This window comes from Cryptomeria japonica, chromosome 4, assembly GCF_030272615.1.
Source record: "Cryptomeria japonica chromosome 4, Sugi_1.0, whole genome shotgun sequence".
In the NCBI taxonomy this organism is placed as follows: domain Eukaryota; kingdom Viridiplantae; phylum Streptophyta; class Pinopsida; order Cupressales; family Cupressaceae; genus Cryptomeria; species Cryptomeria japonica.
The window spans coordinates 637,590,964-637,663,052 of record NC_081408.1 but is presented as its reverse complement, the minus strand read 5'-3'; positions in this window follow the sequence as shown (position 1 = coordinate 637,663,052).

Genomic DNA, 72,089 nt, shown 5'->3' with positions numbered 1-72,089 from the left:
TTTGCCATAGGCCTTCTTGTTGTGATTCCATCTCGTTGACAATAGGATTAGTATTCTTTAACTAAGGCTGAATGGGTTCAATCCTAAAGTTATCAAGATCTACATCAATCATGCAATTAAGCATGTTTGGGTCAATTTTTTCAATACCCACTAGGTCACGTGGTTATCTATATAATTTTATAGAATTCCCATTCATTGGGATAGTTGCATATGACAAATCTAGCTGAAGATATCCTCCAATAGTAGCAGCCCACTACCTAGACAACAACATACCATAATGTGGCTTGGTGTCTGTAACAATAACATCCATTTTGTAAGTAACTTTAGGGAAAGCTGCTATTTTTACTTCCACATCTCTCATGGTACCCACAATAGGCACTTCTTTATTATCCATAGCATAAAACCTCCCATATGAAGTGTGTACAGACAAACCTAATTCTTTTATAACCCCATAAGGCATCACATTGGTAGCTACACCAGAATCTATCATGCGATTCTTTATCAATATGTTATTAAGTAATAGTGTGACATAAAAGGGATCTATTTGAGATGGTTCCTGATTGATAGTAGTGCCCACATAAAATTTTGGGACTCCTTATTCTCGATCCTTCTCATCTTTTGCATTTCCCTTTTTAGAAGACACATCTCCATCTGATATACTTGAAATCAAAGAGAAGGCAGCCTCCCTACGTTCTTTTATTTTCAGCAGCTCTATTAAAGGTACTGAAACCTTCATTTGCATTAAAGCTTGAGTCATGTCAACAATAGTGCTAACATTAGACTCAATATGAGCTTTAACCTTTTCTTCCTTTTGGTGACATGTTCTCTTGTCACCAATGGTCTCTGCCTTATTTCCTGTTGTATCAGCAATATCAGATTTTGTTGAACTACTTGACTGGTCACCTTTAGCCTAACTATCTTTGGTAGAAGTTTTGTTCTCAGTGGACCTCTTAGAAGAAGTTTCTTTAAAAAATGGAGAACTAGGCATACCTTGACTTCCATCATCTTTGTTGATCCTCAAATTGTAATTATTCCCGGCTTTAGCTATTGCTGCCTTAGTGAGATTCTTGACTTCCTCCTCACTAGGCCTCCTAAGATGAACCTCCTGGTCTTCTATTGTGACTACATTCAGAGTGGGATGCCAATCAATTTTCCATTGCTCATGGAAATTTGCATTGCTTTTTGAGACATCATATTCACTTGCTTCATCCTCTAAAGACCCACAGTCAGTTTCAATAGTATACTCAAACATATTAGCTACAGGTTCATCCTCACCTCTCATGGATTCATTCAGAGTTTGAGCCATGACACACTGGTAGGGGGAATGTGGCCCATCACAAGCCATACACCAAGGGGTACTTTCCACATTGTGTATGTTTACTCCCTTCAACAGATCAAGGGTATTATGATTTTTTGTGCCCTTTGATTTATCTTGCACTGATTTGTCATCTTTCCATGTAGTGTTATATGGCATATCATGCAATCTAGTCGGTCTGTCCTGCCAGTTGTAGTGAGGCCTCTCAGGCTTACTTACTTTAGCAGTAAGATCCTTGACAACAGTCATTAATTTTTCTATCTTATCCTCTTCTTTAGAGGATTTGTCTTGTTGTGGCTTTTGTTCTTGCCAAAATCTTCCATCAGTCCTTCTTCCCACTTTACCTGATGCTTTCCTATTACTCTCTATATTGATTGCAATTCTCAAAGCATCCCTTAATCTATGTGGGTTTTTATCTCAGAGAATGCAAGCCATTTTGGGGTCAAATGCATTATAATAGGTAGTTAAGCACACATTTTCATCTAACCTCATTACTTGAAAAAGTCTATGCATTGCCTTTTGAAATCTTGCATTAAAAACTTTGATAGATTCATTATCAAGTTTATTGATGTTATTAAACTCATTGAGCATGAAGCTCACATTGGTCTTGTCTCCATATTGCTCTTGAAAGCAATTTTTGAACTCTTCCCAAGAACCTATACTATCCATAGGTAATCCTCTGTACCAATCTCTAGCATCCTCAATGAAGGATGGCACAAACAACTTCATGATGACATCTTCATATGCAACTTCATAATCATTAATCATGTCACCAAATGATTGCAGATGCTCTTTAGCACTGACAATATTATTCCCAGCTAACTTCTGGAGTTTATCCCTCATTTCAATAGGGACATGGTTTGGGTATCCTGGAATTCCATCAAAATACAATGACCTATACAACTCAACATTTATTGGTCTCCTTTCAAACTAATTTCCAATAAAGTTGTTTCTAGTATTTACCCTTGGGCTTGAACTACCAGCTATAAGAGTTTGATGACTTTGATTATGGGCTGGTCATTGACTAGTTTGGTTTGCTCGAATTGCACCTGAGGGAATAGCAAAATTACTTAGGGTGGCAATTTGAGATTGGTTAACGGGTGGGGTAGCATTGGTTAACAGGTGGGGTAGCAATTTGAGATTGGTTGAGTGTTCAATAAAGAGGAAAAAGTATGTTGGGATGTATGATTACTATGATCTATAGGTGGAAAACTTATAGCAAGAGCTTTTAAGTAGCGTATTTTTTTTCTAAACTCTACATTTAGTGCTTCTATTTCAGCCTTTTCTAGCTCTCATTTCAGATCTTCATTTTCCTTCCTTACCCTTTCTACTTCGATCTCATGCAACATCATTCCCTGGGGTCCTTCTACACTTCCTGATACCAGATCCACATATCTATTCTCCACCACCTTCTGCTTCCCTTTGTCAATAATAGGTCTAGTAGGTTGGGGATCACTGTGGACCTCCCTACTAGGTTGTGATACAACCTTAGGTGCAAAAATAATTTTTGGATCAAGGATTTCCCTAATAACAAGACCTTTCTCTTTTCTCAAAGGTTCTTCTTGAGCAAACAACTCAAGCTCTGTAATCTATCTTAATAACCTATCTCTTTCAATGACTTTGGCTTTGGTTTCATTCTCCTTTTCCTTTACTTTCTTTTTTCTTAATGCAATCAATTGATGTACTCTCCGATTTAGAACCTCAATCTCCTGAGACACTTCATCTTGGTCTAGAAAAGTTTCCTCTGAATCACACACATTTAACTGGTCCATATCAATCAAGCTGATATTGCCTTCAATAGTTTTGGGAATGGAATTGGCTCTATTACTTGTACTATGCCTCTCTCCCAGAAACACTGGTATTAGAAAATCTTGGTTGAAAGGTTTGGATATCATCATTAGTGCCAAATAGGCCAGCATGAAAACCCATAATATCATGGTCAGAGTCATGAGAAGAGGCATTGGATCTTGCGTATACAAGACACTTAAAAGACTTGCTTGTTTGGTTACTCTTCTATTTCCATGACTAATTTGACTACTTAGGAATAACAATCCCTCTCGAGACCTTCTTGACTATTTCAGGTAACCCTTCATGCAACTTCTCTTGAGATTTTTTCTTCATATAAGACCTAGTATTCCTTATCCTATTCATTTTTCAAATCTTGTGAAGTGACTGTGATTTTTTTTTTAAAGAACACTGGTTTATATTTACTTCAGAGTCGCCACCCAATATCTTGGGAATAAAATATACAGTTTAACATAGTGAATCACTTACAAGACACCTATAAATGAAACTATTGATCTTTAGAAAAGAACAACATAGTATTATAACATTCTATGAGATAAACCAAGGATTTTCTTTAGAAAGGTAAGCACAATAATTTTTAGATGGAAACCAAGGGAACCTGATCTCAACACTTTTATGAAATAAAGACACTGATCTGTAGTATAAGACTTATCTTATTTGAATCTCCCTAGTAGACTCACCATTTTTGTTGTTCTCCATTTTGAAACTTTTTTTCCTTCTCTTGAAAAGTGAAAACTACTTCCTTTGTGTTGCAATGGAAGAGAACAAAATAAGTTTGAAATAAAGATAACAATATGAGGTTCCAGACTTAGGAAACCTCCTACAATTTAAGCTTATGAAAGCTTGGGCAGGTGAACCCTTTAAGACTATTTTCTCCCAAAAATATTTTATGTTTTGCAGGAAACCAGTGTAAACTCCTGCAAATTTTCCTTACTGACCAGTACAACTAAAACATAAATGGAAAGTAGATTTTGTCTTTTGAATAGGATCACATAATGCACCCAAAGACTCAACAAATAAACCAGTGCCTTATCTTGGTGACAGATTCATCTATAACAGACTGCAACCTGACAAGAGAAACTAATACACACATCACAAATCCTTGATCTATCAACTTTGAATATGCCTGACATATACAAAGTCCAAATCTGCATTAGACTTCATCATCCAATCCACACCAAAAGTACCGATATCAATGAACTTTTTTAAAGTATATTTATATTTTCCTCCTTGAGAAAAAGACTAAAAACAACATCATTAGATGCCTAGCAAATCACTCAAATAAGCAATCCTTGATTACTTAAATGTAAAAAACACCAGTACAATGACACAAAGATAATATAAGTCTGAGTTTAAATTCTCTAGACTATATATTGAATTCCTCTATCAGAAGGTTACAAGTAGTTCATATTTGACTTGGAAATTACTAAGACAAAGGCTTGTATTAATTTTGCCAGAGTTTAGCTACAAAAATTATGTCCCCTTTTCTAGGTAGCCCTGATATCCTTTAATAGAAATATCAGGATGCAACAAGCTTTGGGCTACCTTCAAGAAAAATCTTACCCTAATTGACATTTTTACCAGAAGTTACATTTCTGTACCATTGTAGTTGAGGGAGAAACCTAACATTCTTCCTGGGATGCGTGCTTTATTAATTCACTAGTCATTCAGTTGGAATGTATCCGAAAGGGTAAGCTCCTATCTCCCAAAATTGGTTGCAACAACTGACAACTTCATAATATCAGCTGATCATCTTGTACTAGAGAATTGATGAATTCTTATCACAGAGCGGTGCACCATTATGTTCTTCACATATCTCCCTGTAGATCTCCTTGGTACCTCTCACCAACCCACTTTCATCTTCAAACAATATCTGATGGGATTTGCACATCTCTGCCATCGTTTCTATTGAATATTTAAATTTCTTTGGCACCAACGGATCAGGAGGCCTTCTCTCTAGGCACTTTTTCCTTTAGTCACCAAGTCGTGACCTTTAAAGTTTGGATGTGTTCCCATAGCGGTATAGAAATAGACATCCGATCATGGGAAACTAACACGCCCGTTAAATTTCGTGAGTAATCCGCTTAGAAATGGGCCCCACCACTTGGTCCTCAATTTGCAGCCTTTATAATCAAGTATCTTTCCATCATGACTTTGGTGACAGCTGTTGATCTTCCTTCAATCACCATCAATCTGCCCTAACTTGTCCAGCTTTTACCTCGTCTAGGCCACTTTCTCTTCTAGCGAGCTTGACATGTGGCACATCCTGATTTGTCTTTGGATCCACCTACCTGCCACGTTGGACTTTCCACCTGGTCAGTCGCTATGTTGCATGTGATAATGATTGGGCACTTTCACATGGCAGTATAGCGACAGCCATAGATCTTCCTTGGATATGCTCGATCCTTAACACCTAGGCCGCTTTCTCTTCTAGTGCACGTGCTTTGTCACGAAGTCACATGGGATATTGGTGACCACTTTCGCATCATGACATGGCGATAACCATTAGGTCATCTCGCTCGACTGTTTATTTTTCAAAACCTGCTCGGACTTTACCTTCTAAGAATAGCTCTCTCTTATGCAATAGTGTCAACACGTGGCACCTCAAAATTCTCTCTTTGATCTACCTGAACTCCACCTGTCTAGTTAGACCTACCACTTGTCAGACTCTGGTTCACCACCTGACCCCCCTGGACTCCCAAGTCATCTCCACCGGACCCACCACCTCTTTTGGTTTGTTTGGTCAAACTTCCTTTTCTGGTATCCATTTTTGTGTCTCATCGAAACCCTATTTTCATTGATGCCTTCACTTTTTGATGAAACCAGTTGAAATATCCTCTATGTACCCTTTGTTGATGGATTCAAGCACTTGGTGAACTATTTTCTTGTCTTATCGAAACCCAAGTTTCATCGACACCTTCACTTGTTGATGAAACTGATGTCTTTGGTGAGTCCACTTTGAGAACTATTGAATCCATCATCTGAGTGGTATACACCTTGATGATATGCCACATGTCTGCTACATGTTACCATTTGACTGGCTCTAGAGTTCACAATGGGGTGCCACTTGTCACATGGGTATTCATTCTGAGCTCTCCACTCTAACATCTTTGCACGACCTCCACTAACCATCAGAATGAACCGCCTGCCTTAACCGCTTGCATCAATTGTGTGCCATGGTTCACTACTAGTAGTTTGTCGCCAAGTCACAGGTGATATCGGGCCAACATTTTTATGTCGCGACATTGTGACAACCCTTTGATCCATCTTGATCACCATTGATCTTTGTTGATCCACTCAACCCCTAGCCCCTTTGAGTGGCTACATCTTATGTCACGATGTCACCACGTGTCTGCCACTTGTCTGATACCTCATCAATTGCGTGTCACCACGCAGTACCTCAGGACTTGCTCAGTGCTTACCTTGGCACCACTTGGCCAGCCAGCTCATCAGTCACCAAGTCACAGTTGTTAATAGTCAAAGACTTTCATCTTACGATATAGAGACCGTCGTCCGATCAATAGGAACCTGCTTGATCTTTAGGAAGCCTGACAAATACATAGGAAAAACATAAGACAGGAAAAAATTAAAATTTAAGAAAACTCGCCCAGGCCTAGACATAAAAAAGGGGCCCCCTCTTAACAAAACATAGACCCTCCTACTTAAGTAGAAAAATAACAAGCAAAGACCTTTAGCAAAAGAAAGGGACACATTGAACCATGAACCTTGAATCGATTAGCAAATTGTTCAAAACAGACAATACGCATTCGCACATGCATATCAAAAGAAATATTACAAAGCCACGACTTAAGTAAGAGAAGTGGTTGAACCTTGATCCTTGAACCAAAATGGTTCAAGGGTTCAAGTTCAAAGTGAATTACAAAAATGTGCTATAGAGGTTTAATTTTCTAAATGCCTTCATGAAAAAACAAAAACCCAAAACCCTCAAAATTTTATAGGTCCCAACAGGTAGCATGAATAGGAGAAGACTTCCTACCAGTAGAAGACAAAGAAATGTTGCTGCCACAAATTCAACACAAGCATGGCAAAAAAAGAGATCATATGGAAGATCTACAGAGGATGGACAACCCTCAATCCATTCCCGACAGAACGAAAATGTTGATGCCAAACCGGTAAGAACACCTCATGTTTGGCTAAATAATTTTGTAAGTAATAAGCCTCCTCTATCCGGTTATTATTTTGAATGTAAAGATTATGGACATAGGGCAAAGGAGTGTAAAATGAGGTCTAGGAATAATAAATCAAATGGCTATAGACTTCATGCATATGAGCATAATGCATCTTGGAGTAGAAGCATGCATACCCCCTCTCTGGGTGTTGCTAGTGTTGTATGTTATAATTGCAATAGACCTAGCCATAGAAGTTATGATTGCAGGAGAAAGGACTTGATATCCAAAGGCAACTAGAAAGTCAATCATGCTGAGTATAAGAGTAGTTACAGGGGATATGAGAAGCATAGACCTACATGGGACAAGATGAGTGGTGTTCCTGCTCAAGCAAGGTATCCAAGGAGACCAACAATTGGCTACAAAGACATGGCAAGAACAAGAAGAGTGAACTGGTACAATAGAAGGTTCCCTAATCATGAGATCAGAATGGATGTTGTGTGCTACTACAAAAATACTTCCTATCTTGGTGCTGAATATAGAAGTATGAGGATAAATCAGTAGGAGAAGAAGAAACCTGCTCTGCCGAAGAAAAGCGAGATCAAGAAGACATGGAGGAAGAAGTCTAGGAAAATAGGACTATGGACTAGAATTGTGCATATAATATACAAGTGTTATCTCCTATGGCTTAGAGGAGATGCAAGACTCAAGGGGAGTAGTACATTGAACTTATCATTCACCCACTCAGTGATGAAGGCAACATGGAAGAACATGTTGTTACCGGTATGAAAAAAGAAAATAAAAAGATAAGTGTGAGTAGAGGCTTCCTTGACTACATGCCTACAGATAAATGGGGGTTCACTACTGATGTGTCTGTGCATGACAAGTTAACAATTGGAATCTGATACATGGTGACACAGGATGTTAGGAGTCACATGAAGGTGCTCCAATAGTGATAATGGACCAGTAAAAGAAAAATGGTATGTGCAGATTGTTACTGTTATGATTGCTAATTGATACTTGTAGGTTATGTAAGACAATGAGGTTGGAGATCATTGCAATAGCCCGGATATCATGGAGTGAAGTTATGTCTCAGGTGGTGTTGATGAAGACCTAAACGACATGAGTGGGCCTGATTTCTAATTTTGCAGGCTTGCATATCTTTGGGCTAACTAGTTTATCTTATGGCATGATGATAACATTGTCTAGTATTGTGTAGATCTAGGATCATGTCATAGGTTGTGGAGGATACAATGGAGCTGAAGGATCATCAAATGATCAAATATTCACAACTCAACTGGTATATGGTGAAGATTGGAGTCTTGGTATTGGAATTGACCGGTGATGAGAACCTCAGATGTGTGACTCAAGGATGATGCAGAGCCAACATGCTTGAACTGATAAGGATACTGACTGCCCAAACTGTAGATGATGGAAATTACAGTAGGATTGCCCAAGAGAATTTCATTGTAAGGGGTATCTACCTATCCTCTGGTGGCTAGTATTGGTAGTACAATCACATTTGATTCCTAAAGAAATTTCAATCAAACATGAGGTGATGCAGGTTGACCAACAAGTGAGTAGTGTTCACTGACACATCCCTCTGCATTTGAGTATTTTAACAAATGGTTCTAAATTTTCTTGCTCAATTAGTGTAAGTTGATGGTTAGGAACCCCATCTCATGAGTTATGACTTGAGAAAATATAACAATTTGTAACAATTGGTATCAAAGAAGGAGAGACACCTAGTAAAGACAAAGGGGGAGAAAGAATTATGTTAGTACTTGGTGAATACAAGGAGGAATGATATCCTAACAGTGCCCTTTGCCATTGTTGTCAAAGGGGGAGAAGGTTTCTATACTATAAAACATACTACATGTGTTGAGAACCCATAGGTCGGTGAAAGGGGGAGAAGGATTATGTAGTATGCAGGATACTACATGAGTTGACATCAATGCCAAAGGGGGAGATTGTTTGCATTGGCTTGTCATTGATGTAGACTAGTATGGGATGACTACCGGCATGAGAAATGTATGTGCAACACTGTCAAGGAATAGTATAGGTTGAGATATCTTGGATATCACCTTGTGTTGCAAAACACCAGAAAGGTAAGGAAGATGACCTCAGGAGTCACTAGTACATGAGTTAGTGTCTGACATATGTGGATGAGATGGTAAGGTGATCAGTACCGGTACACTATATCACCGGTAAGGAAAGAATGTCAACTGGTAAGTGATTGTTGATATGGGGAAGTCAGATCAACCAAGTGAGTGGTTGTCATCCTGCAAAGATCAAGACCAATGTATAAGAAGGATGGGCAAGGTTTTTGAGAGATTGTTTGTGATGAAGAGGCAGAATGTTACCTGAATCACATCAACACTAGAGGAGAATAATGAACAGGTCACCGGTATTCTGTGAGGCCGTAGAACAATAGGACTCCAACTAGATGAAGGTGTAGTAATCATGAGAAGCAATTACTGACAGTAAAAGTGCCATCACTAGATCACATGTGCATGTTTGAAGAAATGTTGCACAAATAGGGAAGTCAGATGAGTACACTGTAAGATGCAAAAGACACAATGCCACTCCACCGGTAAATGGAACTTATCTCTAGGTATGCATAGTGTGCATCATGATTCCTTGAGATAAGAGAGAAGAGGTAAAGGAATTTTGAAATGCCAATACAGAAGGAGTGTGGTGTGTTTGTCATCTTGACAAACTGGTTGTGATATAGTCTGAGCTGATCAGGGAGAATACAAGGATGATTAGATGTAGTCAAAGGAGAATGCTGGCCTGAAGATGAAGTTTGTTGATAGTTGCTGACGAAGTGTCATCAAGAAGGTTTACTAGTATGTAAGTCCATCGGTAACATGAGTAAGCTGCAGATGGAGATGTCTTCCCACCTTGTGGAAATGAGCATGCTCAAGATAGACATGTCTAATGACCGGTCAAGGTGTTCCACCGATAGTTTAGCAGAGACCAGACATGATGAGTTAACTAGTAGAGTGTGAGATGTCGACGGGGTTTGTATATCAGTAGAGAAGAGGAACCGGTAAAAGTGTTTGGTCAGTGATCCTATCTGGACCGACATGAAGAGACAAGCTAGCAGATGGTCGATATGGATGCCACTTGGAGTCAAGGTGGTGAACCTGCATTTGCATAAGGATGGAATGTATGCCGACGAGGTAGCTGCAGGGTTGGTCAATATTGATGGAAGATCCCACAAATCACAATAAATGTTATAGAGATGTTGCAAAGGTTTGCAACTCAATGTTTAGAGGACAACTATGAGCTAGCTAAGAGTGTTTGAGAAGATCGAGGCAGATGAAAGAAACAACAAGACAAATCTTGATGGTTGATCAAGAGATCAGTCGATAGGGAAAAAGCAGGTCACCAAAAGTAGAAGGCGTGATTCTGAAGGTGCCTTGATGGCGGAGATGTATAGATTGATCTTAGAGAGATCAGATTGAGCAAGATCTGATTGGATTTGGTTTTCCTTGAAGATGATGAGGAAACCCTAACCACCTAGATTTTGAATTGGCTTTTGGTGGGAAAACCAGTCTATAAATATGAAGGCCAAAGACATTGTTGGTTGCTGAAGAGAAGAAATATATTGTGCTATTGCAAAGTGATTAAACGTTACTTCCGTATGTGAGAGAAAATGAGCCAAGTGCTCATAGAGTATTTGATAAAAGAGGAAGAGTGAAGAGTAGAATTGATAGTGGTTATAGTGGAAGAGAAAAAGTGAAGAGAGTTGCAGAGAAGGAAAATAATGGACCAGTAGAGTTTAGCACTGGTAAAGTGCAGAGCAGTGAGGAGGAGATCCTTCGGTTGGTACTCCTTGGGTTGGTGCCCTAAATATTGTAATAGTTTTTACTGTGAGGTTGGATTGGAGTAGTAGTATCTAACAGCGTTGATCACCGAGGTTTTTCCCATCTTGGGTTTTCCTCACACATGCTAGTGTTATGTGATGCCTCTTGTGTTTAATTGCATCTATGTTGGTCTCCCCACTAACTGATAAGTCTGTATTGAGTTAGAACTATTAACTGGTATGTTCACATAGGATAACTAAAGGGAAAAGTTTGAGAGCCACTGATTCTATGCCTCCCTCTCTTTGTGGTGCATTGTGTCTAACACTTGGTGTCCAAGATCCTCCCTATTTTGGGAGGCCTTTGATTTGGAAAGTATTTAAGTATGTCTACAACATTTTCCACCAAGAATGTACCATCTTCCTACTCTATACCTTTGAATGTTGTCAGATTTGCAATATTAAAGATTCGGGATATACCTATATCTAAAGGTAATTGGATTTCTTATGCATTGTTGTGAAACTTCTTGAGTATTTGACAAGGTCCAACCTTCCTCATCATGAGCTTTGTGTTTCCCTTTTGGCAATCTATCCTTTTTCAGATTTTCCCATGCCATGTCTCCAACTTAGAACTGCCCATCTCTCTTTCTGCTATCAGTGTTCTCCTTGTATTTATTTGTACTTTTTTGCAATTGCATCCTAACTTAGTCATGAATATCCTCTATTCATTCAAAAAATTCTTCTCCACAAGTACTGATAAGTTTAGTTGAGGGTAGGTTTCTCAATTCCAGCACACCTTTTGGATTCAACCCATAGACAATTTGGTAAGGGCTTCTTCCTGTACTCCTATTAATGGAGTCATTATAGGCATATTCTACTTGGGAGATGATGGAATCCCACTTTTCACCATGCTGCTTGGTGAGGCACCTTAACAAGTTTTTAAGTGACCTATTAACCACTTATGTTTGGTCATCCGTTTGGGGATGATAAGATGAACTAAAAGACAAGTTTGTGCCTAATTTCCTCCATAAAGTCCTCCAAAAATTCCCTACAAATTTCACATCTCTGTTTGACACAATGTTCAAGGGTAAACCATGTATTCTCACAACCTCATTAAAGAAAAGGTTTGCAACATATGTAGCATAACTTGTGCTCTTGCATGGCAAGAAATGTCCCATCTTTCTAAACCTATCAACAACCACAAAAACACTGTCAAAACCTTTTTGATTTCTTGGCAAACCCATCAAAAAGTCCATGCTCACACTTACCGAAGGTCTTGAAGGAATGGGCAATGGCTGGTATAGTCATGTGTTTGTTGTTGTTAGCTTGGCCTTTTGACACACGACACATGAATCCACAAATTTTCTGAAATCTATTTGCAACTTAGGCCAATGATAAAATCTTCTCACCAACTCAAAAGTTTTGTCCAAAGTGTCCTCCCATGCAACCACTATGCTTCTCCTAATTATGTTATCCCTCATTAAAAATTTAGGGATACATAAGTGGTATCCTTTGAAAAGAAGACCATCTTGAATCAAATAACCAGAATACTCTAAATAATACCTGCTACCAAACTCAGTGCATACCTTGTAGATGTCTTTGAAATATTCATCTACAACATACATACCCTTGAGGGAATCAACTCCCACACTCTCCAACAGGATTTCTGAAACTATAAGTGCCCTCCTACTAGGAGCATCTGCAACTTTGTTGGAGACACCTTTCTTGTGTTTGATTGTAAAGGTGTAGGCCTGAATGGACTCAACCCACTTCATTTGTTTATGGCTCAATTTCTCCTGACTATTTAGGAAGATTAGTGCCTAATTATCTATATACACAAAAAACTCTATGGGAAGCAAATAGTGCCTCCACTTTTTTAGTGCTTGAACTAAAGTATACATCTCCAAATCATAGGAAGAATATTTCTTTTCAACATCATTCAATTTTTCACTAAAAAATGCAATTGGTCTACCTTCCTAGCTGAATACTACACCTATTGCTAAATGACTTGCATCACATTCAATCTAAAAGATTTTGTCAAAATTAGGTAAGGTAAGAACTGGTTGCTGGGATACCTTTTTCTTCAACATTTCAAATGCTTCATCCACCTCCTTGGTCCATGAAAATTTGCACTTTTGTCCACCCTTGATGGTCTCTAACATGGGAGCACAAATCTAGCTAAAATTCCTAAAAAAAATCCTATAAAAGGTATCAAGGCCATGAAAACTCCATACATCACCAATTTTTCTAGGAGTTGGCCATCTTAGAATGGCATTCACTTTATGAGCATCCATTTTCAAATTTCCTCTAGAAATCGTAAACCAAAGGTAAGTCAGCTCTTCCTACAAAAAGACACACTTTTCCATGTTTATCATTAGTTTCTCTTCATTCAACCTTCTCAAGACCATATCCAAATGTTTTAGGTGCTCCTCCTTTGTCTTGATAAACACTAGGATGCCATCTAGATATACTATGATAAAATTACCAATGAACTCCTTCAATACCTCATTCATAAGTCTCATGAAAGTGCTAGGGGAATTTGACAACCCAAATGGCATCACCCTCCATTCATACAACCCTTCATTTGTTTTAAAAGCAGTTTTCCACTCATCACATTCTCTAATCCTTATTTGTTGATAACCACTTTTTAAATCAATCTTTGAATAATATCTTGCACCTCCTAAACAATAAAGCAAATATTCTATTCTAGTCATAAGGAATCTATACCCGATGGTTATCTTGTTAATGGCCTTATAATCAGTGCAAAATATCCATGTTCCCTCCTTCTTTGGTGCTAAGACATCTAGGACTACACAAGGGCTCAAGCTCTTCCCTATAAAACCTTTATCAAGCAGCTCTTGGATTTGCCTTGCAACTGCCTCATTTTGTTGGGGGGTCATTTTGTTGGTTGGATTGTTTGGTAAGGTGGAACTAGGAATTAAGTCAATGCAATAGCTTATCTCCCTTATTGGTGGTAGGGTCCTTGGAAACTCTTCTTCAAACTATGTCCTTGTATTTTCTCAACATTTCCTTCACCTCCTTAGGGTCTATCACCCTTTTCTTTTCTACCTTTCCACCTATAGTGGGCTCTTCTTCTTGCCTTGAAATGACATTATTGCAAAACAAGGTGTTCCTTCTTCCTTGATCATAATATTGGTCTTCTTCTCCTTCTGATCCTCATTGTTATCAAGTAGGGGTATCAGTTCAATCACCTTTTCATCTTTGGTGATGGAGTAGGTGTTCTTGTATCCATCCTAATAGGCCTTGAGGTCATATTGCCATGGCCTCCCAAAAAGAAGATGATAGGAATCCATCTTAACAATATCAAACAAAATTTTGTCTTTGTATGCTCCTATCTAAAATTCAACCCATGATTGCTCCTATACCAAGGTTTATTTTCCTTTAGTAAGCCAATAAATTTTATATAGAAATGGATGAGGAATTCTTCTCAATTTTAGTTTCTCTACCATTTCTAAGGATACTAAATTTTTTAGTTGAACCTGAATCTATTATAACCTTACATACCTTGCCTCCTAGTTTCCATGTGGTCTGGAAGATTGTCTTCCCTTGTGGAGGTTCAATATTGCTTGGTACTTTCAACATGGTTATCCTCATCATCAAGTCTTCTCCTCTCTCTGGAAGTCCATAGGAATCAGGTGAATTGACACTCCGATAGTCAATATCTTGAACCAACTATTTTCTCCTCTCTCCTTGAGAGCTTGATCTGGTCTTCTCACAACACTTGGTTGCGGTATGACCTACTTGATTGTAGTTGTATAATATGAAAGGCTCTAAGCTTCTTCTACCAAATCTACCTCTATGATTGGGTCTTCTTCCTCTGAAACTCCCTCTTGTGTTACTATCTTCATGCCAACTTTCCTGATTAACCTCTCCTTGTGGCCTAGGACTCTGTCCTCTACCATTTATATGGCCTCTACCTCTAAAGTTCCTGCCCCCTCTACCTCTGTTATTCTACTCATTCTTTCTCTTTAACTTCTCATCTGCCCTTAGTGCTAGTTGGAATAACTTGTTTACTATCTCAGGTGCTAGTATGTTGATCTCATCTTGGATACTATACTTCAATCCACTAAGATATCTTACCACTTTCTCTTGTTCCTCCTCATGGTGTTTTGTCCTTAGAATCAACCTATGGAACTCCTCCATATATGTACTCACATCAAGGTCTTTTTGTCTCAAACCTTGTAACTTCTTGTAGACTTGGACTTCATAGTCTACTGGGAGGAATTGTGGCTTTAATTTTGCCAACATTCTATCCCATGAGGTTATCACACCTCTACCTTCCTTCACCCTCTCACCTTGGAGGTAATTCCACGAAGTGAGTGTTTCTCCTTTCATCTTGGACTTAGCAGGGATAATCTTATTATTCTTAGGTGTCTCCTTGCATTCAAAATGGTTGTTCAATGCCTCAATCCAATCCATCACTTCTTCTACATTCATTTTTCCACTAAAAATAGGGATGTCATATTTACTCGATGAGGATTATTTGCCAATGGACATTAGGACCTCTAAAAATGCTCTCTAATCTATAGGTAACTCAGATTCTTGCCTTAGGGTTTCTTCTTCTCCATCAGAGTCACATTCACCCTCCTTTCCTTTTCCCTTAGCCTTCTCTATCTCCCTCACTCATTTTTTAAACATCTCCTCAAACAAATTCTTGATGGAATCTTGAGACATACTCTTACGAGGCACATTTCTAGCCTTTTGCTCACTTCCTTTCATGGACATTGTTGTTCTCAAATTCTGATTGTTTTTTTTTCTCTATTAGAATTGTCAAACCTCTGTCTCTTATGGAGAGAAACAACACAAAACAAAATCAAAAGACAACATTTAACAAGATTTACATGAAAACCTTCTTCACTTCAATCTTAAACCTAAGGTTAGGTGGGTATACCTCCTAGATCACTTTATGTAATTGAAAATTTACAGAAGACTAGTGATAAATGCTACAAAACCGACACCTTTAGACATAACTGAATGTAAAAGAAAGACTTATATTTATTTTTATTGATCACCAAGAAAATCATGAACCTTAACAGGCTATACCAGTGCCTTATTTGGGCTTCAAAGTCACTCAAAATTGGGCAAAAGCTGACAGAAAAGATTTCACATACATGCCATTACAATTATTTAACCAAATCTATATATATGCCTAATATACATAAACTCTCACCATGTGCATAAATCCAATCATCAAATTCAAGTAAGAATCACTAGTTACCAACAAAAAGATTTCAAGTATATCTAATTTCCCTAATTGAGGGAACAACCTAAACCCCTTTTCATAAGTTGCCTTGCAAATTATTCAATTAAACAATCCTAAATCATTTAATCAAAATGGTAACAAATCATAAAGACATGAAGACAACATGAATTAAGACTTGAATGCTCTAGTCTGTATATTAATACATTCCATGAAATTTTACATAACTCAAGAATGATTTTCCAGAAACCAGAAAAACCCTAAATACATTTTGCCAGATTTTTCTTACATAATTCTTGTGATGATTTCCCAAATAGTCTTGGTATCTATTTATAGAAATATGGATGCAACAAGCTTCGGACTTTCCTAGGAAATTCTGTTATAACCATAATTTCCTCTTAAAAGAGGGTTACAAATCTTGCTAAAGGAAACAAGAGGAAAACCAATTAGTAAACTAGTTGGATATAGGCCAAAAGTTATCAATATTCACAGGATGAGTGCTAGGTGTCTTCAATTCCTCAAAAATCCAATTAGCCTGAAACAAGTAGTTACAAGAGCTAACCACTTCCAACTTCCTTGAGTTTTGTTACAATGTTGCAGCATCAATTGATTATTCTTGAGCCTCCGCTTCTTGCATCATATATTTGTCCTTCCATTCTTTAAACATGTCATCACTAGGCCAAGAGTAACTAACAATTTTCTTGTTCAACTTATTTAATACTTTCCAAGTGTTCCTTAACTGCTTAACTTTTGTCTCTAAAAAACCATAATGTGACTTCATCCTTTCAATTTCTTCAATTGTTTGAATGAATAAAGATGTATCATCTGAATTGATAACATCATTTATCCATTGTGACAATTTATGGCCTAACTCACCAAGCCATACCTCTTCATCTTTTAACTTGCTTGTGCTAACAAAACCTCTAGGAAATAATTCAAACTTCTGGTCAGCATACTCTTTCCTATACAGGTTCAATTTTCTTTCTAAACCAGCTCTTCCCTCTGCTAACCTAGTCATACCTCTTACCAACTCACAGGTGGATTTAATAGTGGCATCAGCATCTTCCTCTTCATGGGATGAGCCCATAAGTTCCAAATCTACTTCCCTAGCCATCCATTTATTTTAAATTGGCTCCAAAACACCGTATCCTCATTTAAAGTAGTCAACATGCTCAAAACTCTCTTCATATATATATACACAATAGAAGCCCCTATTGTGTCAGAAAACTTAAAAATTGTGCCTCTGATCTTCTCCTCATATTTACTCACAAACATAGCCTGAGCCTACTTCAATTTTTTCATTTCATCCTGGATAGTCTCAGTAGACTAGAAACTGGGAGTCATAGAGGAAGGAGGAAACTCAATGATTGGAATGCTAGTTGGAGGTTTGGCTGGGGAGGATGCAATCATCAAAGTAGAAGATTCGCCTTCCTAATGTTGCCATACTCTCTGACACCTCAATTTTGCATTTGTACTATCCTTTTGGGATATTTCAATTTTGGCTTCATTATAAGCCTTAAAGATCATCTCCAATTTTACCTGGAGATCAGCCTTTTCCTTGGCCTCTCTTTTGGCTACAGCCACATTATATTTTGCAGACTCTAGAGTTGTACTAGCAGCCTCCACCAGCCTTGTGTCTTTTAATCTTTTTACAATCATGCCCCCTGAGTAACTGGATTTTGAGGAGCCTTTTCTCTTCTTTCTTTCTTTTCTTCTCAATGACCACATGACCAAAGCATTATGATCCTTGCTAAAAGTCACTCCCTCTAAGGGCTTTGTTTCTTTTCTGACAGCATCAAGGATTAATGCATCAGCTATCTCCCACTCAGGGAGAATCAATACCCTAGATTTTGCTATCATTTCCCTCCCCTTCTCAGGGGTAATGGCCTCAAATTCTGTCATCATTTCTTTTTTCACATCTTCTTCAACTACAGATGTCCCTTTATGAGGATGTTCAATCTTTCTCTTTTTACATCTTTCTTTGAAATGATCTATGTTTTTCCTCCAAACAAATTGCATAAAAGATCTTGTTTTAACAAAATTCTTATCAGCCAAAAATTCCTCACTAGCCTATTTGATGACAGGGTCCAATTCTTTGCCCACAAATTCCTCCACAGTCAAGTCCATTTTGGGACTTGTTGGTTCTTCTGGCATTCCTTCTTGCATTTCTTCATAAGTACAAGCAATCTCCCCAAGACTTCCTAATTGCAACAATTGTTCTACCACTGCATGCTCATCTCCCACGTGTATTAGGGATTGGGATCGAGAATATAAGGGTTCACTTTCTTGCACCTCTTTTCCTACCCTTTTCCCTTTAGGCAAGTCTTGGATCTCCAAAACATCTACTAATGGTCCTTTTCCTTTTGAAGAGGAGGACTCATCTATTGTTGGCATTAGCACATTATATGTTGGTCTCCTATGCATCACATAATCACCTGGAGGCACTATCTTGGCATAGGAAGACTTAGCTAGAACAAGTTTAGACTTTTCAGGATCATTCCTTAATATAGAATCCCTCTTATCCTTTAAGGTTTGCATTAAATCTTCAAAGTAAAGAATCAAAAACTTGACCTTTTCCTCAAAAGGAGTAAAACTGGCCAAGGGATCCTAGCAACTATCAAATTGGTGGATGAAGTCCAAAGCTTTCTTAAAAGCTATCCACTTTTCCTTTCTCAATTCTTGTTCATCTAAATTGAACTCATTTCTGATCAAATCTTTAGGAAAATAGAACTAATGGGCCTTACCTGCACATTTGACTTTCTTCCTAAACATGCCATTGAAAACACCCTCTAGGTCAGCAAACCTTACCACTGCAGTAGACAACTTATATGGTTGAAGAAATTTATCAAAATGGACCCACCTACCTTTGGTAATTACAAACTAATGTGCCAGGGTGATAGTTGGGAAAATAGTTCCCCTCCCTTTATTTGTCAATTCTGCCTCCTACAAACCTCCTACTTGTCTCAAAACGTCTGCAATTCCAATCTTTAAAGGGACATAGTAAGGTAGCAGATAGGGAGCTCCTCTGAAACAATAAACTCTAAAAATAGTAGAGACTAGGTACAAGTAAATGTCACCCTAGTTGTGCACAATTTTAAGGTCTTCAGCGAACTCTTTCGGCCTGAGGAATTCAAGGAGAGCTTTAGGAATCCTAGGGTTTTGTGGACACAAAAGGATTCTGAGCCTAGATGCAAAACATCTATCAAATTTAAGGTAACTAGCATCCTCTCTATCCTAAGACAGAATAGTGCTCCATAACTGTACTGGCATTTCCTCTCCATCCTTCACTTTCATCAGTTCCATCTCAGTGGCAAAATAATCAGCACCCTTGAACAAGAACATATGCATGAGGAGAGAATACCATGCAAAAGGTTTGTCTAACTTAGCATTATTTATCCCTATTAAGCCCTCATGAATGGCATCAGTAAGGTAATGAGCAAAATCAAAAGTCACAGCCAGGGAAGGCTTTAGAATTTGTGCCATCATAAGCATATAATGGGTAGGCATAGTTGTCTCTGCATCCTCTCCAAGAATCTGACATAGAGACCAGCACATTCCCTTAGCTCTTAAGGTAAATAAGTTCACGGAGAAGGGCTCCATTGTTCTCGGACCCACCACTATCAGTCCTCCTATCTCTGCAAATAATTATTTTAATGGACCACTTCTGAGATGATCCCTCTGTATTTCATAAACTTTTGGAAACATTTCAAAATTAATAGGCTCCAAATAGTTTGAGACCTCACTGAGTTTAAAAACCTTTCTGAATTCATCATCATTAATTTCAATCAGAGCCCCTCCATTTACACTACTTATAACCTTGGCAGTGGGATCATAATTGCTTGCAATTTGAGTCAGGAGGTCAACATCCATAAAAACCCCAGGCATTATAAGTTTTCCTACATTTAGCTCCCACATACTGTTGCTTGGAGTGGTAGAATTTCTCTGACTGAAGGCAACCTTGAAGATTCCTAGACCTGCCATGCCTATCTAGGCATCCCTTAGCCAATACCCTTTGTCATACAAACCATCACTAACTCTCAGGTGGGGAGATTTGGGCACAAGCTCCTTTGATTTCACTACACTGTTAGTTGATAAAGTCAATTGTTCCAGGAAGTCAGTACAGATGGCTCTTTCCTGGTAATTCACCTTTCCTGTGAATTATCTTTGTGGTGCCATTTCAAGAACTATCCCCCTTTTAAATAAAAATTCAACAGACTTTCTAAAAATTTAGAAACCTACCAACACTAAGCAGTTGGCAATCACAGAGCACAATTATGAGAAACTTACTTGTTATTTGAGAAGTTTTTCCCTACGCTCTAGTTCTTCTACAAGAATTGTGAATGCACATAAGAAGCTTTGGCTCATGGAAAATTTATTACAATATCTAAGGATTTGACTAGAGCTAATTAAGTGACACACTTCAGCAATCAATTTTTCATAAATTCAAAAATTGGCATCAATCGACAACAAAATTATTTTAAACAGTATTCCTTTGGTCACTGATCCAAGAAGGGTAAACATCATGCACCTCCACATAGTGGATCAGCAACCACTATGAGATCGTGCACAACTTACATCCTCTTTACCTTACACTAGGTCGTCAGCCTCACCGTTTGGTCACTGATCCGCGAAGGGTAAACTTCAAACACCTTCACATAGTGGATCAGCGACCACCGTCAGATCAAAAACTAACTGCTCGACCTTTACATTCACTACAACTACCTTCCTTTTAAACCCAGCCTTAGTTGTTGCCGCTAGTGGTTTGTCACTAGTTCACAAGCTTAAGACTCATGCAGCTTCCTCTTGCGGTACAATGACAACTGTTGATGGATCCAGAACATGCTCGGTCTTTATTTTCTCACCATGACTATTCACCATTACAAATTATCTTAACCAAGGCTGCTAGTGGTTTGTCACTAGTTGGCAAGCTTAATGGATGAGCTATTTCCCTCTCCGGTATAGCGACAACCGCTGATCACTATCAAAACTACCTATCCTTTAACCACCTTAACTTTCAAAGTGGGCCCTTCATGTTACTCCACTCATCTATGAACTTCCGCCAGATGTATCCACATGACAATCACTTATTTGTTCAAGAGTTTGGTGGTTTCCATCTTATGACCACCACATGCACTTTTTTGGTGACTAGATCACTTCCTTTTTGGCAAGGCTGCCTCTTCGACAAACTATGCACGTGTCTCATCGAACATGGGGTTTCATTAGTACCGACATTTTATGAAATGAACTCCTTTTTTTTGAAACACCTTGGAGCCACATGTCATGCTATTTAGATCACCCTTTTCCTCATGCAGACCTCCTATTCTTGCCATTTGGTCTACCATGTAGCATGTTCTGTCATTGCTACCTTAGCGGGACCTGCCAACTCATCGGTCGCTACTCCGTGAAGGATAAACTTCAAACACCTTCGCTTTGTGGAGTAGCGACAACCATTGATCATCTTGGAACTTGTCGACACTTTAACACCCACAGAAACACTCTCAAAGAAGCAGGTCCCACCATTTAGTCATTGATCCACGAAGAGTAAACTTCAAGCAACTTTCCTTCACGAAATGGCAGCATCCACCTGATCAATAGGAACCTGCATGATTGTTACATAACCCGATGAGGAAAACAAAACTTAGGAAAAAGGTGAAAAATTAAAGAAATATTATAACTTGCCTAAAGCAAGACTATAAAGAGGCCCCTTTATAATGATAGACTGGCCCTTCCACTTAAGTGGAAAAAGGTAATGAGGAAAAATAAGTGAATACCTTCATAAATACAAAATTTGAAAGTGCATAACCCTAAACCCTTAGAAAAATAACCCTAAGGAACCAACAAGACATTGAAACCTTGACAAATCAATGGATTGAAAGGAAAATACTCCCAATATAAAAAATAGTGACAATAGACATACACCAAAACTCACTTTCCCCAAGTGATCCAACTCACTCTGATACCAATATGAAGTAGAGCCAGTGAACAAACTAAGTGATAAATTTCTCTCGCCCACAACTACTATGTCCAAATCAAGTTGTTTTGTTTGTTCAAGATGTCAAAAAACACCCCTACCAAGTTCTCAACTCACACAACAATTTGTGTAACCGTATCCATAAAGAATTAGTATCTTTTGATACCAGTGGGATGAAAATACTCTACCCTTGTGTGAATGGTAGACAATCTTCCAGTACTGGTAGGATGGAGACCTATTAGATTTTGTCTATTGGTGGTCCAACCAACACAAAACATCCACAATATCTTACTGTTAAATGTGTTAGGGGGTACTTGTCTGACAATTGTCTTATTTGTCTAATAGCCCTACTGGATGAGTTCTCCACACACAAAATAATAAAATTTCAAACAACAAGACAAGATAATAGAAGATTCAAATACCCTTTATCAATTTACACAAGTCCCCAAAATCTTAGACCCTAAACCCAATTTTGAAAGTTCTATATCCTTACTATCCTTCAAGACCTAATTAAGCCAATTAGGCCTAATTTCCAGAGCAAGTACCCCTTGCATTAGTCCCCCGACTAAACCAACACTTCTAAAAGGTGGGGTAAGGTTTCAAACCACTAAATCCAAGGTTTCAATACATGATCCCATCTTCTTTGTTTGCTACAAGTTATTTTCACTTCTTCAGTTTAGACGATCACATAGAGATGGCCACCTAGGGTCAATTCAATCTCTTCAGGCTTGGAGCCCCCTTGCAAACCAACACCAAAATATTATGGTACAATTCCCCCTCTAACATTTTCCCATAGGTTGTTTGGTCCTCTAGTGAAAATGTCAAATTAAGGGCATTTTTACAGTGAAACCCTAGGTGCTGGCAAGGTTTGTGACCAATCTGGAAACTCCAAGTATACTGTATTGCTCCAAAACTCCAAAAAATAACCAATATCAACAAATTCAACAACAAAAACCCTGGAATCGATCCAAGTGGGCCTAACATATCCTCCCTAACATTTTACAACCACTTTTCAAACTTTGGAACCATTGGAGGATTAGTTACCCCTTTTTACAACATTTTGCAATGACAACAAAAGTTGTCAACTTGTACTTTTCAAATTTGGCGACTCCAAGGTGTATTTTGTTAGATAGTTCAGATAGCCAAAAGACAACTAAGAGGGAGGGGCTGAACCAGTTGTCATAGATTACAGGAACATACAACAATTAAAACTTTAATACCATAACCCAAAGCAGTAATACCGAAATAGAAGTTAATCTAATTAAGCATAAACAATAATCATAGAATAAAAGCCATCCATACAACACTAATATTTGTACGTGGAAAACCTAGTAAAGGGAAAAACCACAGTGGCAAGCCTACCCACAATCAAATAATACTTCTGTAGTAAGTATGTGAATTACAATGAAGGGGCCTACACTTGTAGGAAGGCCAACAACCTAGAGCATACTTCTCATCATAAAATGATCCTCACTAACTAAATACAAATCCAGACTACAATCTGGAGAAGTGTTGAACTGCAAAAGATACCATCTCCTATGCCTGAGTACAATTCCGATTAAGCTCAATACTGGACGACTAAATTCTCTTACATAAACCCAATTTGATCTCCAATGATTGACCAACTCTTCTACCTGAATGATATTACATTATTCGCACATTACATTCCTTGACCATGACCTCTTACATTAACCATGATGATCTATAATGAGATCTTACATCTATTTATACAAACCCTAGACCATAAACAATCAGGTCGGCTGCCAGATAATAAACCGATTACATAATTATAAACCATGTTGGCCTTAGACCAAACAAATAATATCAACAGATAAGACTTCCCAGAAATACATCAATAGGTCCTATCCACATGTTACATTAAAGTTGGTCCATAACCTAGATCAATCAGGACCAAGTAGGTCCACACGCTTCATGAATGATCTCCAACCACCAAGTCTAGAACATGATCACCAAGAGCATCCTAAAAATCCATCAAAAGTTGCACCAACACCATTTATACAATTCATCAAAGATCTCCATCAAAAGCTCTACCATTGAAACCCTCATTGAAACTAGAAACCAATCTTCTAAGCAAGAAGGATATCATCCAATCACCAGACCAAAACCAGCTGACAAAATATGAGTATAAGTATCATGAGCAAGCCAATTCCATCACAGACTATACCGAAGCCTGCCGGATCATACCAGATCTAGTTTAAGTAGAAACCTTTTAACCTACCAGGACCAGAAGGGTGCCGATAAAGCATCCAAATAGCTAGTGTTGACATCAATGAGAAAATATCAATGCAACATAAATGAATTCCACCAAATGGCCAACAATCTCCCCCTTTGGCATTGATGGCAACACTAGATGTGAAAAACATCTAAGTACCAAGAAATGCCAAACAAGTCCCCCTTGTGGATAACAACCAATAATCACCCCCATATAGCTCTGAATATCTCTCCCTTTTACTTTTCATATCTCTCCCCCTTTGACCTTTTCTTTTTCTTTCTTTATCCTTTTCACATCAATATCTCTCTCTCTTTGACATCAATGCTAGAATTCTGACAAAAATATCAAAGCAAAAAAATAAGCCTCTGAATCAAAAAGATGACTACTCCCCCTGAGGAGTAGCATCCCACATCAGTGCCAAAATGAATAGTATCTCAAATAATGCATGTTGGACTGATGCCAAAGTGCATCAATGAAGTCTCTACTGGAGAGGTAGAAACTCCCTATCTATCTCTCAAGTACTCAAACGATTCCTTGGATAAAGGTTTGGTGAAAATATCTACAATTTGTTCTTTAGTGTTCACATAAACCAGTCTAACTTCAGTTGCTTCCACCTTCTCCTTCAAAAAGTTATTCTTAATAGATATGTGATTTGTCTTAGAATGAAATACCAAATTATTTGATATATCAATAGCAGTAGAGTTATCACAGTGAATAACTACTAGTGCATCACAATCCACCTTTATATCCTTCAATTTTTTTTCATCCATAAAACTTGTGTACATTTAGTAGTAGTAGCAACATACTCAACTTCAACACTAGATAGAGAAGTACATGACTGTTTCTTGTTGATCCATGAAACCAACTTCTTTCCAAGAAAGAAAGCTCCACCGGAAGTAATTTTATGGTCATCAACATCTCTAGCCCAATCAACATCTATATATGCACATAAGGTAAAGTTATCATCCTTAGGGTACCACACGCCATATTTGGATGTACCTTGCAAGTATCTAAAAATCCCTTTTACCACCATCTCATGATTATCTCTAGGATCACTCTCAAATCTTGAAACAATACAAACAACATTCATAATGTCAAGCCTAGTCCAAGTCGAATAGAGCAAACCTCCAATGATAAATTTGTATCTTGTAGGATTTATCGGTGCAGAAACATATTTTCTTGTCAATTTATCACTTGTAACGATTGGAGTTCTTACCAGTTTAGAGTATCCCATACCAAATTTCTTCAACAATTCCTTAGCATATTTAGTTTGATAGATGAAAATGCCTTTGTCTGTCTGAGTAATCTGCAAACCTAAGAAAAATTTAATCACCAATCATAGACATCTCAAATTCTTTCTCCATATTCTTATAAAATTCTATGCATAGCTTATCTTCACCTCCAAAGATAATGCTGTCAACAAATACTTCAACAATCAGTATGTCATCATTAGTGATTTTATAATATAAATCATTGTTAGCATTTCCCTTAGTAAAACCAAGCTTCAAAAAATATTTATCCAACCTTGCATACCAATCTCTAGGTGCCTATTTCAATCCATATAAAGATTTCCTTAACCTACAAACCATATTTGTATCATCTAATGGTGAAAAACCATCAGGTTGCTCAATATAAACTTCCTCATCAAGATCCCCATTCAAAAATGCACATTTAACATCCATCTGATAAACCTTGTAGTTTTTATAAGCAACATAGGCAAGAAATAATCTTACAGCTTCAATCCTAGCTACAGGTGCCAAAGTCTCTCCATAATCAATTCCTTCCTTCTCATAATATCCTTTACAAACCAATCTAGCCATATTCATTAAAAATTGACCATCCTCATTCAATTTATTCCTAAAAACCCATTTAGTTCCAATAACATTTTTATTTTTAGGTCGGCAAACCAAAGTCCATGTGTTATTTTTCTCAATCTGATCTAATTCTTCTTCCATAGCTTTCAACCAATGTTCATCTTTACAAGCTTCAATTACTGATACTGGTTCAACTTGTGAAATTAAACATACCTCATTAGTTTCCAGTCTTCTTCTTATCATCACTCCATTTCTCTTATCCCCAATGATTTCATCTTCAGAATGATTCAATATCACATACGTAGGAGTATTCTGACTTTCTATTCCTCTTCACTGTTCTTTAGTCAATGTAGAATTATTTGATGTTTCTGGAGTAACTAGTTCAACTCTCTATTCCGGTAAAGGGGCTACTAGTTCAGATATAATTATTTCCACTATCGGTTCCTTCTCATAAACTCTGATTTGACTTTTGTTAAAGTCGTCTACTTTGACATTAGCACTCTCCACAATTCTCTGTAATCTCTTGTTATAACATCTATATGCTTTTCTTTCATGAGAATAACCAAGAAATATACCTTCATTATATCTAGGATTTAATTTCCCAATAGTATCATCTCTCCTGATATAACATTTACTACCAAAAATTCTGAAATACTTAACTGTAAGTGTATTGCCAAATCATAATTCATTAGGTTTCTTACCAGTTTCTCCTTTGATATGTACTATGTTGAATGTATAAACCGTTGTACACATTGCTTCTCTTCAGTAGATATGAGGTAGACTAGCTTCCATCATCATTGTTCTAGAAGCATCTAAGATATTTATGTTCTTCCTTTCCACAACTCCATTCTGCTGAGGTGTCCGGGGAGAAGAAAATTGTCTTCTTATACCATGCTTGTCACAAAAGTTATTAAACTCACTGGATGTGAATTATCCACCATGATCTTCTTGGCATTATGGATGAATTGATTATCTATTACATTGATGTTTTTTCATTGATGTCAACACTAACTATTATGGTTGGTTAACGATAGATAGGTTTTGGTTACCAGTAGAAGATCTAGTGTTACTGACAAAAGAAACTATCTGTTGGACACTTCTAACATGTTTGGATCAATGGAGTATGTTTGATTTTATGTGTTACATGTTCTTGGAGCATGTTTTGGTCAGTTGGTATTGACTTGGTAATTGGATGCTATCATACACTCTTGTAAACCCTTAGGGGCATTGGTTTAAGGTTTAATCGGTAGAGATTTCACTGAGAAATATTGACAAGATGCATAAGTGGTGTTGGTGTGGCTTCTACATGGATTTCAGGATGCTGAAGATGTTCTTTGTTCATGCCTCAATTGCTTGAAGATATTGCTTTAGCAGGTTGGACCCAGGATAGGTCCAGTGTCTATCTAGGTTATGGACCGGTATCATGTTAACGTGTACTCTACACGTTACCAAGATGTTTCATGATGATCTATGGATTGGTTATTGTTCTTTCGGTCTTAAGCCAACATGGCATATCATTGCAATATGGATTTATGAAATGATCTTATTGTAATATCTTTTAGGTGGCCGACCTAATTGGTTTAGGCCTTAGGGTTTGTCTAAAATGATGTAAGATCTCATTGTAGATCATAGGATGGAAATGAAAAGATTTGAAGGAGATTTGGTCGATCATAGGTGATCGATTTGGGATTAAGGAAGAGGTCAAAGGCCTCTAGTATTGAGCTTAATCGAGAGTGTAATCAGGCATGGTAGATGCTATCTTTGGTAGTTTATTATTCTAGATTGTTGTCCATTTATATTGAGGTGGTTATAACCTCTCTATAGTCAGTGAGACTCTTTTGTAATGAGCAATATGCTCTAGGCTGTGTGCCTTCCTGCATGTTCAGGCCCCTCATTGTATCACATAATTTCTGCAAAAGTATCATCTAACTCTGGGTAGGCTTCCCACCATGGTTTTTCACTTTCCGGGTTTTCCATGTACAAATCATGGTGTTATGTGGTATGGTTGCTTTCCATTGATTATCTGTTTAATTGTTAAGTTGTATTGGTTACCGGTATCTGTTTGTGTTTTATCGGTACTTAATCTGGTTAAAGGTTATTAAGTGGATTAAAATGATATAATTTGTTAACAACTAATTCACCTCCCCACCCTCAGTTGTTCACTAATTATCCTAACAATTGGTATTAGAGCTTTGGTCCACTTTTGCAGAAGCTTAACCGCTTGAGGTAGATCCTATGGTAACTAACACTTCAAATCCACTGACAACTATTTTTAGAAGAGAAATCCCCAGGTTTGATGGAACAAATAATGGGATATGGAAAATTTTAATGGAGACTCATCTTAGATGTCTTGGCAAGGATATTTGAGAGATCACTAAGAAAGGATACACACCTTATGATCTAGTATCTGGCAATCTTGCTCTTGCAGACTTGGACAAGAATATTTAAAATGATTGCAGATCTACAAAAGCCCTCATGTGTGCTCTTACTGATCAGCAGATCATGGGATTGACTGATAAATCATCGGCTCAGGTTATGTGGGATAAATTGCAAATTTTGAATGAAGGTGATCCTACTGTAAAAATTGCTAAACTTGATGGTTTCCGGGTAAGATATGAAAACTTGAAGATGGAAGATAATGAAAGAGTTGTTGTGTTTATGGAAAGAGTAAATGGAATTGTTATGGTAATTCAATGTTGTGGAGGATTTTTGAGTGAAGATGAAATAGTTTCCAAAGTCTTGAGAACCCTTCCACCAGCTTACAAGATGAAGGCAACTACAATTAATGAGTTGATAACTGTAGCTAGGAAATCGGAAATTATCAAAGCAAATATCAAAATACTAATCTAGCCCAATCACGAAAGCACAAATGCAATGATCAATCCTAACACACTCAATAGAGACATGAAAAGCAAAACATTCAAGATTAAAAGCTAAGCAAACCAAATGTAGATCTGAATGTCTCCTTCATGCGGCTCCATTGTCCTTCTTTCTTCTCCAAATAGCCTTTGTTTGTGGATCTCACCTTCAAATGCATAAACCTAATGTGAAAGCAAGATTGACATTGGCACAAGAATACTCAAAGCGTGATTGATTCGACAAAATAATTCAAAACAAGTGATTATTAGATCAGGATTGAAGAAATTCATCCAATTTATAGATAAATTGGAGAAAAGATCAAATTAGCATGATTTAATTCAAATGGAAATTGTAAATAAAAAATGTCAATTATGACAAATTATGCACTTTCTATGCAAAATTTGATTGATTGATAATTTATGACAAATTATGACAAATTTCTATGTAAAAATTGATTGATTGTCAATTATGACAAATTATGACAAATTATGACAAATTGAAATGTCATTCCCATGAAATTAGGAGAGAAATAGGAGGAAATTGAAATTAGGAATTAGAAAATTAGAAAATTAGAAAATGAGGAAATTAGGAATTAGAAAATTTAGAAATTGATGAAAAATTAGGTAAATCAATTAATAATTTGTCATTTATTAATTAATTCACAAAAAGAGGAATTAAGAGAAATTAGGTGAATTAATTAATAATTTGTCATTTATTAATTAATTCACAAAAAGAGGAATAATTAGCCAATTAAATGAACATTTAATTGCGATGAGAAGAATTAGGATAAATAAATAATTTATCCTAAAGGGATAAATGACAAACAAAGTTAAATGATTAAATCACGAAACCCTAGAAAATGAATTAGGTCTTGATGAAAGATAATTGACTCGATCATGATTCTGATTAACAAAGGACCAATGTGATAAATGATTTGATTGATAAATGCACCAATTGACGAGGAACAATGACAAATTGATCCAAATTGACATAATTGAGACAGACAACGTTCGATGGCAAATTAATCGCAAAATGACAAAATTGACAAGAGGACAAGAATCGATGACAAAATAGATTGCATGACGACAAGATTGAAAATGACCATGATTGATGACTAATCGATCGCCAGATGATAAGATTGATAAGAGGACAAAACCCTAATTAGGATTAACAATGTCCAAAATGATGACAAATGAGCACGCACATTGACGCGATAGGATAAGATTGATCAAAATCATGACTGGAGAGTGTTGCCGACAAGACCAAATTTGAGAGCGAGACAAATGAAGAATGTAGAAGAAAGACTCAATGCTCGCAAATGATAAAGACCAAATGCGAATCATAGGAGAAATTTTAATGTGACGCAAAAACCTAAAATGAGGCAATGCGCAAATGTTAAAGTACGATTCCTCAAGTGTTGACCATTTTTAGGTGTCTACAATAACAATGGCTAACACTTTAGTTAACAGAGACATTCTGATTGGTAAATTATCTACTTTTGAACTTGAAGAATTTGGATCTTTTGGAGTTGTAGAGAATGAACCTTATTTTCATGCATCATCATCATCATCCACCAACAAAAGTGATTGGAAAGTCCTATATGCAAAATAATTAGAAACTATGAGGAAAGAAGATGAAGAATTTGAGCAACTAGAAGCCTTATTTGCTAGAAGAGTACCTAGAGGTCCGACAGGAAGTAAGTATGAAGGAAAAGCGCCTTTTAAATGTTTTGCATGTAATAAGATTGGTCATTTTGCATCTAGATGTCCTGAAAGGAATGCAAGATTTGAGGAAAGAGTTAAAAAATCATTTAAGCCTAATGAGAACAGATATAAATTCAAGAAAAGTAAACAATGCTGCATAGTAGATGAAGAAGGAGTAAGTGATGACTTTGGAGATGAACCGACATAGTGGATCCAGCAATGGAAAGGAATGGGTGTTCATTGTTTTAAAGGAGGATGAATCGGAATCAGCTATCATAAATAAAGAAAAAGCCCTATCAACAAAAGTTGAAGATAAGGATGAATGGGTAATTGATTGTGGATGCTCACATCATATGACTGGTGATAAGAGAAAATTTATGTCCCTACAAGAATACAATGGCAATCAAGTTAGATTTGGAGATGACAAAGCATGTATGATCAAAGGTAGAGGTATTATTTCTCTGGATGGCAAGCATAATACTGATAATGTCTATTATGTAGAAGTTTTAAAGCATAATATTTTGAATGTTGGTGAATTGGTGGACAAGGGTTTCCAACTTCAGTTTAAAGATATAAAATGCAAAATCATTAACAAGACTAGTTTGGAGATTGCAACCGGTACTCAGACTTGAGGTAATATCTTTCACTTGAACACCGGTAATAAGACATGTTTGATTGCTCATATTGATTAGAGTTGGTAATGGCATAAGAGGTCATTTCATGTTAATTTTGATTGTATTGTTAAGATCAGTTCAACTAAGGCAGTTAGAGATATACCTAATATTATGAAGCCTCATAATCCGATATGTAAGGAAAGTCAATTGGGAAAGCAAGTTAGATGTTCTTTTAAGAGCATACATGATAAACCTAATGATGTACTTGATTTGTACAAGTTGTATAATTGGAACACAACTTAGAGGGGGGGTGAATCAATTGTCACAGATTACAGGAAAATATAGCAATTAAAACTTTAATACCGGAACCCAAAGCCTTAATACTAGAATAGCAGTTAATCTAATTAAGCATAAACAATAATCACATAATCAAATCCATCCATACAACACCAAGATTTATACGTGGAAAACCCGGTAAAGGGAAAAACAACAGTGGGAAGCCCACCCCCAATAAATTAATACTTTTGTAGTTAGTATGTGAATTACAATGAAGGGGCCTGCACTTGTAGGAAGGCCAACAACCTAGAGAGCACTGCTCATCACAAAAGGAGCCTCACTGACGATATAAAAATCCATACTACAATCTGGAGAAGTTTTGAACTACAAAAGATAGCATCTCTTATGCCTGAGTATAGTTTCGATTAAGCTCAATACCGGAGAACTAAATCCTCTTACATAAACCCAATTTGATCTCCAATGATCGACCAACTCTTATGCTTGGATGATATTAAATTATTCACACATTACATTCCTTGACCATGACCTCTTACATTAACCATGATGATCTACAATGAGATCTTACATCTATTTATACAAACCCTAGACCATAAACAATCAGGACGTCCACCAGATAACAAATCTATTATATAATTACAAACCATGTCAGCCTTAGACCAAACAAATAATATCAGCACATAAGACATCCTAGAAATACATCAATAGGTCCTATCCACATGTTATATTAAATTTGATCCATAACCTAGATCAATCAAGACCAAGTATAGGTCCACACGCTTCAGCAATGATCTCCAACCACCAAGTCTCGAACATGATCACCAACAGCATCCTGAAACTCCATCAGAAGATGCACCAACACCACTTATGCAATTCATCAAATATCTCCATCAAAAGCTCTGCCGGTGAAACCCTTGCCAGAACCAGAAACCAATCTTCTAAGCAAGCTGGATAGCATCCAATCACCAGACCAAATATTAGTATAAGTGTCATGAGTAAGCCAATTACATCACAAGACTATACTGGAGCCTACCGAATCATACCAGATCCAAGTTAACCAGAAACCACTTAACCTACCAGGACCAGAAGGGTGTCGGTAAAGCATCCAAATAGGTAATGTTGACATCAATGACAAAACATCAATGCAACACATAATCAATTCCACCAAATGGTTAACATATTCAGCCTATTCCCAAGATTAGTCTGATGTTTCTAAGACCAATATTTATTGCCTAACTCAATCCTAGACTCCTACTAATCCTCATGGTCATTTGTCCATGATGGCTTATAAAATGCAACCATGAGAATGCCTTACATCAATTGGGTATTATTGACTCACAAACCTATCAACCTACTACATATGATCATTTTTACCTCATGGGTGATATTAGACTCTTTAGGTTTCATTTGTGTCTTTGGGTGCTCCTGCACCAGATTACATTCAAGAAGCAAAGCATCATTATCAATCATTGCATATTTAAGGTATACCTTTCCATTATTTACTTCAGTATTTAAAATATTTCATTCAAGGTTGATTCCTCAATAGGGGTTTGACTTATGAAAACCCCTATTCCCAAGACATTTCCCTCTCCTTCTGTGTGTAGGAAACAGGCATGTGGTTGTACTTCTCGAAATAAGCTTTAGACATAGACATGGAAATTCTTTTTTTGATGATCAGAAATTTTGGAGGACCAAGACGGGGTGTCGTGGTCCCTGCACATGGTCCCTACTATTTTTGGCAGTTTTCACAGGGCAGTTTCGAATTAGGTAAAATTACTTAGATCCAGGTGCATGATGAAATCCTGAACTTATAGCTCATTGTTTCTGCACATTTTATCTCCAATTCCAACATTTTACTTATTTTAACAATTCAACTTACAAAAGAGGAAAACCAAAATTAATCCAATCCACTCAATATTCAATCCTTGTCTCATTTAGGATTGGATCTAGTGGATTCATCTCCTCTTTTGAATGTAAACTCCTCCAAGTTAAAATTTACTTGGTGATTTCTATGTTCCATGTGGTGAATTTTCTAAGCTCAATTTTTCTACTTTACATTTTGGTGAACCCGACTCATTACACCATTATTTATTATTTATGTTCTTAGATCTTCTTTTTTATGCAATTTAAAATTCAAGTTTTTGTTTACAAGCTTGATTTCTTTGCAAATTTAAAATAAAAATAGAGGCTAGTTTCATTAAAACCCTAATTTTTAATTTCAAAATTGAGCTTGTGAATTGTATAATTTGGATTAATTATTTCAGATCTGAGCATTCATTCAATTTCAAAACTCAAATTTTTACTTGCAAGTCAAATTCCACATTTAAATTTTAAAAATTAAGTGGTTAATTTAAAAAACCACACTTTTTCAAAATATATATAAATATAAAAATTGAGCTTGTGGGTTGTTTAAATTTTGAATTTCCCTCTTCAAATTTGGTTTTTAATTTCAAATTTACATTTTAAAATTAAATGGTTAATTAAAAGAGCCCTAATTTTTTAATTTAAATTAACCTTGTGCATTTCCCAATTTTGCATTAATTATTTCAATCCTAAATCTAATTTTTAAATTTTTAAATTAAGAGGTTATTTTCAAAGCCCTAATTATAAATTTAAATTTCTTAAGAGGTTGCATAATTTTTCAAAAATTGAATAATCATTTTTCTAAAATTTTTAATTATTCAATTATTTTGCAAATTCCAATTTCCAAATCTCAACTTTCAAATTCTCATTTCATTTAACATTTTTCAAAATTTAAATCCAAAAAAAAAAATCAATCAATCAATCAAATTATTTATAAAATAATAATTTATTTCAATTAATTTGTTTGGATTTAAATTTTAATATATATCATGGCAATTAATGGATTTGATCTATTTTCTATTTCACATATGATTAAATTTCTATTTACGTATATTTATTATAATCATGTGTTGGATAATGACTTCTTTCACTTCATGTTGCTTCTTTTCATTCATGGCACTTGGACATATTGCGTTCTTCAGGTTTCCAAGCTGATTCATTTTTAAAAATTAGATCTCAAAGCTTTCATTTATCATGTATGTTGTGTTATGGTGATGTTTTTAAGAAAATGCATTTCATATGTAGATCACCTAAAAGCTTTTGTAGATCCTAATCCTAGAGATGACAATGAGAAACCTAATACTTGTACCTCTCCTAGGGTATCTAATGTGAATGAAGAAAGAGATAATTCTCTTATCAATGATCTCTCTAATGGAGAGAAAGAATTAAAGAGAAACATGGCCCCATCTTCTTCTCATACACATACCCTTGCACAAGTGGGGCAAGGTCAAAATATTGGTGTTTCTATTTCTCTAGATACTCCTTATTCTCCCAGAGCCTATCTTAAACATCAAAACATTTGTAGAGAAGATGATGTCATGCATTTCATTCATGATGTCTCTCCCCACATAACATTAAGCAAAGATGTGGCTTTAAATGATAAAGATTTTCCTTCCCAATCTACTAAAGAGGATATGTATGATGAAAGAAAGGAAAATTATCCTTCACAAGATATTCCTTCTTCATCTACTAATCCTTTCATTCCATCTAAACACCCTTACACCACAAACTTCAAGTAAATTTATTATAATGTTCCTCTTCTTTCTCAATTAAAGGATTCTTATAAGAGTGGCTTTAGCATAATATCAAACACAAGGTTTTAGAGGACAAGGATTATGAAATTTGCAACAAGGAATTTGAGTCCCTATAAACCTTCCTACATAAATTTGTACAGAAGGCCTAGGACATGATAATAAATCTCATATGGATGACCTTCTTAGGATTCAGGACTTCAAATATCATCTTTCAAGACAACAAGCCATTCACACCCATAAAAATGCTTCTTCTTCAAAAGTTCATTTTTGTTCATTTCATCAAACTCGCGATCATCATGCTAATGATAGTCTTGATTTTCAAAATTCAATGAAGGAGCTTATTGATAGTGTTAAATTTAAAATCATTGACGAAAATCCTTCTTCTTCTAATAACAACGCTTGTCCTCAATCTCAAAAGAATAAGCCTACAATTGGCCACTAGAATCTTTTGGAAATTGAAGTACGACAAGAATTTTTTTTTCTTTTGTTAAGTTTAGCACTAAACATAAATAAGTTAATGAACATTGTCTTTTTTATTATCGTGGTTCTCATTCTCTTGGAAAGTGTAAATCATTTAAGGAATTTTCTCAAGAACAATACGATTGTCCTCATATATGTCTTTCAAAAGATCTTTCTCTCTTTCTAGGTGAAAATGTAGTGCCTTAGAACTCCTCTCACCTCATGTTGCTCATCACCCTATGACACAAGTAGTGAACTTAATTGGAGACTATTTTTCATTAGAAGTGGTGCTTCTTCCATTTCAAAAATCTTGGGGTAGCAACATGATTTCTCCTCTATCTTTCCTCTTTCTAAGGTTTCACTATTCCCTTTATGGATTGCATTATTCATAACTTTATGTCCTCTCTTTCACAGAATTATCCTTCATGCAAGCACATATTTGATCCTTGGATGGGACCTATTGCTTGCTTGAAATGATGCATCTATTATTAATAATCTCTACTTAGAGAACTTTTGTGAACCTTCTTCTCCCTCTTTTTTTCTCTTTAAAATTTACCCCTTCTTTTGTGTTGTGTTATTCATAATTTAATGTCCTTTCTTGCATATAGTTATCCACCATGCAATCACATTTTTGATCCTTGGTTATGATCTATTCCTTTTTTGAAATGGCATGTCTTCTGAATAACCTCTCTTTAGAAGATGTGTGCTTGGGGGGCCAAGGATTGCTTTTTCTATCTCTCTTTTTCTCTCTAAATTATCATTATTCCTTTAGGCGATGCATTTTTCATTTGTTGATATCCTTTCTTACAATGGTATGTCTCTTATAATTAATCATTCCTTAGGGTAATATGCCTTCTTTCTTTCTTTCTCTCCCTTTTTGAATATTACCACTTCTTTTGAGATGCATTTTACATAAATTAATGGCTTTTCTTGCATTGGACATTCATTCATGTGAGTATATTTTACATTTCCTTATTCCTAAAATCTCCTTAGAAGATTGTGTAATTCTTCTTACTATCCCTACATTTGGGGGGAAATGATTTATTTATCTTTCTCCTCTTGAAGGATCTCCTTTTCCTTTGTAGAGTGGTGTTTGTTCATGAATTGGTGTCATCCTTTATGTGAATTTATTATTTTCTCAAGGATTCTCTCTTATACAAGAGGTGTAAGTCCTTGGCTATAGCCTCTTCTTCACTTGGAAATGTACATCTACCATAAAATTACCCCTTTATGTTGGGTTAAAAGAGTGTCATCCCTCATAAAGAATCCCTTTCACTTACCAATAGGAGGAAGGTATGAATTCTTGTTCACCTTCCTTTCTTTTGGTAGAAGTTGTTATTTTTATTCAAGATAGATCTTCTTGGAGGAAGATGTTTTTCTAGAAAAGATCTCTTCTCCTCCAAGGATCCTTATACACTTGTTGCAAGATCTCTTTTTCATCTATCTTATCCTTGCTTGAAGAGTATTCCCTCTCTAGGTTGGATTTATGACAATGTTGCATAAAAAATATCTCCTTGGTGTTGAAGGTAAGGTATCCTTGTCTCTAGCTTCCTTAAGATATCAAAATAGGGTTATGTTGACATCTTAAGGGGGGGCACCCATATTGCTCCCATGTACTATATTGTGTTATACTCCTGCATATCATTTTTGCATGTCTGTTATACTAGAGAAAAGACTCTTAAACATGATGGCCTCAAAACAAGGAATGTATCTGCCACTTGGCAGTTGCACACATTTTCCCCTTGGCATTTTCATTTAGATCACATGTCTTAAACATTTTGAAGCACACTCAAAAAGAGGGTAAATACTCTAACACAAGGTGTTATACACTTGAAACCAGACATCACTTGCACACACGCATGACGATGGGTGAAACTAGATAAAAACAACTAGACTATTCTTACTGTTGGCATTTGGCATTATAACAGACAATGGGAGATTGTTGGCATTTCAATAAGGATATTGAGAAGGTTGTTGATGATTATGGATATAACTGATTAAGGATGTTTACTGTCTTGATATTATTATTTTGTCATTGATGTCAAGAAATTGATTTCTAATTCAGTATGATGTTGCCATATCTTGAGAAGTATGATTTGCAGAGTACAAAGATGTCAATAAAAGACACAGAAAGAATATGATGAATAAGGGGATGAATAATGTATTCAATGGGAAACTATTACCAAGTCAGACAATGATGAGATCATGATGTTTAGATTGTTTTAACATCATACATATGTTGTAAATTGTAAGGTTCATACTATACTATGTTACCGAGCAAAGAACCTAGTCGGTAAACCCTAAGGAACCTAGTCGGTAAACCCTAAGGTTATCGCTATCGGTTAATGAAGGCAGAATGTCTACCGAGTGAAGTTTAGTATTTATCGAGCTATAACCGAGCTGTAACAAAATACATTAAATGGTTACAAGTGTTATTTAATGAAGGAAGTTGATGAGCTGGAACTAATTAAATGATTGGTATGTCATGCATGAAGTTTGTTAATGACTCTATGGCAAAGGAAAATTGGCATGAAGATCTATAGCTTACATTGAACCGCAATACCCTAGCACAAGTTCCAAGAAATGTATGCAAGTTCCTAGGCGGGGTAAAATGTTTTCAGATCAAAGGATACATTGAACTTGGTCAAAGTTTGAAGATCTGATGGTTATGATTGATCATGGGAAATGTGATCAAGAAGATTAAGCGATTGGCGAATTGTTTATAAATAGGGAACTATTGATAAACAATGTATGTGGGCAAATGTATGCACAAGGATGCTACATAGTGATTACCAAGCATAGAAGCTTGAAGACCTATTTGAATAACAGAGCATAGAAGCCCAGCAGATGGACAAGATTATTTCTATGTCTAGATTGTATTGAACAAATAAGAATCTTCTTTAGCATTTTAGATGTGAAGTTGTAGATAGATTTTTATTACTGTTATTTTGTGAAAGTGATAGAAAATCTCTTAACCGAGTGGACTTAACAATCTTATTTGTAAAACCCTCTAGCAAGGTGACATTCTGATTGAGTGTTTGAAATCCTTTAACAAGGTCACTTCTAACAAGGTGAAGATCCCAACAGATCTAAGGGAAATCCCTTAACTGGGTCACATCTAGCAATGTGTTTGTAATCTTTAACAGGATTTGCTTTTAACCGAGCATACTCTAGAAGAGTATATTTCTTAGTGGGTTCAAAATCCCACAGTGGGTTTTCCCTATTTGGGATTCCATGTTAAATCTGGTGTTATGAGGTTTATGATGTTTATATGCTTTTGAGTTTGCATGTTTAGCAGTTTTGGTTATATTATTGAAGTATATGTTATCAAGGTTGAATCTGATGTTTTTATGGATGATTAAGTTTGTATGATTCAAACCCCCCCCCTCCTCTCATCTTGTTGGCTATTGGATCTGTACTTACATTATGTATCAGAACTATCAATTGGTATCAGAGCTTTGGACTCTGGAAGAAAAGTTTAAGGTACTTGAGGCAAAGATCCAAAGATGTATAAGAGGGATGCAGTGAAGCTGAACAAGTCAAGTTTCTCTACATGGTAGAAAAGGATGAAGCTGCACCTATCAGGAGTTGGAGAATATGTTGTATATTATCTGGAGAATGATTTCATCACACCGAGCACCTATCCATTGACAATGGAAGAGATAAAGGCAAAGCAAGAACATATCCAAGCAATGATTGAAATAACATCTACATTGACTAACTCAAAGCTTAATGATCTAGAAGGCTACAATGATGCAAAGGCTATGTGGGATAAGCTCATATTATTATATGGAGGAGATGAACATGTTCAAAGGGAAAAAGTAGATAGCCTAAGAGGACAACTTGAATCTATGAGGATGAATGAAGGTGAGAACATAACTCAGTATAGTATAAGACTAAAGGAGATTGTCAATCAAATCAAAGGAGTAGGTGGAACTATTGAAGAAAAGGATATAACAAGTAAGTTGTTAAAAACCCTTCTACCGGCTTATGCAATCCAAGTCTCTGCAATCAATGAATTGAGGTTTGTACCTAATATGTCAGTTTCTTTAGATGCTACTATTGGTAAGCTACATGCATTTGAGTTAAGTAACTTTGATAACAGTGGATCATCGATAAATAAAGTTGAATCTACATTTAGTTCTTTTCATCTTGATGAATCTAATGATTACAATGAAAGAAAGTATAAGTACTCTGAAGGAGATCACAGTGGAGCAAGTGAAAGATTTCATAAGAACATAGAAGAAGTACACAAACTGTATTAGGAAATCAGAAAGGAGGAAGAGTTTGAAGCACTATTAGCTAGAAGGTTAGCAAGAGGCAAAGGTGAGTATAAAGGAAAACTACCTTTGAAATGTTTCAATTGTGATAAAATAGGACATATGGCTTCTAACTATCCTGACAAAGATTCTACTGAAAAGAGAGATTACCGAGATAACAGACAGAAAGACAATCATTACAGAAGACACCGAGACTTCAGAAGAAGAGATAGAAAGACATGCTTAATAGTCGATGAGGAATCTAATGATGATAAATCAGATGAAACTGATATAGAGGAAGTAGTTTTTGTGGCTATTAAAGATGGATCAGATGAAGAAAGGTATGAAGAAAAAGCCCTAATATCTCACATAAATACTAATGATTCTTGGATCATAGATAGTGGATGCTCACATCATATGACAGGAGATAAACACAAGTTTGTTATGTTAGAATATTATGATGGAGGCTATGTAAGATTTGGTAATGATGCACCATGTCCGGTGAGAGGTAAAGGATCTATAACACTTCTTGACAATGCAAGATGCAATGATGTTTATTGGGTTGAAGGTTTGAAATACAATTTGTTGAGTGTAGCACAACTAAACAATACAGGTTACCGAATAAAATTTCAGAAGGGAATTGTCAAAGTTCATGACAAGAATGGAAAGTTAGCTGCTACCAGGACACAAATAAAAGCTAACACATTTCACCTTAACTCAACTCGGAATAAATGTTTGTATGCAAAGATAGATGATACCTGGTTATGGCATAAAAGGTTTTGTCATAAAAATTTTGATAATCTAATCAAAAGAAGTAAGAAGCACCGAGTAAGAGGTCTACTGAGTCTTGAAAAACCTGAGAATGCTATGTGCCGAGGATGCCAGATGGGTAAGATGACAAGATCAAGCTTTACAAGTAAGTCTTACAATTCTAAAGGAATTTTAGATCTTGTGCACACTGATCTTTGTGGTCCTATGAAAGTTCAAAGTTATTATGGTGATAAATATTTCATATTATTAGTGGATGACTATTCAAGGATGATGTCAGTAATGTTTTTAAAAGAAAAATCAGAAGATTTTCAAATGTTTAAATGGTACAAGGAAAGAATTGAAAATGAAACAGGAAGACAACTGAAATGTCTTAGATCAGATAGAGGAGGAGAGTTCACATCTGATGAGTTCAACTTATTCTGCAATGATCATGGTATTAAAAGACAAGTCTTTGCACCAAGAATTCCACAGCAAAATGGAATAGCTGAGAGAAGAAACAGATCTATTGTGGATTGTGCTAGAACATTGATGATTGAAAAGAAAGTGCCACAAACATTTTGGAGAGAAGCAATAACCATAGCAGTTTACACCCTGAACCGAGTACAACTGAAGAAAGGTACTTTGAAGACACCATATGAAATCTGGTATGACAAGAAACCTAATGTAAGTTATTTTAAAATCTTTGGAAGTAGATGCTATGCACACAAAGATGATAGAAATGGCAAGTTTGATGAGAAAAGTGAAGAAGGAACATTTCTAGGTTATTCTTCTAGAAGCAAAGCATTTAAATGTCTGATCAAATCATCTAACAAAATAGTAGAAAGTGCAAATGTGAAAATTGATGAATTTGCAGAAAGAAATGATGAAGGAAATTCCAAAGAACGATAAGATTATGATGAATTTGTCTATGTTCAACCAACAAGTCCTACCAAGAAAAATGTTGAAGAAAATGAAGAAAATATCCAGTTACCGAGTGATGGAGAAGATCATATAGAGCCTACCGAGCCTGTATTAGCCAAATATGTCAAAAGACATCATGCACCAAGTCAGATTATAGGAGATAAGGATGATCCAGTGATGAAAAGGAATAAACTGAGACATAACACATGTCTGATATCTGAATAAATGCTATGACATAAGAGATTGATAAAATCAAGAAGAATGACACATGGACACTGGTCCCAAGATCGAAGGACAAAAATGTAATCGGTACAAAGTGGATTTTCAGAAACAAGCTAAATGAAAAAGGAGAGGTCATTCAAAATAAAGCAAGACTAGTTTGCAAAGGTTATGCTCAAGAAGAAGGAATTGATTATGGTGAAACTTTTGCACCTATGGCTAGACTTGAAGGAGTAAGAACATTGTTGGCATATGTTGCTTTCAAAAAATTCAATGTATATCAAATGGATGTCAAATCTACATTTCTGAATAGAATATTAGAAGAAGTTTTTACTGAACAACCTGAAGGATTTGTTGAAGACAATAATAAAGATCAGGTATGTAAATTGAACAAAGCATTATATGGTCTAAAACAAGCACCTAGAGCATGGTATGAAAGATTTCACTCTTATTTGATTAAGATTGGTTTTATAAGGACAAGTGAGAACAGCAATCTGTACATGAAGAATGATGAAAATGGAATACTGATCTCAGCCATATTTGTTGATGATATTATATTTTATGGAAATGACTCTTTATGTAAGAACTTTGGAAATGAAATGAGAAAAGAATTTGAGATGTCATTAATCGGTGAGATAAAGTATTTTATAGGTTTATAGATACTGCAAATAAAAAATGAGATTTTCATTACTCAATCCAAGTACATAAAGGAAATCTTGAAGAAATTTGGAATGGAGGATTCAAAACCAGTAAATACTCTTATGACTACCAATTGTAAATTATCAAAGAATGGTGAATCTGCATCTGTTGATGAGACACTTTACCGATCCATGATTGGAAAGCTACAATATGTTGTTCATAGCAGACCAGACATAGCACATGCAGTAGGTATAGTTGCAAGATTCTCTACAGATCCTAAGGAAACACACATGACAACAATCAAAAGAATTTTTAGATACTTGAAAGGCACAAAGGATTATGTCTTAGTATATCAAAAAGGAAATGATTTTGATTTAAAAGTCTATACTGATGCTAATTGGGCAGGCAACATTGATGATAGGAAAAGCACAAGTGGAGGAGCTTTCTTTTTAGGAGAAAGACTAGTGAGTTGGCTTAGCAAGAAACAAGGATGTGTTTCACAGTCAACAGCAAAAGCTGAATACGTTGCTGCAGCATTGAATTGTACCAACATTGCATGGATCAAACAACTATTGGAAGGAATAAATGAGAAAGTTATCGAGCTAGTAACTATATTCTGTGACAATACTAGTGCCATTAACATTTCAAAGAATCTTCTTATGCACTCTAAGACAAAGCACATCTCTATCAAATATCATTATCTTGGAGAAGAAGCTCAAGAGAAGAAAGTGGTGTTGGAATATGTTAGCACAAAGCAACAAATAGCAGTTATCTTCACCAAGCCACTGCAAAGGGACACTTTTGAATATCTCAAAAGTAAGCTAGGGGTCCTACCCCTATCTTCTACTTACTGACCGAGTTCGGTGAAAGCATCAATTCAATGACTCTATCGAATATCTTTTAGGAGTTGACATTGATTTACACACTTTAGGATGTTTTCTAAAGGTGTACATGAAATAATGCAGGAAACAATACAGGGAACAGGAATTGAAGACAAATGCTCTGACCGAGACTAAGTTGACACTGTACAGCAGGAATTCACTTCTTACAGGAAGAAATTATGTTTTATTTCTTTACTTTTTGCCATTGTTGTCAAAGGGGGAGAAGATTGGAGAAGACTAAAGAAGATTGAAGAAAAAGAGGGAGAAGACTGGAGAAAAGAGGAGAAGTCTAATGTATGGGGGAGAATTCTGATAACAACGAGAGAGCATTTGAGCATTTCAGAATCACACCAATCTGAATCTTTTTAAGGTCAAATCAATTGGTTTTGACATCAATGCCAAAGGGGGAGATTGTTGGCATTTGGCATTATAACAAACAATCGGAGATTGTTGGCATTTCAGTAAGGATATTGAGAAGGTTGTTGATGATTATGGATATAACTGATTAAGGATGTTTACTGTCTTGATATTATTATTTTGTCATTGATGTCAAGAAATTGATTTTCTAATTCAATATGATGTTGCCATATCTTGAGAAGTATGGTTTGAAGAGTATAAAGATGTCGGTAAAAGACACAGAAAGAATATGATGAATAAGGGGATGAATAAGGTATTCAATGGGTAACTATTACCGAGTCAGACAATGATGAGATCATGATGTTTAGATTGTTTTAACATCATACATATGTTGTAAATTGTAAGGTTAATACTATACTATGTTACCGAGCAAAGAACCTAGTTGGTAAACCCTAAGGAACCTAGTCGGTAAACCCTAAGGTTATCACTATTGGTTAATGAAGGCAAAATGTCTACCAAGTGAAGTTTAGTATTTACCGAGTTGTTAATGAGTTGTAACTGAGGTATAACAGAATACATTAAATGGTTACATGCATTATTTAATGAAGGAAGCTGATGAGCTGGAACTGATTAAATGATTGGTATGTTGTGCATGAAGTTTGTTAATGAATCTATGGCATTGCGTATCCTCGTGGCTAGTCCATGTAGATACCTTCTTCCAAAAAGTAATGACAAAATGCACTTGAACATCTATTTGATGAATTTTCCAATTATTTTGTGCAACATTACCAAATCGTCCTAATTTGACTCATTTTTGTTACAGGTACAAAGGTTTCATTCTAATCTATTCCTTCTATTTGTGCAAAGCCTTTGGCTACTAATTTTGCTTTTTGCTTCTCAATACTTCCATCTTTTTTTGTGGCAATTCAATTAACTCCCAAGTCTCATTTTTAATCAAGGCATTCTATTTGTCCTGTATCGCTTTCTCCCAAGCTTTGTTTCCTTCTGTTTCCTCAAATGTTACATCAAACAAACAACGTCATCAAATCAATATACCAATATCACCATCAAGCAATGACAATTAATCAGTCAACCAACACCATCATCAATAATAAATAGCATCAAGTCACAACATCATTATTTAGTCCATAAGAAATCAACCAATACCGAGCATAAGTTCGTTAAGAGCATTATCATAAAAAAAGAAACATCACCATTTTCGATGTCGATATCATTTAAATAACATCATCAAGATCATTAGTCAACATCAATACCAAAACATAACTATCAAATCAATCTATCAACCTCAAGTCATTGATCCATTTCATCACAACCATGATATTATGAACGAACCATCCTCAAGATTAGAATCACTTTATCAAATTATCATCAGCACAGTCAACATTGGTATCACCATTTCATCATCCATCCATCAACATGAAATATTAGTTTGCAGCAACAGTCATCAAGTCTCAGTCGAATCGCAACTTCAATTCTCATCAAATCATTGGCAGCACCAACCAGTCAGAACATCAACAACAATCATTGGCATCATTGTAAAACAATCATTAGAAATCACTATCCACCATCAAATCACATATCAATCATCAGCAGCATCGAATCACATGTCAATCATCAGCAGAAATCTCCAACGGCATTAAACTCTCATCAATCATTAGCAGCATTATTTTACACATCAACCAGCAATACCCTAACACAAGTAACAAGAAATGTATGCAAGTTCCTAGGTGGGGTAAAACATTTTCAGATCGAAGGATACATTGAACCTAGTCAAAGTTTTAAGATCTGATGGCTATGATTGATCATGGGAAATGTGATCAAGGAGATTCAGTGGTTGGCGAATTGTTTATAAATAGGGAACTATTGATAAACAATGTATGTGGGCAAATGTATGCACAGGGATGCTACATAGTGATTACCAAGCATAGAAGCTTGAAGACCTATTTGAATAATAGAGTATAGAAACCCAGTAGATGGACAAGATTAGTTCTATGTCTAGATTGTATTGAACAAATAAGATGTGAAGTTGTAGATAGATTTTTATTACTATTATTTTGTGAAAGTGACAGAAAATCTCTTAACCGAGTGGACTTAACAGTCTTATTTGTAAAACTCTCTAGCAAGGTGACATTCTGATTGAGTGTTTGAAATCCTTTAACAAGGTCACTTCTAACAAGGTGAAGATCCTAACAGATCTGAGGGAAATCCCTTAACTGGGTCACATCTAGCAATGTGTTTGTAATCCTTAACAGGATTTGCTTTTAACTGAGCATACTCTAGAAGAGTATATTTCTTAGTGGGTCCAAAATCCCATAGTGGTTTTTCCCTATTTGGGTTTCCACGTTAAATCTGGTGTTATGAGGTTTATGATGTTTATATGCTTTTGAGTTTTCATGTTTAGCAGTTTTGGTTATATTACTAAAGTATATGTTACCGAGGTTCAATCTGATGTTTTTATGGATGATTAAGTTTGTATGATTCACCCCCCCCCCCCCCTCATCTAATTGGCTATTGGATCTGTACTTACACTAAGTATCAGAACTATCACTTACTCTCCTCCCCACATGGATCACCTAGATAAAAACATATATGGGTGAGTAGTCCATACCCTTTCTCATCATTCTTCTCATGGATTAGCTGGATAAACACATCTAGAATGCATTTTTGCTCTCTCTTCTTCCTCTCATGAACTCTTAGTTTTGCTATTGATAGTTCATGGATGATGCTTGCTTTACTCTTTTATGTGATCGCTTGTGTTTGTGAGATGGAATTTTTCAAGAATGATATTAGTAATCATGACATTTTGATATCAAGGTCTCTTTGGCTATTTGACTTGAGGTCTTGTTTTTGGTTCTTAGCTTTTGTTGTGTGTCTTTTTGTGTCTTTTGCCTTTGTGTTTTCATCTTCAATTGCTTTTTTTTCTGTCTTGTTTTCTGTGCCCTTGCATATGTTTTGAGGGAGTTAAGATCCTAATATTGGGGGCTTAGTTCCTCGAAATTAGTGATATCTTATAATCCTTGTGATTTTTCTCTGCATTTCTCATCTTCTTCGTCTCTCTTTCATCTACTTTACTTTGGGTATTTGTGTAGGCTCATACTCCCACTAAAGTCAGGGCTAAATGTACCATCCTAAAATTGCACCCTTTTCAATTTTGACTGTATTTGGGGCCCTCACCTTAGCGGTCTCATCCTCATGCTTGATCGAGACCTATTTATGCTTCCCCCATGCAACCAAGCTTCTTTTTTTCTTCTTGCACCTAGCATGACCCCTTGAAGACTGACCTAATTTTGGGTGGGACCAGGGCATGGCGCCCTATTCCTCCCTAATTGGGACCTATTTTGGCCCCTATGCCCTATCTCAAATTTGAGTAGGAAAATAATTCCTCATATCAGCTCATGTCAGAAAATTAAAATGTTCGACGACAAGTAAGTATATAAGGAGGTCTCCCCCTCTCATTTTGATACTTCATCATAACAACGATAAGGAGCATATAGGCGAGCAAGGTGGAGAAGGTAAGGAGGCTCAAGCAAGCATTCAAGCACTCTTCATCAAGCATTCTTCAAGGCTACACTTTCTTCATATATCCATTGGAGCAACATTACATCATTCATTTGCAAGCATGTGTGTGTGTGTGTGTTAGGGTTTTGTCATGTTGATGCCATTTCATACAACATATGTGATTACATCCAAGAAGTAAAGCATCATTACCAATCATTGCATAACTAAGGTATACCTTTCCATTATTTACTTTAGTATTTGCAATATTTCATTCAAGGTTGATTCATCAATTGGGGTTTGACTTAGGCAAATCCCTATTCCCAACACATTTCCCTCTCCTTCTTTGTGCAGGAAATAGGTGTGCAGTTGTACTTCTAGAAATAAGAATTAGACATAGAGATGAAAAAACCATTTTCGACAATCAGAAATTTTGGAGGACCAAGTGGGGGCATCCTAGTCCCTACACACGATCCCTACTATTTTTGGCAGTTTTCGTAGGGTAGTTTCGAATCAGCTCACATTGCTCAGATCCAAGTGCACGATGAAATCCCAAACTTATAGCTCATTGTTTCTGCACATTTTGTCTCCAATTCTTGCATTGCACTTATTTTAACAAGTCAACTTACAAAAGAGGAAAAACCAAATCAATCCAATACACTCAGTATTCAGTCTATCTCATTCAGGATTGGATCTTGTGGATTCATCTCCACTTTTGAATGTAAAGTCCTCCAAGTGGAAATTGACTTAGTGATTTCTCCCTCCCATGTGGTGAATTTACTAAGCTCAAATTTTATAATTTACACTCCTCCTTGAGAATTAGGGGTTTTGAAGATGCCTCATCTAAATTTCTTAAATATGTTTCTAATTAATTTATGTTTCTATAATTGTGTGATAAGATGGCGAAGGTAAATGTCGAGTATATAGATAACATGTAGAAAAAGGCATACAAAATTCCCATTTCCTTGATGGATTTCGTTCGCAAGAGAAATGAGGTTACCAAGATGGGAGGAAATTTTTTATTGAAATTCAATTTTTAGTTCCTATCAAAAAGTCCTTAGCATGACAATAAATTCTATGTTAAAGCCCATTTTCATGGAGGAAATACATATTTACATCACCCATGATTATAAGACTAGTGGGAAGATTGCCTAGATGCTAGAGATGTACAAAACAGATATTACATGATGTTGATCCTAGATAAAGTTAGGGACTTTAAGCTACGTCTTTCTATTCTTGAAAATATAGTTGATGATGGTTTGGAAATGGCTGATAAAATCTATCAGAATATTGCTTGTAGACCCCTCCCACAACTCCTTTGGTCAAATAAGGATACCATGGATATAGAGAATAGATCCTGAAATATGATGGAAAGGACCAGTAGATGGGTTGAGAAGAAGACAAAAGAACGCATTGGTTTCTTTGTATCAAAGGAAATAGTAAGCCCAGAACAAAGTCAATCTCCAAATCCCAATGCCTCTAAGTTTCCAACTAGCTCATCTCCCACTCCCCAAAGAATCAATTCCAGTCTAGAGGAGATGGATAGAAACCAAGATATAGTGTGAAGCTAGAATCAACGTGCGAGGAAGATGCACTGACATCCTCCAAAGGAAGTGTAGATAAAGAATTTTTTGTTCCTTTTTTTTCCACACCTAACAATCCATCAACTATTGTAGGAACTACCCAAATAGAAGATTCTTTTATCTTCCACCAAATTGGTGGAGATAATATTACCAATATATTCTTTCATATCTCTAACTTATTGAGACTTGGTGATTCCACTTCTAGTAATTCTACACCTCCACCACCTAGTAATGAAATATCTAGTATTACTAGTTCATTTGTTATTTCCTATCTCCCATAGATAAAAAAGGTTGTAGGGAAGAAGAGGCATACTTCCATCCTATGTATGAAAGTGAATGTAGTGGCTAAACTATTACAAAATATCTCGAAGCCTAAGAAGGATAGAAGAATGTCTAGGATGATTTTTGACCCTATCTCAAGTCAGGGACTCTTGGAAATTATAGACCTTATCCGAGATAAGAAAAAATTGAACATGAGGCCATAAAGTTGGACTCTAGGTTGAGTAGAGTGGATACGGGCCCAACTACTATTGAAGGGGACATCTATAATGTGAAGTTATTTGTCGTTACAATATAAAAAAGAGTCAAACTCGAGGTGCAAAAGAACTCAATGCTGCAAAAATAGGTGAGCACTTTAACTTCCTTTGTCTAGTCCATCCTATAAATAAGTGACTAGTCCATGGATCAAACTATGAATATTCATATTTATGGTTTGGACCCCAATAAATTGAAACAAATCAATATGATTCAATCTGTTTCGTTAACAATAGATAATTGGGCGAAAAAAATTACATTGGATGGAACAATATGCATTGAGGAATCTATGATAGCATATTCTCTTATATATCAGAGAAGTTGAAGGACAGGAACAATGATTTAAAAAATGTGAAAAGGGAGAAAAATATTTTTTCAGTGATCCTTCATGAACTACAAGAATTTTGGAAGTTACACCTATCCCCTTTAATTAATGAAGGAATAATAAAAAATCAGAGTGGGAACAAATCTGCCACATGGGTAGATATGTTGGAGTGAAAACTCCCCATCATTGATGAAAATGAGATCCAAATAATATCAACCTTGCATATTCTCTACATGATGTCAAGGATTTGAAGAATCACTTGTGTACTCTAGAGGTAAACATATTTGAAGATGGAGATAAGCTACACAAGAGAACTGATGTAGCCCAGAGCTTCAAGAGAAGAATAAACGAGGAGCTATCTATAAAAAGGTGACTAAAAAGACAATGGAAACCTTGAAAAACTAGGCATCTTATTTCCCTTCTTTTAAAAATGAAGTTTATGATGTACGCCTAAGAATTATAGAAGGAGAAAAAAAGTTAAGTAAAGACAAGCTAAGGGTGAATATCATGGGAAACCCTAATGCTAGATCAGTTACAGTGATCATTTCCATGTTTAGGGCATGTGGAAAAAAATGTTAGCACAAGAACTGCAAGAAGCACCTATTAATTCCACTATAGAGAAGGCACCGCATGGAGGAGAAGGAGCTGAAGATGGAAGGGCTCTAATAATTACTTGAATTATTGTTTTATTATTGTTTCTATATTTGTTTCTTGATTAAGTAACTAAAAACTATTGGCTCTAGAGGGCTGTTATCTTGTTTTAATTTCTGCTTAGACTTTTTAGTTGCTTTTGAAATGGTCATCTTTACGATGCTGTTAGTTTCAAGATGGTTACAAATGGATATCTAAAAATGTTAGATAGATGCTTATGAAGAGGATTTTTTTGTTGTTTCTTTATATATTTCAATATTTTTTGTAAAGAGATTTTAATGAAAGAAATCTAAATGGAGATTCAAGGGTTGTAAACTTTGAGTTATTGTTAATGGAGGGATTATTTTTCCTACGTTGAATGCTTTTATATTTGGATTATCCTTTCTCAACATTTGTTAGATGATTTATGAAAATAGTATATGCACATTACTGTGAATATTTTGGATTTGAACAAATAGAATGGTGATGTTTTGGATGCTATGAATCTTAGTATTTGAAGATAGATTTTGTGTATCTTATTCAGTTAAAATTTTGTTGTGATTTTGACCTTCTAAATATTTTTGGTTAAAATCATACATGAAATTTATTCTTTGTATGTTATTAGAAGGTAGCCGCACCTTGTAAAATGAGTAGAGAGTACATGTAAAAATCATTACCGCTAGCTCAACTACTAGTTTCAATTGTCACCTTCGTGGATTACAAAATATAGAGTTAGGTGATAAATCTGTTAACCAACAAGATTGATGAAAGAAGTTTTTTCTACATACCTCTCATTTACATGTTGCTATAAGTTTACGAACATGCTTAAAAAATGTTTTTCATTCTTTTTGAAGTATTATAGAACACTTAAGGGTATTTTCGTAATGAGTTACTATATTAATTATTTATTGTTATTGAAGAGACATGATTTAACATCTATATTTTGTGTACTAATCAATATGACATTTACGTATCAATTCCATTTATAAAAAAATCTTGAGTATTTGGAAATCCATAAAATTATATTTTAATTCATTTTCTAGATAAATACTAAATAGACCTCCTTATAATACACTTTATTGAATAGTGAAATATATAAAGCTCTAGTTTTTCTACAATTTATATTCTTTATTATATTTAATAAATATATTGATGAGTAATTTTGTAGGGTTTCCTTATAATAGTATGTAGGTTTAATAAATATTACTATGATTCTCTCACACCTTAGATAATGGATCTTATGAAATGACATATTTCAACATTTTATTATTAACTAGTATTGATTATGTTATTAATATCCATGTAAAGTTTTACGAGCTAAAAATTTGTGATAATAGACTAGTTGAGAGATTTTTTTTTGAGAAACCTTATAGATAAGAAAAAAGGTTTAGAGGAATCATATAGAGGAAAACAACATATGTCTCCTAGATAAATGAAAGAGTGGAGTGTTCTTAATGATTTGAAGAGTCAAAATGTGTGAATTCATTTAGAGAAAAAGGGTTCGCATTAAAGAAATATATTCATTAGGATAAAATGTTTGTTACAAAATTAACAATATTGTTTAATTTTATTAACCATTTTATAACATAATATATAAAAAAAAATCACTTTATAATGACATCCAATATTCAAATTGTATTGATCACTCAATGAGAAATTATACTTTAAATAAATTCCACTCATGTCAACAGAGCCTCCTACACCATATCTACTTAAATGAACCATCAAACTTATTGAAAAAAAAAAATAATATACAATTTATATATAAAAATATTATAATTATGCTTATACATTACAATTACTTATTTTAGATGACATAAAAATATATCCATCTTTTTGTTTTGTCTTATCCTTTATTATGTATTTATGGGTTCATAATCATTCACTCGTTTATATGATTTAAATGCAATACTATACAACCTTTTTCTCTACATAAATGTGCAGGTGCTTTTTCTCTTTTCTCATACAAGTTTATTCTAATTAAATCCTAAAAGGTTAGATGGTTGTGTTCACATATATTCCGTAATGCAAGGTCTTTTGTATTAGAATGAACACTCTATTAGATTTTAAGTGAATTTATTAATATAAATCTGACACTTTAGTAATTTATTCCCAAAAATTGCTGGTTGGGGTGGCATTGAGATGTAATTCAAATATGTTATATATGTATCAAATAAATCTTAAAAAATAAATTGAGGTTGTTTGTACCCTTAAATATAGTGCTTTCAACTTACATAGAATAGTGTAATTATTACTAATCATGATTTCCATCCATGTAAGGCCTCTTCTCTCCCAATAACTTTAACAATGTGTCTATTTTCCACAAGAAACACAATTTATATAGTTTCTAAAATACGCATAATGCAACAGATTTTCACCAAAATTTTCACCAAAATTTTCAGTATTTAATCTTCAAGATCTGTCTCCACATTGATATTAAACCACAAAAAATCCAGCCATAAAACATTATGTTATACATATTAGTATTTTTCTATCAGATGTCATATTATGTGAAAGCTACATATGACTGTTAAACCACAAAAAATCAAATAATAAAACATTATATTATACAGATTTAAATTTTTCTACATGAGGCCATATTATATTAACTTAAATTTAGTACATCATGACGTCAACCACCTCCATATATGAAACATAAGTTTTCTAACATTTGCTCTTTTCAGAAAGAAGAAGCTTTCATATTTTGCCTCAACAAAGTAAGCGAACTAGAATATACCTTGCTTAACGATCAAATTATTAAATCGAATTAATTAGTTAATACATAACTTTCGAATATAAAGCACAGTGGCAAATTGCAGTCCAAGATGAGAATCATTCTTTAGTTTAGTGAAAATAATTGCTCCATTTAAAATTCCTTCTTAAAACTATCATATGTCATGATAATGGATTCACTCATATAGCTTATGCAAGGTATTCTTCGTATTGAGCCTTAGACGGAGATTTCTGCAATTTCAAATTCCTATAAATGTGCAACAGTTTTGTTTTATTTTATTTTACAAAATTATCAGGTAAAATTATTTAGAGGTTAGATGTCTCTATGCGAACATCAATACCCAACCCAATTTTTTTTGAATTAGAACAAGTGCAACATAGTGGCTAGTACTTGCCTTGTTTTTAGTATAGTTTTAATATTAATTATGATTTAATTTTAATAATGATTATATTTTAAAAATTATAATAATTAAGATAAAAAATTAAGCATAATTATTTCATAATAATTAAAATTTTACTAGAAAAAAATAATATAAATTAAAAAAATTCCTAATAAATTTTTAATTTCACAAAATAAAGTTAAATAATTGAATTGATAGGCTTTTGTTATAAGTGAACTTGCTTCTCACACCTAAAAGTTTTTGTGTGTGCCTCCCATTTTACCGTCAAAGTTTTCCCATTTTCCACAGGTGAATTTCGGCATTGAACAGATTTGACCATTTGTTGTATTACATGCTTGCTTATACTAATCTTTATTATAGTATGAGCTAAATTTTATTTAGCCAATAAGTATAGAGAAAAATAATTTTCGTAATTTATAATGTTAAAAGTTATACAATTAGACTTTGGTAAATAAAAAGACTGAAAAAATTAAAAGTTAAAATTTGTTTGTGATTGGTTCAAATTAATTTTTTTAATAACTAGTTAACTACTGGAAAAACAAAAAACTCATTACAATAGTATTTGCTTAATTTCTAAGTGATTTTATTATATGCAAAGCTCATGCCCTAATACTTTATTCTCAAAAATTTGCGGGTTCCCATGGTATTGAGTTGCAAATCGAATAAGTATTAAATGTTACTAAAGTGAGTTTTTCTGCCCCCATTAATACTGTCCATTAATTTCAATTTCCGTAGAACACCTTGCAAAAATGTTATTGTTACTAATCATGATTTTCATCCTTGCAAAAATGTTTAATACATTATGACGTCAATCACCTCCATATACAACCTGTATGTTTCCTAACCATTCATCTTATCACGATGAACAAGATTTCGATTGTTGCCAAAAGGAAGTACAGGGAAACTGAATATACACTGCTTGACGATCAAATCATTAAATCATTAAATCGAATTATATAGTTGATTCGTAACTTTCAAATATAGAATGCAATGGCAAGTTGCAGCTATTTAAAAATACTTCTAAAAACATATATGATGAGCTACTATAGTAAAACTATAAAGGTCATGAATCATGATAATGGATTCACTGAAATAATTTATGTAGCTCTTGCAAGGTATCCTTCGTATTGAGCCTCAGACGGCGATTTCTGCAACTTCAGATTCCGATGAAACTTATGGATGAAAACCTCTGCAGCTTTATCAACATCTTCATTGTCATTTCCCATGCAGTTGTTATGTTGGGAAGTTTCATATCCATCATTAACTGAGTAAACTGGAGATTGAGATACCCGAGACCCAGCTTGCCTTACTTGTTTGGGGTTCTCATCCTTGTTCTTCTTCGAGCTCTTTCCCAATATCACTTTCGAAAACCACTTGCCGACCATCTTCAGACCTGATCTTCAATAATAATTGGGTCTCAGACTACTTCTCTGCCTCTCTCCTCAGTTCCTAATTGATCAGTTATAACAACAAACCCACATCAAAACTATCACAGAGAGATGATAGTATGAAGAAGATCCCACAAAAATATACTTAAGAGAGATCAGGAATTGAAAGGCAGACAAGTTGAGGAGGTTCAAGATAACCAAACACTGTCTCTCCAACCCAATATATAGAGAATAGGAAAAATCAATGCTCAGTTGTATCCCATGTTAACAGTGTTATCTAGTCTTAGTCAAAGCTATTATTCGATTCCTGCCCACGAATTTGGAACCCAAATAGCTGAAACCATTTTTGACCGTTCAGTCACCTGGGAAAAGTGTTTTGGAAGCTTCCTTTGGCACTATCGGTGTGCTATAGCTGTACCAGATTCTCATGTGAACCGAACATAAATATAGTTTAATACTTCAATCGCTTAATGGTAATGTTCTTCGTAGAAAAATGCGAACTTGGTATGTTTCAACATTCCACATGCACATTTTAGTGACATTCGTAATTTATGAAGCTACCAGAATCTTGATAGTGCATGTGACTTTCGTTTATGCTTTTTCCTTTAAATTTCCAATTGAAATATTTTAGAATTCATAAACTTTTGAGCTGTGCTTCTCTCTATCACATAAAGAAACATAAAATAGCAAAAGAATAGTCATTTGAGGTAGCTGTCGTTCAAATTAATTTCTTGACGGAATCTGTCCAAAAGAAAAGGCAGAGTTGAATCTTGATATTTATTAGTGGAGGGAATTACACGAAGAGAAAGGAGACCTCCGTCGCTTGGATTGATAGGGTGCGGTAAACAAGATCTCGTATTCGGTGTGCGTTTCAACTTTGGACAAGTACAACTTGGCTTTGCGTTGGATGGTTACGGTTGAAGGTGTACCGTGGAGAATTATTCGTTTACACTAGCGTTAGAGTGCAGATAGTACTATTTAATGTACATTTTTCTAATTCAATTATGATGCAGTAATTTGTTTATTCAACGGAGTTAAAATTATAATAAAAGAAGAGGGGTTGAAAGAGGAATTATGTGGAACACGATTATTCAACTCTTAAATACAATGAACTATTTTTCAATCAATTTTAAAAATTAAACAACGTTCATTGTAAAAATGAGATATCAAAATTTGTTTCTAAACCTTCAAAAAATTTATTCGCAAATATATAAGATTTTATGAAAATAATTGATACTCTAAAAGGTTGATTAAATCGCTAAACTATTTGGGAATCTTCTCATAGTGTGTTGGTTAAGTGGTGGTGTTGTTGTGGCCACCAAGGTTCAAACCCCCGCTCAGCCTTTGTGATTGCAGGCTTGTGCCTTTGTTGATCTAATTTGCTCCTCGGTTTGAGCCTAAACTTTGATTAATGGGGATTAGGTGAGTCCATGCCACTAGTCACATCAAAAAGTTTATTGGCACTAAAAATATCCTTAACTATTTAACAAAGTAGTCAATGATGTGATAGAATTCTTCTTGGAAGTTAAAGTGAATTTGACTTTGCATGAAACTATTAAGTACAAACATTTTAGCATTTTTTTTCATTTTTTATTTTCTTACAAAAATTTGATCATCCAAAATTTATCATTCATAAATCATTATATAAACATCCATACATTTTGTCTATAATAAATTGTTTTAGATTAAAATTAATAATAATGGTATTACACCTCTACATAAGTGAAATGTGATGTAGAACAAGGTCTAGTAGTGTAATTAATGATTGTCAAAACAAGCAACCAAACTAAACACACACTAATGACATAACAATAAAAACACAAATATTGAATTGGTGTAAGAATAATTACTTTTACTATCAATATCATAATGTATACAACAAGACACATAAGCTTCTATACCTTTGGCTATTGATAAAATGGTTGTCCCTTCTTCATGTATTTTGCAATTTTCTCCTTTTTTGGATGGCCATCCCGATTGAGCTATTTTTGCTCCTCCTCCTCCCTCTTCTACCCCACTACTTTCTAAGGGTTATGTTGATGCACCTAATATGACTTGTGTTATGAGTTTGTTTCAATGGTTGATTTCCCTAGTCAGGAGCTCTTTTCCTTATGTGTTTCCCTTGCTTAGAGCCTTTAAGAAGTTTATCCTCCCCCCTTTCTAGATTTTGGTTATATGGACAATGAGGATTTATGGATAATAGTTGAAAGAAGCAAGAAAGGTCATCTAAAACATGTTTGTTAGTGACATGCTCAATTCAATAGAGTTTGAACTAATAGCTCTAGTTATAATATTATTTAGTGATTTATACCTTTGTTTTCTTCAACATTTTTTAATTGCTATTTATATATTGTAGTTGTGTGTTGGTTGTCCCACTTTGGCCTCAAATTCTATTGCTACTTTTGTGCTTTGCAAGAGAGTTGTTGTCTTTTCAAATACCCTTTCACCCTATCAAAAGAATAACATGCTAGCAATCTACATCAATGACCGAGGAACAAAAATATTCAATATAACAATGATCTTTGATATTTTAAATAATTCACTACTATAATAATGAGAAAAGTCTAAAATGAATTATAATGATGCATTATCATACATATTGTCTCAACAAAGAGATATTCATATAATCTCCCTAAGACTATGATTATCCTATCAATTTTATACATCATTCTCTAGTATCATAAATTATACCCCGTATAATTGTACAGTACATAAGAGCCTTCACTTTATGCTGATTGGAGATCTTCTTCATCCCCTTGTCCTTTTAACCATCTCACTTACCCCCTCAACCTTTGCCTTGTCCTTTTCTAACTAAGCCAACTACTTTACTTGTAGACACTAGCATGTTGCAGAGACTTTTGTATGTTGTGCTCACATCCTATGAATCTAATAGTTTGAAAGTGGTTGTTTGAGCATTACACATTTTCTTGGAAGATTCCTCTAATACTTCTCCATCAACACCAACATCCATTTTCATCTTAGTATGTTTAGCTTCCCTTTTAGAGCTCATTTTGGCTCTCTAGTGGCTTCTCTAACTCTCTCTATGGAATTCTATTTGATTTATACTTATTCATTATCTCATTACGAAGCTCTCTCTAACTGTGTCCTTGGCTCTTGCATATTGCTACTATTGGCATGATTTGAGGAAGACCGACTTGATCTTCTTCATCATCTGGCAGGCTTCTCACTTTTGGTGTGGAAGGGGAGTCTTCTTCTTCCTCTATATCTTTTGTTATCATCATATCATATTCATTAAGATATTGTTACAGTATCTTTTATGTATTATTTCATCTATATTTCTTGGTTGTCTATGAATGTGGAAAAACCAAAGCGGGGCTCTAACTGTGGCTTGCACATGCATCCTCAAACAAAGTATCATTGGATCATGTCAATGTGCCTCTATGATACATTCAGTATAATCTAAGGGGTACCTATGTTGGCAGTTGGCCAGCGTCCCTCGTGAGGATTCGCGACATGGTTTAATAGCCTCTTGTGGATTCTATAAGTTTAGTGGTTGTATCAGGCATTGACAGGTCAATCTTTTGGAGCAATGGCAACCCTAGCTTGTAACAAGTGGTATCAGAGCTTGGTCAGAGGTTTGAATCACGCAAGCCACGACAAGTGATGTTGGAAGGGGGATTATTGACAGTGCTTCAGCGTCCCTCACGGGGATTCATGACATGGTTTAATAGCCTCATGTGGATTTTACAAGTCTAGTGGTTGTATCGGGCATTGACAGGTCGATCTTTTGGAGCAATGATAACCCTAGCTTGTAAGAACCTAATGGTTCTACACTTTGTACTGCATCTTGAGTGGAGAGTTTGATTATTGAGTCCCTAATAGTTGTTCACCAGCCTATTGGAGTGGTTCACTTTTTCCCCTTTACATCTTAAATATTTAACTACTTTAAAAAGAAAATTAAAAAATCTAGAATCTTCATGAAATGATAGATAATTGATCAAGATTGAAGTCTTTAGTTATCTTAGGTTCCATGTCATGACACATATTTAACCTTAATATATTTGTTTTTAAAAAGTCTGAAAAACATGAAACTGAACATAGGGACATCAACATATTGATGTTTCTTCACACATATAATGAAGAATATGAAAAAAAAGAAAATATTTAAAAAACATATAATATAAATGGTATAATCCAATCTCATGACTTTATGTTATGCATCAACTTCAGTATACACTATGTATGTGTATGTGTATGTGTATGTGTATGTGTATGTGTATGTGTATGTGTATGTGTATGTGTATGTGTATGTGTATGTGTATTGTATTGTACATGTATGTCTAGGTGTGTACATATATTTATATATACATCTACACTTCCAAATATTTATGTAATTGTTTCTATGTGCAAATATATTATAATCAATAATAATACAATTCTCTATTTCCTAATGAATCAAGCTAAAATGTCTAAATTTTTTATATGCCTAATCAAAATCTCATTCAAAATAATAGAACTAACCAATGTACTATAATCAATGTGCATAATACATATACAAGTGCAATGTTTGTGTAATGGGATTCAGTATTCTAAACACACAAACTAAGAATCTGGCCCTTTCAAATCAACTCACATTAGGAAAATTACCAATAGGCAAAACTTCAAACCTTTGGTAAATTTGGGCATAAAGATTGATCACTTTCTTTCTTTTTTAGTTGTTGCAGTTGGATAAGAAAGATTGTGATCAAATGCAATAATTAAAGCTAGTGATGCAAAATTGAGAGTAATCAACATAGATAGAAAGCTATGGATTAGATATACATACTTAGAGTATAGATTTGGTGATGAGAGTCACAGAGAAACATGTGTTTGTAATTTGAGTTTGAAAGAGCTGGACTATGTGGCTAGTTAACCTAGGCCTTTATGAGTCTAGTGCAAATGCTAGAAACAAATTTGAGATAAGAATGTTTCTTAGCATATCTCCCTAAATTTTCATCAAAAAATTATCACATTATTTGATTGAGCCATAGTGTCTAGGGTTTTGTACTTCTTCAATTGTTTGTCTTAGTCAACACTTTCTCAATCTATATCTTTTCTCTACTAAACCTATAACCTACATACACAAGAGAGAAAAAATGGTGTTGGGTTGATAGGGGTTTGCCTAGGTCAAACCTCAAATTTTGAATTAACCCCATGATGATGAATGAATATAAAAGAGAGCTTATCCTTGGGAGGTAGAGGCTAGATCTAAAATAAATGTTAAGTTGAAATTTTGTATATTCCTTTATAAATCTCTTTTTCCTTGAAGTCTTCATAAAAAGGTTGATGTATCTATGTAGGAATCATGCATATCTTCAAATAAATTTGATCATGGATTCCATCATGAATGATTTAAAATATCAATACTTGACTTCTCCTTCATTGCTTTAAGGGTGAACCCACAAAGTGGGTTACACTTTTTTGCCAACTTTGTCACTGCAATATTCATTTTCAGAAAACACTTCAGATTCAGATGCCTATTACTTCTAAATCGTATGCAATTTGTGGATGAATTGAATTAGTGATTTGTGTCATTTTGTATGTATATTCTAAAAATAATTTTTTGATAATTTTTGGAATTAATTTACTACCTTTTTCTATCTCCCTCGAAAACTAGTTTTTTTCACAAAATAACATTTTTAAAGAGTGATACTCACTCTGTATAGCATAACTTATTTTTTATAATAGATATGAATGTGATTCTTCTGAATTTATTTTCATAACATCCATATCGAGTGTTTTCAATTGGTTTTGTAACATTATGTTCAATATTTGATTTTTTATTAAGATTTGAAGTTGATTTAACTATAATTTTGACATATGTCCATTTGATATTACATAACTTATTGTATATGTAATGAAAATCAATTTTTCTTTTTGTTGGAAAGACGACTTCAATACCTAGTTCATAAATATTTTTCAGAATTTTTTGGGTGACATTTACTATTTTTCCATAAGTATTGAACAAAGAAGTTCATGTTCGATGAAAACCCTACATTCATAAGAAATAAAATAAAAATATATTAATGAAATTAAATATATTAAAATTTATACTATTTGGAAAGCTTATAATAAGGGCCAAATATTTTTTAAAAACAAAAATTCTAAATGAATTCATTTGACCCCCAAAAAGCTAATATAAATTTGGTTTTTTATCAGCATTTGATAAATGCAAAGGAAACTCCATTACAAGTATGATATACAAGTAGAGAGGTTCTATCCAATAAATTTTGATTTAAGAGCCTTTGATCTAACTCTCTTCAATTAATTACTTCAAATGAGACCTCTTAAAGCTTAAATCATTATATTTTTTTTAAAATGTATGATTTCAGCAAAAATCGGGATGTACGAAAAAGTTGGAACCAACATTGCGAGTTTACCCTTAATGATGTTTGATTGCTTGCTCAATTGGAATTGAATCGCTCTTGAGTAAATTTTATTAATAGACATTTCAAATTATGAGGAAGAAAATCATCGAATATCATTTCCTTCTCAACTTTTTACGACTATTGGAGGATTCAAATTTGAGCCCTTTTAACCTACTCTATGACACCTAGCACCGTATTCTAGTCATTTTGGACTTGGCAAAGGTCGGGAAGTAGCAAAAAAAGGTAGAGATCACGGATTTAACACTGGTTTAAGCAGAAGCTAGCATAATTATGGTATAGAAAGTACAAACTCTAAAGTGATTCCCAAGTCAGAATGTAATTGTATGAGGTAAAATTTATGACACAACAACAAGTCAATCTATCTCAAAATATGTGAATTGTACTACTACATTAATAAGGTTAATTTTCTTCTTTAGGAAAGTATATTCATACATTCATATAATCATTATTTTTTACCCCTTTTGTATAAATTTAACTTCCTTTCAAAAAATATTACTATATGTCTAGTACTATATTTTTGGTCTTTTCTAGTTATTTCATTATCTTTTTATAGGATATGAATTTTCATTACATTACATACAACAAAATTTCTAATTTTTAATTTTATTAGTGTTGAAATTGTAATACTATTCTCTAAACAAAAAGATAGTAGTTCATAACGATCGCCTACTTTAATAATATTTATAAGTATAATATATCTTAATAAAACTTATATTGCTAAAAATGAATGAAATTATTATAAAAAAATTCTTGTGCCATTAAATGACAACATGGTGTGACCAACAAAATTGTAGATATTTTGTTTAGGCTATTTTTCCTTTCTAGAATTGATATCTTCAATATGTTTGATATTTTTTTAAATAGGTATATTTAATATTATATGTATCATGATTATCTAAGTGAAGTAGATCAATACGAATTCAAGAGATTGGAGTTTCATATTTAACATGACTACTACCAATGTAAGAATGTTAAATTGTCAACCTTTCATCAAAATAAACAAAACTTGAATCTTAATAAATAATTTGAGATGAATATATCAAAGATTTAAAATACAATAAGAATGTGAATTGTAGTGTTTAAGATTTATTTTTTAATACACTAATATTTTAAAAGAACTTGAAGACTTGAGGGCCAAAATTTTAGATGAGATAGAGTTGATCTTTTTCTTATTATTGAAATATAACAACTTTACAAATGAACTAACACACAATAATATACTTATGAGTTTCTAGAACAAGAAGTTATGTTATTTTTAAAATATTTATTGAATAGATCTTTTGTAAATTTGTGTAGCTTGTGTTTCTAGAATGAAGCAAAGATCAATTATATTTTTTCTTTATTTAGTTAAAAGGATTAAAAAATACAAAAATCTGAGAGAGAAGAAAATAGTGTATAGTTGAAGGATATAAAGACATCGTGATAAATAAATACAAATGGAAGATAGCGAGTAGGTTAATGTTGTACTAGTTCTTTTGTTGAATCTTTTGTTAACTCATAATTTTTATGAGGAAGTTTCACATAGTGTCTTTTGGATAAAACATGGATTTATGAAGTTAGAATATTGATCCAACCATCATGTACGTAACTTTAAGCCTCATGCAAAATTTTCATTAATTTCTATATATAAATTACATGTAATAATATGATTATACTAGTAATGCTATGATTAATCCATAACACAATCATTTTGGGATTTACCAATATTTTAATATTATGATTACAATATGACTATTTTCATTTGACAACCTTTTGATCCCCATCTCGAAGAACATGTATACCTAAAAGAAGGGATACAATATAATATTGATAACCTTATGTGTAAGAATAATGAATATTATTGTTAATTATGGAGGTATATTCATCATGAATTATATGACATCATGTTGTGACAAAAGACGGTTATAAACATTATTGAATCTTTAAGCGAATATTTCTATATTTGTTAGAATTATCAAATGTGTAGTACAAGAAGATCAAAAATCAAAATCTTTGTTATATCAATATTTTATTTCATGTAAGAGATTGTGGGAGAATATCTCCATGACTCTTGGGTAGATTAACTAAATCGAATCATGGACCATGACTACATTAATGTGTAGTATCACATTTTAGTAATATTTTCTTTTTTGATGGTATATAAATGGATATTAAAAAGTGGTGGTGCTTATGAGATATTCTAAAGTGATGGTGCTTGTGAGATATTCTTCACCGTATGGCTTAACCAGCACACACTAAGCTTTGACTGCTTAGGTGGCTAGTGTGGGCTCATACCTTCTCCCAAATCCATTCCGTCTAGTCTCGTTTAGCACCGTTAATGTTTGAATTCAAACTGTATTCCCGCCTAATGATTCCCATTTATGTCACCGTTGTCATGAAATGATCAAGGATTTTTACAACGCATCACAACACAACTCGATAATTATCAAATATCATAGTTGGAAACGCAATGGTAGAGATTCAATCAAAATGTGGAAGCACAAACAAGGTATATGAAAGGTTTTACTGAATGCCTTGAATAAATATGGTCTCATGGAATGTTGCGATTGCAGGGTATGGAGAAGATCCATTTATTGAAAAGGATTTAGACGATTTCAACCAAATGATATGGGAAGGTGTAAAGCCATACATCGCAACCTTTCCCAACTTCCTCTCAACCTCTGCGAAAATGCGAGCTTTAGAAGAGGGGATGGACATCCATCACAAGAATTTATTCAGATCTCATAGCTTCAACTATCTTGACTGCCCTTTTAAATATCCATGCAAAATGTTTAAGTATAGATAAGGCACATGAACTGATTGATAGAAGGCCATGATTGCAGGATATACAAAATCTAAAAGCATAGGAAAGCCACCTGAACTGTTTGACAAAATGCCTCAGAGAAATATATTCTCATGGAATGCCCTAAATGGGATATCAACAAAAGATTTCATTTATATCCACAAGGTTCTATAAAACATTGCATTGGACAAGCCATGGGTAGTTCCAATGAGTGAGTTCTAATATCAAATTCAATGGTAGATAGTTTTTGAGCTTATCAATAGCTTTACAATACTTTGCAATTTTGAAAGATAGTCTAGAAACAACATTGTATTATCCACATTTCTAAATGAGACCATGGATACCCACTTGCTCCTTTTCTTCTTGTGCAAAACAAACACTCTCCCATGTTCTTCCATCATGACCTACCTAATAGTTCTAAAGAACAATTTTGTTCATTTGTAAATAACAATGCAAGTTCTCTTTCTTACCATAAGGACTATTTCTTAGCAGTCAACCCAATTATATGTAACCTAAATTACTATTTTGCAACAATCAAGCAACATTATAGTTCGAATTTTGCTTAGAAACTCTAAAAAAACTTTCTTTGTGGGGTTTCCACAACCTCAATTTGTTTTTCTTACAAATCCTCCATTAAAAATCTTGGAGAATGAGATGATAACAAAAACACAAATTAATTAAATTACAAGGCTTCCAAAAGCATGAAATTTAAATGCATCTTGAGTAAACAAAAATATTACACCCATGCTTCTCATGCCACTACTACTTATACTTTTAAATATTCAATATATTAGTGAAGAAATTTGATCAACTTAAGAAGAAAATGGATGCTATCTCTGCAACTTTGACTTGATTACATTAAATAGATGTTTCTTATGAAGAAAAGGATTGAAATTATTAACTATAGCCAATGGGCCCTTGAACTATTGGCGAAGTCAAATGGTTCTTAATGAGCCCATCAAGGATCAAGTCTTGCTAAGTGCATGGCTTTGACATCTTGAAATAGGATGAGGTCGAGATCATCCCTCGGGTGAATTTGGTTACCCCTTAGTCCTTGGCTTTTATGATAACTCTTGTTCTCTACCAATAAAGAAAGAGGAAGACAATTTCATTCTTCAATATATATGAAAAAAGAGAAATTTTCATCTTTATTATCCAAAGAAGAATAAGAAAGCAACTTTTAACAATCTCAATGCTAATTGATTTGATAACACTACTTTATTGATCAAGTAGTTTTTTTAGGATATTTATAATCTCATCATTTCCTTTAATATTTGTGTTGTGTTGATTTTTTATTCCTTAGGCTCACCTAATTCTTTTCTATATCATTTTGAATTAAAAAAATTGTGAGATATTCTAACTATTATTTTTTCCGTAATGAATTTTTGGTTTATAATGCATACAAAAGATTGGTTTAACCTAACTTCCTATAAACTAATTATAGCTAGTTATATTAAGTTCTGCATTTGATTAGCATTTTAACAAATCTCTCCTTCTACATACCCTTGCATAAATCCTTGAATCTCCCTACACAATTAATTCATCTAAGATTTCAATTTTTTAAAGTGAAAGTCAATCTACTCCAAGATTGTGTATTACCACTATTCTTGAAGAAGACTATAAATTCTAAATATATTGAAATTTATTGGATTTTAAGATCTAATAAATCAAAACAATTGACAATTTTTTGAGAAGAGGCCTACACCATTTAACATCCTTGGTCCTCCATTAAGGGCATTACCCCTTTCAATTTTATTAGAGAATTCTACTAGAAAGAGTCCTCTTGAGAGGAATTTCAGTGTGTAGGAATTTGCTATTTGATTTTCAATTTAATTTTTCATTTTCCTTTGGCAGGATAGGAGCCAATAAAATTTATAATTTGAGCAAACCAAATGAAAGTTGAATTTCATTCTCTAGTTGATCAAACGAAATGAAAGATGAATTTCATTCTCTAGGGACAAATTATTAGATGAGGATCTTGATTGATGGAATATAATTATTGTTAATTTTCCCTAGCCTCACTTGCTCCTCTTAACGTTGATTTCCTTTCTTGAAAGGTGAAAGATTCCTTAGTCTATTTTAAGAACTATATTCATGGACATTATTAAAAAAATATTTTGTTGAGATATGATTGATTATTAAAAAAAATGACATTCTTTTATTTCCTTTTTGCCACTCATGATGTTCATGTATTTTTTTTGTAAAGTGTACTTCTTCCTTTGGAGCCGTTCAAATTAGAAAGATTCTTCTTGCCTTTTTGTGCACCTTTTCTTGGAATTTTTCCTAACCATGGCTAGTTTATTTCTCAATTAAATTTTTCATCAAATTCATGGTGATTATTGTAATGATGATTTACCAAACCCTCAAAATTGGTTCATAATTTGTTGCTCCAATTGACTCACATGTGGTTTCTCACTATTTCTTATGGAATATTTTAATTATTTGTATAGTTAAATGGATATATTAAGAACTCATTACATATTAACATGTTATAGTCACTATAGTTGATCACTATTATTATTTATAAGTTTATAGAGCCATTTTTCATCAACTTAGAGACAATCTATAATTGATTATAGAGCTTACTAGGAATATTTTCATAATAAGTATGCCCTCAATCATAAACCTAATTAAATCAAAGTTGCACAGATTATGTTTCTATCATCCTTAAATTTATGATTCATTAAACTAGTTTATTAAATGGTTCAATATAGTGCACAATTAAGGATGATCAGGGTCTGTAAATATAATTAAAATAAATTAGCATTCCTTAGGGATTTATTATCTTTAATTTGACATGTGATGTGACTAATAAAACTATTTGTTTAACCAAGTGTTCAATTGCAACAAGCCCATTATATGAGTAAGGGAATTTGTTATGTTTTATGAATTAGTATGTTAAAAATGTATAATACCTTAATTTTGTTATCATTTAAGGAACTAGAGTTACATCAACGAAAACCTAATTTAAAATTAAGGACATTCAATTAAGAGAAATCCAAGTATGGTGGCACATCATGATAAATGAAATGAATAGCACTAGCCTTTGGTCTAGCTTTTAAACTTGAAGCGCATGAAAGTGACATAAATTTTTAATGCATTTTATGTTTTTATTTAAACTTATCAAGTTATATTTCAAAAATTTAAATTTTTCTTTAATAATTAAAAAATCTCAAAAAATGATACCATCTGAAGATATATTATATTCTCTAGAGCATCATATTTATTTATTTATTTTAAAAATAATATATATATATATATATATATATATATATTATAATTTTAGATAAAAAGTATATTATTTAAAGTTCAACGCCTTGTCTATGCTTCCACAGTTTGCATACGTTTGCCAGAGCATTTCCAACCATGCCAGCTCACCATAGAGCTCCCATTTTGGTACAAGCTGGAAGAATGCTAGGAAATAAAAATTGCCCAGAGGCCGTTAGCAAACACGTACTGAATTCACTATACTCACTGCACGCGAGAAATTTTAGATTTTGAGTGATAACGGAAACGGGACAAATGGCAACGGATCAATGCTTAGTGTGTGCTGTTTAAGGGTGGCCATGGATCGATACAATTTAGTCTTCTCAAGAGTATCATGTCAAATAGAGACATTTTTGGTTCACTATCTAGAGTACGATAAAAACCAAGTTAAAGAGGTTTATAAATTTCCGTGACCAAATCAGAATAACTATCTATTTATGTATACTCAAATCAGAATAAGGAATAATATAAGGATTGTAAATATGGATATTGATAATAATAAATATTAATATCATAATTATAATTAATACAGTACCTTTAGAAATTAGTAGTATTTCATATAACTAGTGAACATATTTTTCCAAGCATCCTTGATTAGAGTTCTTATGCTTGAAACATACACTTTAAATGGTTCAAAGAGTGGGAAGGGTCTACATGCCTTAGGTAGAGATTTTAGAATTTTAAATAAGAAAAAAATGATATTCTATGCATTAAAGTTGTGAACATTGCCGATCCCAGAAAGAAAAAGCTCAGTTATTGGCTCAATGATAGTACGGGAACCTGAATATATCATGTTTAAGTATCAAATCATAAAACCAAATTAATTATTTAATTCACAACTTTAGAAAACACAGTACAATTGCAAATTACAAAAGTATTGAACACACTAAAAAATTGTAGTTAAACCTGAAAATCATCGTGTGTTTTCTTGAAAATCTACAATCTAAGCTCGGGATCATTTATGATGAACTAATATACTAGAACAATCACAAGTGATTAAAATGGATTTATTAATGTGATTTACTACTGTAGTAAAACTATCAGAAGTGATGATAACGGATCCACCAATATAATTTACCTAGCCATTGTAGGGTATCCCTCGTATGAGCCTCAGATGGCGATTTCTGCAACTTCAGATTCCAATGAAACTTATGGATGGAAATTTCTCCAGCTTTATCCACATCTTCATGATCATTGTGTATGCAATAGTTATGTTGGGAAGATTCATAATCTTTGCCACCTGAATGTACTAAAGATTGAGACACTTGAGACTTATATTGTCTTCCTTGTTTCGTGTTCTCATCCTTGTTCTTTTTTGGACTTTTTCGCAATATCGCTTTGGAAAGCCACTTGCCGACCATCTTTAGAGCTGATTTTAAATGATATTTCTCTATGTAACTACTTGTGTGCCGCTCTCCTCAGATCGCAATTGATCCATTGTAAGCTGCAACACAAATCAAAACTATCATAGAGAGGTGATAGTGTGAAGAAGTGATGTAGGACCATCTCTGATTGATGAGCAATCTTGCATCAATCAAAAACATTTTCCTTTTTTGTTTAGTTTTTTGTCCAGTTTCAGTATTCTTACCGATATGTACCGGTAGTTGCTTGTTTTTCATGGCAGATCTTGTTTGCAGTTTCCTAGCGGTTTCATGTGGTTGATTCCAGATGTCTAGTTCATTTGGGTCCTTCTCTAGTATGTTATTGCTTCCGATTGGTTGTTTCTAGGTTCCCAAGATAGTTCTTGTGCTTACCGGTTAGTTTTCCTTCATTACCGACGCAATTCTTGGCATGTGGATCCATCTTGCATCTTGACCGATGTTCTTGGCATGTGGTCGACCTTCCTGCTGATCTGCATCAATTGGTGGTTATTTTCCAAAAATTTCTTAAATCTTAGGACCGACCTAATTACACGTTTCATTTTCTTGCATTGGTGAATGTAACCTTTTGAGGCCGACCCGGATATGTTTCAGTGGGTATAAATATGATGTTATATAATCATTTATAGGAAGCAGAGAAAGTAGAACTGAGAATAAGGATTCAGATTCGCATGTTGTGATCCAGTAGATTCTTAGAGTCCTAGTTGGATTGTATTTGGCTTGAAGCCTACATGTAACCCGTTAACTACCGAATGTTCTTTGATGATAATCTGATGATTACTGGATGATTGCTAGAGATTCTATGACTTGAATGTGATCTATTTATATGAATTTGTTATGTTTTCTTACTACTATCATTGTGACACTCTTGCTGCATAAGCCAGTTGAGTCTTTTGAGGGTTTTTTATCGGTTATGGCTGCATCAATTGGTATCAGAGCTGGTTATGGACTAGCTAGTGGAAGAATCATTTGCGAATATTGAGGCATTCCATGAGGTGGATAGATCGCCGATTGGAGGCAGGCTACGTGGGTGTTCAATAGATCATTCAGGGGAGGCAATTGAAACGGATAGTAAGATCGCCGAGTTGAGGCAGTTCACTAGAGTGGAAGGAGAGATGTCATCGAGGAGAACAAACCCCCAGAGGGTGGAACAGATGATGGAAGACTTCAAGAATGAAGTGAGCAACGAAATCCAGAATGCTTTGGCTGGTTTGCGAAGAAACCCTGACTCTGAGGATGAGTATGAGGAAACCGGTGAAGAGCTTGAGGAAGCTGAAAGACTGGAAGATGAGAGAGAGGAAAGATTCCTAAGAGAAGTGGCGCAAGCAATTAAAGTTCATAAAGTTGATGTTTCTAACTTTTCCGGAACATTGAACCTAGAGGATCTAATCGATTGGATCAGAGAGTTGGAGGACTACTTTGAGTTTGAGGATGTCAAAGACCCGCAGAGAGTCTAGTTGGCACAGACCAAGTTGAAAGGGCATGCTGCCTTGTGGTGGAAAGAGTTGTAGAAAGACAAAGTGGAGAATGGTGAATTGAAGATCACTTGGTGGAGATAGATGGTTGCCAAGTTGAAGTCCAAGTTCATACCGGGAGACTATGAACTAGAGTTGTTCGAGAAATTGCAGAACCTGAAACAAGGAAACATGACTGTGAAGGAATACACTGAGAAATTCTACAAGGTGGTAATCAAATCTAGACATAGAGAGATGGACAGAGAGAAGGTGGTGAGGTACATCAATGGGCTTTCTTTTAAAATTCAAGATGAGATGAGTATGTTGGAGGTTTCAATAGTTGAAGAAGCTTACCAGTATGCTTTAAAGGCTAAGGAGAAGGTGAGAAGAAGACAACCGAATAAGGGAAAAAAGAAATTCAAGATAAATGATAGTATGAAGAAACCGGTTGAAGAAGAGGAGGCAAAACCTAAGTGGAGTAAAGAACTGGAACACAAGACACCAAGGAGTGGTAGTAGCAGTACCGATAGAGAATTTATTGGCAAGTGTTTCAAGTGTGGAGAAACCGAATATAGATCCTATGAATGTAAGCAAGGAATGGCAAGAAGTTGTGGGGCAAGTGAAGATCCAGATGGTATCAGATTTGACTGTATACTAGAGCAAGGAGAATCCCTTATGTTCAGAAGAAAGGATACCAGATCTACTCAGAAGAGGAGTCTTTTTCGGACTGTATGGAAATCAGATGGTAAGTGTTGCAAGGTCATTGTAGATAGTGGAAGTACTGATAATTTAGTATCCGAGGAGATGGTTGGGAAGCTTGAGTTGAAGAGGCTTGAACATGCTTGTCCTTATGAGGTAAGTTGGTTACACGATGATCAAAAGGTAGAGATAAAGGAGCAATGTTGGGTGAGTTTCAATATTGGACCTTTCAAAAATGAAGTTTTATGTGATATTGTGTTAATAAATTTTTGTCATGTCTTGTTGGGAAAACCTTGGTAGTGTGATAGGGGAGCTATTTATTACTATAGAAGAAACCTAGTTACTATTGAAAAGGATGGGAAGAAGTTCACATTAATTTCTTTGAAGGAGAAAGAGGTGAGGAATCTGAGTCCTGAGAGAAGTTGCAGGAAACTAGTGGCAGAAGTTATATCGGAAGGTTTGAAGGAACTGGTTGTAGAGATTATATCAGAGGTTTTGAAGAAAGATCTGATAGAACCAGTTGCAGAGATTATACTGGAAGGTGACATGAGTTGGCAAAAGGATCTGACAGATGAATCTGAAGGATAGATAGAATTGGATGACAGGGAGTTGATGGTAACAAATTGGATGAAGTCCTATGGCAGAAGAAATTCAAAGTTGTAGAAGAAAGAAGGCAGTACATAGGGAGAATGTGCAAATCTGAAGCGAAGAAAGAAAAGCAAAGGGGGTCAAAGGTTAGAGAAGCCGGTTGAAGCACCGGGAGAGATACAATAGAGATTGACAGATTAAAAAGATGTTTGGATCAGAAATGAGCATGGGATCTTCATCCCGAATCCTTTTAGATGTTTATGAGTTGTCTCTCATGGAACATCTTTTTTTTCTACCTGGGTAATCTGATGCAGGAGCATCCCTGGTCGATGAGCAATCTTGCATTAACCAAAAACATTTTCCTTTCTTGTTTAGTTCTTTGTGCAGTTTCAGTAGTCTTACCGGTATGTACCGGTAGTTGTTTTTTCTTCATGAAAGATCTTGTTTGTCATTTCCTGGCGGTTTCATGTTGTTGATTCTAGATTTCTAGTTCATTTCGGTCCTTCTCCGATATGTTATCGCTTCCAATTGGCTATTTTTGGGTTCCCGAGATA